At 43.5% G+C, this 69,665-nt stretch overlaps 3 protein-coding genes and 1 long non-coding RNA gene across 4 annotated transcripts; 3 read left to right on the forward strand and 1 right to left on the reverse strand.

The window, feature by feature from the left end:
- Positions 1–8,398: 8,398 nt before the first annotated feature.
- Positions 8,399–11,936, reverse strand: LOC113506301 (membrane-bound alkaline phosphatase-like). The gene is made up of 5 exons (XM_026889143.1): positions 11,570–11,936; positions 10,628–10,820; positions 9,771–9,943; positions 9,031–9,682; positions 8,399–8,939 (listed from the first exon to the last, which is right to left on the reverse strand). The coding sequence occupies exons 1-5, from the start codon at positions 11,912–11,914 to the stop codon at positions 8,605–8,607; spliced, it is 1,698 nt and encodes a 565-aa protein (XP_026744944.1). The 5' UTR covers positions 11,915–11,936; the 3' UTR covers positions 8,399–8,604.
- Positions 11,937–12,045: 109 nt separating this feature from the next.
- Positions 12,046–12,692, forward strand: LOC113506302. Its single transcript, XR_003401713.1, has 2 exons — positions 12,046–12,227; positions 12,303–12,692. It is a non-coding gene; the product is annotated as an uncharacterized LOC113506302 (long non-coding RNA).
- A 3,031-nt stretch (positions 12,693–15,723) lies between these two features.
- Positions 15,724–18,944, forward strand: LOC113506300 (membrane-bound alkaline phosphatase-like). The gene is made up of 6 exons (XM_026889142.1): positions 15,724–15,878; positions 15,957–16,249; positions 17,306–17,498; positions 17,585–17,754; positions 17,860–18,511; positions 18,600–18,944. Exons 1-6 carry the CDS (start codon positions 15,815–15,817, stop codon positions 18,788–18,790), a joined length of 1,563 nt encoding a protein of 520 aa, XP_026744943.1. The 5' UTR covers positions 15,724–15,814; the 3' UTR covers positions 18,791–18,944.
- Positions 18,945–19,035: 91 nt separating this feature from the next.
- On the forward strand, positions 19,036–33,603 carry LOC113506299. Its single transcript, XM_026889141.1, has 10 exons — positions 19,036–20,228; positions 24,631–24,773; positions 24,854–24,899; positions 28,057–28,259; positions 28,333–28,526; positions 28,605–28,786; positions 29,096–29,730; positions 30,378–31,857; positions 31,959–32,070; positions 32,150–33,603. Exons 2-10 carry the CDS (start codon positions 24,717–24,719, stop codon positions 32,280–32,282), a joined length of 3,042 nt encoding a protein of 1,013 aa, XP_026744942.1. The 5' UTR covers positions 19,036–20,228; positions 24,631–24,716; the 3' UTR covers positions 32,283–33,603.
- Positions 33,604–69,665: the final 36,062 nt, after the last annotated feature.

Below are 69,665 nucleotides of genomic sequence, written 5' to 3' on the forward strand. Positions count from 1 at the left end.
CTAACCTAACCTAACCTAACCTAACCTAACCTACCAACCTAACCTAACCTAACCTTTTTTTTTTTTTTTTTTTTTTTTTCGGGGGGAAATCCTCATGGACTTCCTCCGCCAGGGGAGAGGCGGAGGGGTGTGCCGGACTCTTACCGGCTAAAACCCCCCGGTGTGTCTCCTCGCACGTGGGCACGCGGGGCCGCGGGAGTCCAAATTCCTCCGCAGCCCCGCACTAGTGCTGGCCCGGTCAGTCCGGGCCTCGCCTCGTGCACGGGGTAGTGAGGTGTTTGCCTACCCCGTGCACCGCCTCAGAGGCGCGCGCCGACACTCGCTCGCGCCTCCGCCTCGGGTCCATGGAATAGGGGGCGGGGGGCTTCCCCGAGTCCCGCGCCCCTGAACCCATTCATGGGGGCTGGAAGAGGGCGTTGTCCGCCCTCCTCCTGCGCCCGGTGCGCTTTCTGCGGCCGGGGAAGGGAGTCGAGATCTCCCTCTCCCGCTCCGCAGCTTCCTTCTGCGACATCACGTCCTCGCAGAAGGACACCACCGCGTCCCACGACTCTGCGCTACCGACCATCTTCCGCACTACGGCCGGCAGCGACAGATCGCCTCCTACTTCATTTGTGAGGACACGGCGCTGCTCTCCCAAGCCACACACTCGGCGAGAGTGTGTTGCGCCGTGTCCTCCCCGCAATGGACGCAGTGGTGGCACCGAGCGTCCGGCTCCCTGTTTATGCGACACAGGTACTTGCCGAAGCAACCGTGCCCCGACAGCACCTGCGTCACCCTGAACGACAGGGAGCCGTGCCTTCTCCCGAGCCAGTCGTCGAGCACTGGCCGGATCGCCTCGACGGTTGCGAGGCCGGCGGCAGGGCGCAGAAGCCTTTGCCGCCATTCCGCCACCAAGACCTGACGGAGCTCTGCTCGGCGCAGTGCGATCTGTCGCTGCGCCGGTCTCGAGCCCCGTGCCCGCTCTTCCTCGCGCCATCGGTACAACGACGCGAGTACTTTCGCCTCCAGGTCCCAGGGCGGGGATCCGGCCAGTACGCAAGCCGCCTCGTAGGAGATCGTGCGGTAAACCTAACCTAACCTAACCTAACCTAACCTAACCTAACCTAACCTAACCTAACCTTTTTTTTTTTTTTTTTTTTTTTTTTTTTTTTTTTTTTTTTTTTTAGGCGGGGAATCCTCATGGACACCCGCCCTCCCGGGGGGGAGGACGGGTAGTGTCAGACTCTTACTGACTAAACCTAACCGCCGGGTGACGTCAGCCGCGTTTTATGCCGGCACGTGGAGCTGCTTAGCATTACTACACTGTGCCGGCCGCGGGGATCCGCCGGCCGTTGAGTAGGGCCGGCGGCTCGCTTTCGCGTTTGTTTGTGGAGACCGACGTGTAAAGAGCGTCGGCCTCCTCGCCTCATACTGGGGTCGCACCCGTCACACCGAAATGCGACCCCCCGTCGCGGGTCTGTTTTGACGGGCGATATGCACCCCCGTGCCTATCGCCCAGACCCTAGTTAGGGCGGCAAGTTGCGCTCATGCGCAGCTCGTCGCCGCCCCACACGACGTCGGCGTATGGCGGGCGCGCTGGGATCTTCTTCCCTCGCGCGCTCCGCCGCCTCCTTCGCTGACATAACAGTCTCTGCGAAGGAGGCCAGTGCGTTCCACGCTGCACGACTGCTGATAGCTGACGCGACAACAGCCGGCAGCGCGGAAAGGGTCGTCAATTTAGCGCCGTCAGGAGTTCGGAGCGTGCTTCGGCAAAAGCCGGACATACGGCCAGAGTGTGCAATGCGGTGTCATCATCGGCACCGCACTCATGGCACGCAGTCGACTCCTCCCTCCTGACGACGCGGCACAAATAGTGCCCGAAGGCACCGTGCCCTGTGAGCACTTGCGTGAGGCGGTAGGTCAACGCGCCGTACCGCCTCTCCGCCCACGGTTGTAGGTGTGGGCGGATCGCCTCACAGATGGCCCGCCCCGCCGTCGGTCGTGAGAGCCGCAGCTCCCAGTTCCTCAAGGTGACGAGGCGGGCTTGTCCTCTCCAGGTATCGAGCTGCCTCGGCGAGGGGTCGACGCCCCGGGACCGGAGCTCGGTGATGCGGGTGTAAAGGTCCGCAAGCACCTTAGCTTCCAAGTCCCAAGGCGGAGTCCCCGCCAAGGCAGTCGCGGCTTCATGCCCGACAGTGCGGTACGCACGGACGATCCTGATGGCGACAGCACGCTGCGCGCCAAGCAGGACCGCCCGACTGTCGGGCATCAGCGTCTTAGCCCAGATGGGTGCGCCGTACAGGGCCATCGAACGGATGACACCTGCATACAGTCGGCGGCACCCTACGTCGGGGCCCCCGACGTTCGGCAGTAACCTTCCGAGAGCAGTTGCGGCAGCCCGGAGTCTAGGCGCCAGCCTTCGGAAGTGCTCTCGGAAGTTGAGCCGCCCGTCGAGGACCAAACCGAGGTATTTCATTGTGCCTGACAGCGGGATACGAACACCCTCCACTGTCAGGCACGCGTCAAGTCCGGTGGTTGGGCTCCGGGGGCCGTGCAGCAAAAGCGCTTCGGTCTTCCCCAGAGCCACGTCGAGTCCTAGCATCCGGATGCGACCCACGACGAGTTGTACGCCGCAGGTGGCACGCCGGATGCATTCTGCGGGGGTTGAACCCCGCGCCAAAACCAATGTATCGTCCGCGTGCCGCGTACAGGGCAGGAGAGCGCCCCGAAGGGTCCAGTCGTACCCGATGTTCCACAAGAGGGGCCCCAAGACAGACCCCTGTGGAACACCGCGTCCCGTCTCCCACCTCTGCGGGCCGCTTGGCCCCGCGAACGATATTTCCCTCCCGGAGAGGTAGTTCGCCACGACGCGCTGCAAGTAGAGCGGCACCCCGTGGAATCGGAGCGCCGACTCTATGCACTGATGCGGCAGCGAATTGAAGGCGTTGGCGATATCTAGCGACACCGCTACCGCCACGCCCCCTCGCGCTACCGCATCCGCGGCGAACTCCTGGACTACTTTTATGGCATCCACCGTGGACCGCCTCGCCCTAAAGCCATATTGGCAGTCCGACAGACTCGGACCAGTCCTATCTAGATGCCGGACGATGCGGGCAGCGATGACGCGCTCAAAGAGCTTGCCCGCCTCGTCCAGCAGGACAATCGGCCTATATCCAGACGCCGAGTCTGCCGGTCGTCCCTCTTTGCGAAGAAGGACGAGCCGCCCAGTCTTCCAAACATCCGGGAATCTGCCCTCCTCCAAACAGGAGTTGAGCAGACCCCGGAATCGACTTTCGAGGGGCCCCAGTGCCAGCGCAAGAGCGCGCGCCGGCACTCCGTCGGGGCCCGGGGCGGTCTTCTTAGGGCGAAGGCGAGCGATGGACGCCTCCAGTTCCCCCTCCGTGATCACCTCCAGTGGCTCCGGTGCCTGAGGCGCGACCACCACTGGAGGGAGGATGTCTGTCCGGGTTGGAAACAAGGACGAGACGACGACGTGGAGCAGCTGGGCCTCCATGGTCTCCGTGATCGGGGGCCCGGCGGCGCGGAGCTTGTTCCGCGCCATGAGGTACGGGCGCCCCCACGGATCCCTGTTGAGGTCCTCCAGCATCTCCTGCCTTGCTCCCTCCTTGGCCTGTAAAATGGCCAGGCGGAGATTGCTCCTCGTCGTACGGTAGGCCTCATACAGCGAGGCCTCCCTCGTCTCGTCCCTGTCCGGTCTTCGGGCGTGCCTGGAGCGGTAGCGGGTGTGGGCCCGCTTTGCCCCCAAGCACGCCTCTCGGAGAGCTGCGATCTCGGGCGACCACCAGTAAACTGACCGGCGGTTCGGCCGCCGCCGGACGCGAGGCATCGCGGTGTCGCACACTAAAGTTATAGTGCGACGGAAGCGCTCTGCCTCGTCGTCGATTGAGCGGCCTGAGACCGCCGGCGTGGACCAGTCGGCCACAATGGCCGCCTCGATCAGCAGCTCTCTGTCCATCCTTTGTAGGGCCCATCGTGGGTTTCCCGAGTCCGGTGTAAAGCGCCGGATCCCGGGTCCCCCAGGAGTGGAAACGCTGAACCGTACGTATCGATGGTCCGATAGCGTCTCCACCTCCTCGACGCGCCAATCGCGAACGCGCTCCGCAATAGACGGAGCGCAGAACGACACGTCGACGATGGACCCTCCGTTCTGCCGTACGCAGGTGTGGACCCTACCCCTATTCAGCAGGGCAAGGTCCAATCCAAGGGCCCACTCCTCCAAAAGCTCCCCGCGCCGGTCGGTTGCCGGTTCCCCCCACGCCGTGCTCTTAGCGTTGAGGTCACCGAGCAAGATGACCGGGCGAGGCGACAGCGTCCGAACAAGGGCCTCGAGCTCGGCCAAAAACGACTCGAACTCAGCTAGACCCCTGTTCGGTGAGAAGTAGACCCCCACTACTGCGTACGGCCCCCACTTCACTACAACATATCCTGAGCCCCTGCGGACAATATGCAGGGGCTTCGAGTCAGCACCCAAGGCGCTTATGACGGCGACGGAGCCGTCGAGGTCCCCCGCCCAATTGGGACGAGAGGCCACATAGTATGGCTCCGCCGCCACTGCCACATCAATGCCCCACTGCGCCAGCGACTGAAGGAAGAGATCCTGTGCGCCGGCGCAGTGGTTCAGGTTCCCCTGGAGGAGGAAGTGTGGACGGACGTTATCCATTACTGGTCGTCCATCCGTTCCTCCTCACAGGGTTGAGCCTGCGATGTGGCCGCATTGGGCACTTTCCCCAATGCGGCCATTTGTTTCCTAATAAGGGCCGGGGGAGCACATCCCCGGCTGCCCATTTGGTGGGCGGCACCGCGACCGAGCCCGGCGCATATCGCGCACCTGGCAGGCTCCTTGCACACCGCTGCCTTGTGCCCGGGCATCGCGCAGCGGTAACATAAACCGCTGCGGTCCGCGGGGCACATGCACACCGGCCTTGTGTGGCCGAGTGCTAGGCAGCGGTAGCACTTCAGTGGTCGTGCCTCCAGCTGCACGACCGTCGCCGAGCTCCATCCCACCAGGAACTTCTGCGTCCTGGTGGTTACGAGCCTCGGTACCGCCTCCAGTAACCTTTTTTTTTTTTTTTTTTTTCCTCATGGACACCCGCCCTCCCGGGGGGGAGGACGGGTAGTGTCAGACTCTTACTGACTAAACCTAACCGCCGGGTGACGTCAGCCGCGTTTTATGCCGGCACGTGGAGCTGCGTTGCATTACTACACAGTGCCGGCCGCGGGGATCCGCCGGCCGTTGAGTAGGGCCGGCGGCTCGCTTTCGCGTTGTTTGTGGAGACCGACGTGTAAAGAGCGTCGGCCTCCTCGCCTCATACTGGGGTCGCACTCGTCACACCGAAATGCGACCCCCCGTCGCGGGTCTGTTTTGACGGGCGATATGCACCCCCGTGCCTATCGCCCAGACCCTAGTTAGGGCGGCAAGTTGCGCTCATGCGCAGCTCGTCGCCGCCCTACACGACGTCGGCGTATGGCGGGCGCGCTGGGATCTTCCTCCCGAGCGCGCTCCGCCGCCTCCTTCGCTGACATAACAGTCTCGGCGAAGGAGGCCAGTGCGTTCCACGCTGCGCGACTGCTGATAGCCGAAGCGACAACAGCCGGCAGCGCGGAAAGATTGTCAAGTCCGAGTGCCGTCAGGAGTTCGGAGCGTGGCTCGGCGAATGCCGGACATGCGGCCAGAGTGTGGAGTGCGGTGTCGTCAACGTCACCGCACTCATGGCACGCAGTCGACTCCTCCCTCCTGACGACGCGACACAGGTAGTGGCCAAAAGACCCATGGCCTGTAAGAATCTGCGTGAGGCGGTAGGTTAACGCACCGTACCGCCTCTCCGCCCACGGTTGTAGGTGTGGGCGGATTGCTTCGCATATAGCCCGCCCCGCCGTCGGCCTCGAGAGCCGAAGCTCCCAATTTCGATATGTGACGAGGCGGGCTTGTCTTAGCCATGTGAGTCTTTGCCCTGGCGAGGGGTCGACGCCCCGGGACCGGAGCTCGGTGATGCGGGTGTAAAGGTCCGCAAGCACCTTTGCTTCCAAGTCCCAGGGCGGAGTCCCCGCCAGGGCAGTCGCGGCTTCGTGCCCGACAGTGCGGTACGCACGGACGATCCTGATGGCGACAGCACGCTGCGCGCCAAGCAGGACCGCCCGACTGTCGGGCATCAGCGACTTGGCCCAAATGGGTGCGCCGTACAGGGCCATCGAACGGATGACACCTGCATAGAGTCGGCGACACCCTACGTCGGGGCCCCCGACGTTCGGCAGTAACCTTCCGAGAGCAGTGGCGGCAGCCCGGAGTCTAGGCGCCAGCCTTCTGAAGTGCTCCCGGAAGTTGAGCCGCCCGTCGAGGACCAAACCGAGGTATTTCATCGTGCCTGACAGCGGGATACGAACACCCTCCACTGTCAGGCACGCGTCCAGTCCGGTGGTTCGGCTCCGGGGGCCGTGCAGCAAAAGCGCTTCGGTCTTCCCCAGAGCCACGTCAAGTCCGAGCATCCGGATGCGACCCACGACGAGTTGTACGCCGCAGGTGGCACGCCGGATGCATTCTGCGGGGGTTGAACCCCGCGTCAAAACCAAGGTATCGTCCGCGTAACAAACGACCCGCGTACAGGGCAGGAGAGCGCCCCGAAGGGTCCAGTCGTACCCGATGTTCCACAAGAGGGGCCCCAGCACGGACCCCTGTGGAACACCGCGTCCCGTCTCCCACCTCTGCGGGCCGCTTGGCCCCGCGAACGATATTCCTCTCCCGGAGAGGTAGTCCGCCACGACGTTCTGAAGATAGAGCGGCACCCCGTGGTATCGGAGCGCCGACTCTATGCACTGATGCGGCAGCGAATTGAAGGCGTTGGCGATATCTAGCGAGACCGCTACCGCCACGCCTCCTCGCGCCACCGCATCCGTGGCGAACTCCTGGACTACTTTTATGGCGTCCACCGTGGACCGCCTCGCCCTAAAGCCATATTGGCATTCCGACAAACTCGGCCCTGTCCTATCCAGATGCCGGACGATGCGGGCAGCGATGACGCGCTCAAAGAGCTTGCCCGCCTCGTCCAGCAGGACAATCGGCCTGTAGCCAGACGCCGAGTCTGCCGGTCGTCCCTCTTGTGACCACGCCTTTCGTGACCTCACCTTTCTTGATCTCAGCTTTTGTGAACTCGCCTGCCTGCCTTGACCTCAACTTTTGTGATCTCACTGAGCTTAGCTTCACCTTATCTTCCTTGACCTCGTCTGGCTTGACTTCACCTTTCGTGACCTTACTTAGCTTGACCTCACTTACTTATCTTAATCTTACCTTGCTTGACCTCACCTTTTGTGACCACGCCTTTCGTGACCTCACGCTTCTTGACCTTAACTTTTGTGACCTCGCCTTTCGTTACCAAACGTGCCTCGACCTTGCCTTGAGTGACGACACTTTGCTTGACCTCGCTTTTCATGACCTCACTCATCTTAACCTTACCTTGCTTGACCTCACTTTGTTGTCTCACCTCACCTTTTGTTGTCTATGGCAGGACGAAAGTAAAATCTTATCATCAACCGATATCCTCTGTTGTTTACTACGAGAAACCAAGTTGCAATCAGAGCAAATTAAATTACTTACTTATGAAAGAAAGTTTGTTTGTTGCCTTTCACTCGAAAAATACTCAACCGATCAATACCATATATTCATTATATTAAGAAAAGAAAACATTAATGAGTTAATTCAACATACCTTAAACAATTATTTTGTCCCGCAATCTAACCTCCTTGCATAAAATAATATGGTGGATCGGGAAAAGCAACAATCAGTTATTGTAATTTAATTAATTTTAAAACTGGTCTTATTTAAACCTGATCTTATCGCCAAAAAAAAAAAAAAACCAAAAGAAAACAAAATAGATTTTTTGACAGCTACGACATTATGGGCGCTTTTAAAACCCTTGACTTCAAAATCTGCCATAGCTATTTTAGGACCCATTAAATTGCAGTTTTATACCGTCGGTGCCTGATTACTGAGCCTAACTCAGTTGTCAATGTCTTTTCTTTGCTACAAGTAGCTATTTGAATAGCTAGCTAGAACATTTTCTCTTACTCATCCATTTTGCTATTTCTGATTAATTTCATTGCGGATTCCAAGGCAGTAAATTGTCAACCTTGGGACAGACCGAAGTTCTGTTTCTTGTTGTTTTCGTTGGTTTCATTGTAGATCCTGGCTTACAGGAGTTGCAATGATGGGCATATGTGGCAGGCTGGCACAAATCCATACATAAACCGGTAAGCTAAGTTTTTTTTCATTGTCTTTGACGAAGTGGTTTATACAAACTAATAAGGAAGGAAAATAATGAATAAAGAAACTTGAAACAAGTATGATAGTAGAGGATTTAAGCAGGTATTACCTTAATTAATTAAAATAAAAGTATAAAACATTTAATTCGAATAATAATGTATAATTAAATTAATCTTAACTAGGTACCCGAAATTTAAACAACTAAACATACTCAGGTTGAAAGTAACATCAGTCTAAAGAACAAATCAATATAATTATATTGATATAGTTTCAATAATATCGAACAGATCACCCTGACCGTTTAGTAAAAATAACTATTTTGTTATTCATAGCTTACGAGTATACAAAAATTAGTGTAATAACAAAGTAAGAGTAGTGAGTAGAGCAAAAAGTGCGAGCGTAGCGCTGACAGGCGCCGCAGCTGATGGTTCAGCGGTCGTTGGGCTGGCGGTAGTAGCCTCTGGAGGGTTCGCCTCTGGCGTGGAGGTGGTGTCGGCCTCGGCACACGAGTGCAGGCCGGGACCGATGCAGGCGGCGTAGGCCATAAGGTGGGGTATCTGATTCTGCTCGTACAGCCCCGTGAAAAGCATATGGTAAGGACCGCGCGCGAACACCGCCACGTCATCACCACCGTGTGTTTCCGAGTCTAGGGGTACGTCGACATGCGATTTCCACGTCAAAGTGCCTGTAAAGGATAAACCGTATACGTTAAATGCATTCATTCATCAATAATCTTGTTGTTGAATCTACTATGAAATACAAGGAGTAATACTTACCAAATCCGTTCTCTTGGGTAACATCGGATCGCTTTCCATTGACATGTGGACGGAAACCAGGCCCATTGGTGTACGATAGCGTCATGTACGGCACATTATTTTCGTCAGTGTCTCTTGAGGGTCCAAGAATGCTATTACCTCGTCGAGAGTACCCGTTGTACGACATAACGTGGGCGTGGTCGGCTGTTACTACGATTAGAGTATCTTCCTCCGAGAGCAGCTCAACGGCGCGCTTGATAGCTTTATCCATTTCAAGAGTTTCGTCAAGAGCTAAGTGCGCAAGGTTGTCGTGATGGGCGTGGTCAATGCGACCGCCCTCGACGAATAAAAAGAAACCCTTCTCATTTCGGTTCAGCATGCGGATTGCAGTTTCCGTGAGTTGCTCAAGTGTGGGCTCAGTGTTGAGATTCGCTTGCATGTGATACTGCAAATGGTTGCTTTCAAACAATCCTAATAAATATTCTGGCAGATTATCATTCAGTTGCAGAAGCTCACTGACGTTCCAAACGTACTTAAAAGAGACACCACGGGCAGCTTTGTCCTGTTGCCACTCTTCAATTAAATTTCGACCATCAGTCCTTCTGCCGGCTTGCGATTCTTCATCGGTCACTGTGGTTGGCAAGAAGTTGCGCCTGCCACCACCCAAAATAACCTGACGAAATAAAATACAATGCAGTACAACTGTATTACACTTGAAACTAAATAGATTATAATAGCTAACTAAAAAAAATGAAACTAACCTTGAACTTGTTGCCGGGATGTTTGTGTATTAGTTGGTAAGCTATGTCGGGGCAGGCGTTGATGTCTTGGTTCGCCGCTTTTACTTCTGCGTCGTTCTCCCAGTTGCGGTTCGCCGTCTTGGCGAACACGCCGGCTGGAGACGCGTGAGTAATGCGGGTTGTTGTCACAATACCTGCGACCCAACGAAAAAATATTAAACAATCAACGATTAATTTGACAAGGGCAACCCGACTGTCTCCGACTTTCCAATGCCGTTGTAAATTTGAAGTGACAATTTCACATTTAATAATTCTATTAGTATTTTTCACATAACATTCACGAAGTAGTGTAGTTTCTATTTATTGTGGTAAAAATAAGCTTCCTAGGCGTAGTTTGATTTTCCTTAGGTGTATGATCATATCGACAGGGAGGATTTTAAAATATGATATCATCATTGGCCTAGCCTTTTCCCAACTATGTTGGGGTCGGCTACCAGTCCAACCGGTTTCAGCTAAGTACCAGTGTTTTACAAGGAGCGACTGCCTATCTGACCTCCTCAACCCAGTTACCTGGGCAACACGATACCCCTTGGTTAGACTGGCTGTCAGACTCTTTCAAGCTTCTGACTACCTGTAACGACTGTCAAAGATGTAGGAATAACAGCCGGGACCCACAATTTTACGTGCCTTCCGAAACACGGAGGAACTCGTTATGACAAAGATGGTCACCCATCTACAGACCAACCGCGTCAAGCATAGCTTAACCTGTGATCGAATCACTTATGCGGTTATAGGTTAGCCACGAGCATAATACAAGGAGAAACAATTTTTGAGTTTTAAGGAAAGTTGTCAATTTTAGAGTTTGTGTGGAAACTGACCAGCATCTCTGCCGTCGGCGAGCGCCCACTCCGCGATAGACTCCACGTGGCGGGCGGTGTCGATGGATGACTCGCAGTTGTGTCGCTGCACGCTCGCGTCCACTCCGAGTAAGCCTTGATTTGTTTTGACGCCGCACAAATACGCCGTCGCGGAGCACGCTGAGTCCGCAACTTGAGAGTTCACGCAATACGTCTGGAATGTAAGAGTATTATATCATTTATGCCTTTTTTTAAATAAATAAATAATAAATTAATTAATGCGGACAACATCACATACGTTGTTCTGAACCCAAAGTAAGTTGCTAAAGCACTTGTGTTATGGAATTCAGATACAAAGAAGGTACCACAAACACCCAGACCCGAGACAATGTAGAAATGTGAATTTTTACATTGACCCGATGGGGGATCAAACCCGGAACCTCAGAGCTAGCGACACCTTGAAACCGGTGCGTACACCACTCGACCACGAAGGTCGTGACTTGTGAGTGTAATATTGCTAATATTAGTGATTAAATGAATAATCATGTGAATCAAGCGCATTGTGGCCGTTGCGACCTACTTGTGGCATAAACTTGTGGTGATGAAAACTAGCTTCAGTAAATTTAGTAGGTACTGAGCTAATAGAAAGATATTTTATCTTTTTTATCTCTGACTAATTTGGATACGTATTTTTTTATTTTGTATCGTAAATTTAAAATGATGGGGATACAGTTGTTTAAAATTTCGTGTGGCGTCACTTACGCTTTTTACTAGTGTGACATTTTTATACTTCTTAAGTGCTTTTTATCTGGAAAATAAATTCGCATTCAATATGTTTTGCAAACATGTCTAATATTTTGTTTGATTTGGTTAATCATTTTAATCAAATTTTACTCCATAACTGAACCAAAACTAAATTGAAATCTAGTCCGTATAAAATATATTTGAAATGCGATTTCATACCTTACTTAAACCGGAAGTGGGGAAGCTTTCAAAAGTCATCTGTGCTTCTTCGCCGGTGGCGCCCTGTCGCTGTCCGAGCAGCGCACGCGCAGCGGCCAGCGTGGGCACGGACATGCCGTCGCCCAGGAACATGATGACGTTGCGGGCCTTGTTGCGGTTGGCGGGGCGCGCCAGGCGCTCCTTGAGCGCGTCCTGCGCCTGCGCCCGCCAGTGGCTGCCGAGCAGCTCGGCGGGCGTAGCGCGGCCGGCCGGCCCGGCGGGCTCAGCGGGCTCAGCGGGGTGGTAGCGGTCGGCGAGCGCGCCGCAAGCAGCCACCAACACCAGCAACGTAACTATCGACCTCATGGCTATGATCACAACTACACACTACCGCGGCTATACTAAGCTTTATATGGTTTTCTCGAATAATCTAATCTTGCATTCGTAACATAATCAGAAAACATTACATACTCATGTAAGTCAAACAATATAGATAATTTATTCACAAAATTGAATACATTAACATGATAAATTAGTAATTGTAGTTGATTAGATTACATGAATAAAATAATCAATAAAATCCTGATAACTGCCAGTCCGACTCGCGAATCGTCAGTTAGTACCTAGTACCAAGTTACAATTACAATAAGCAAATACAATCAATTGATTTATTCAAAAAGTAAAAATATTATTACTGTTAACGTCTTTTTTTACTCCAGTCCTGATGATTCACCTTGAGGTCCTTGCATTGCAGGGTGTTCACAAACCTTCAAGTCACCAGCGCAATAACAGCAGAACAAGCATTCGTGGATCTCACAAATGCTTGTCCTACGCGAGGTTTTAACTCGACAATCCATGCAGTAAAAACCATATATTTAAGCTGTGTGTGGTTTAAAATGCAAAAAGTTTAACAGGTATGTCAGTAGTTTATTGTATTCAGTGGTGACAACCCTGTGAAAACCGGTGAAGTTTGCTTTGACTTTATCTGTTTACTCAAAGGTAAGCGCGAGTGCACGCTTACTTTGTAATATCCCTACTAATATTATAAATGCGAAAGTAACTCTGTCTGTCTGTCTGTATGTCTGTCACGCTTTCACGCTAGGAGTACTGGCTACTATAAGTACTAGCTTATATTATACTAGTATAGTGGTTTCTTAGGTTTACGCGAATGTTAGACATTGAAATGAAACTACTTTTACGGATTTTATCGCGGTTTAATTTTAGATGTCTGCAGTCGCCGAACATGCTGAAGGTTCCAGCCATTATATTAGATTTGACCAACCACAGATCCTCGCTAAAGAATCCAAATTCCTACCTAGGATGTTTCGCGAGGCTATTGAGATTAGAAAACACCCTAATTTCAATAGAGAAGATGGCTGGAAGATATCACCTACTTGGGATCCAATAATAAATAAACTCAAGGCCAAACCCAAGAGCAGCGCTGCAAAACATCAAGACACAGTGAGCTCATACTGCAGTACTGCTGTCGGACCACAAATAATTAATTAAAATATGAAGGTAGAACGAGCAACATCTTCTGTCAAGACGAACGCCATCTCAGTCTGCCCGTGACCATGATACCTGCAAAGGTTTTGAAACGTCGGGAACTAAAATCTAAAATTAAACCGCGATAAAATCCGTAAAAGTAGTTTCTGTTCAATTATACTAGTATAATATACACTAGCTTTTCGCCCGCGTCGAGGTCGGTTATATTGCGTTTCGAAGAGAACTCTTCAAAAGTCCAGGATAATAACTATCCTATGTTCTTTAAGTCGCTCCTTGTAAAACACTGGTACTCAGCTGAAACCGGTTGGACTGGTAGCCGACCCCAACATAGTTGGGAAAAGGCTAGGCCGATGATGTTCTTTCTCAAGGTCAACACTATCTCTGTACCAAATTTCATTAAAATCGGTTCAGTGGTTTAGACGTGAAAGTGTTACAGACAGACAGACAGAGTTTCTTTCACATTTATAATTTTAGTAGGGATTTACGTTTCAACTTGTATTAAATCGTGCTAAGCCACAATTTAAAGTACAGTCTGTCCTAAGTGAATAAAACTAATAGATTTAAAAAACCTAAATATTCACGTTTTTATATGTCATTCAAATTTTATGAATATTTGTCCAGCCGTTCTTATAGTTGTAAATTGCAGTGTCCTCGGGTTTGAAGCTACCCTAAAAATTTCAGCTAAACGGGAAGTCCCTCAAAATTGAGTTACAAAAATCTAACCGGAACGATCAACCAACAAAAAAAGGAATAAAAGTAAGTTGTATAAAAACGTGGGAAAATGATTGATTTTGATATTGAATCTAGTTGTAGAGCGACCTGTAGGGCTAGTTATCCTGCCTACAGCGGCGCGTGGAGTAGCCGCTGTAAGCCATGACGTGCCGTGCTCGGCCAGGTGGCCGGCGGAGCGGCGGCGCGGCGGCGCGGCGGCGCAGCGCGCTCACAGCCGTGTGGAGCTCGACGGTCTCGACCAGTGTTGGCAGCGCCAGGTTGTCGTGCAGCGTGTGGTCACAACAACTTAGCATGTGGATTTTATATCATTGTTTGCAGTCATCCTGAGTTAAATGAGGCGTGGGACAAACATGTATGTGATTCACGAATGCTTGTCCTAACTCTTGTGAAACCCCGTGACACAAGGATTAAAATCCTTAGTGAGACTGGAACTATTCTTATGAAATATTAAAATAATTCTTCTCCTTTAGTGTTTCGCATGATTGCTTTCATATAAACTATTCGTTTTACATCAAAATACATGTCTTCACGTTTTTATGACAGTCAAGAAGTCTGCAGCAATTTGGTTACATCTTAACGTAGTTATTATAGTGTTTATCTATCTATACTAATATTATAAAGCTGAAAAGTTTTTTTGAACTTTTTTCTCAGGAACTACTTTTTATAATTAATTTTTTTTTGTGCTGAATAGACCATATACCAAGGAAGGCTATATAACACCACGCTGCAACTAATAGGAGCGAAGATACAATGGAAAATGTGGAAAAAACGGAGAAAATTATTCATCTTTGAAACCCTTGCGTGCGCTGCGAAAGCGGTTCAAGATCTCCTAACCACGTGGACGAAGTCGCGGGCACCAGCTAGTCATAAAATAAATGTAATCGTTTTATGTCAATCTCATTGATTTATGCTTTCGGTCTGTTTTAAATATAGCATCAGTTTAAGCAAACCTATTTATTTACTTCTTCAGATAGTTCTCATCATCTATATCAATTTTCCTTATGAAGTCATATGAGGTTTTAAGGTAGGGTTCCATATGAAAAACCCATAATATATATTTAAAATAATTTTATTGCTTATAAGTTGGAAAAGAATAATATTTACGTAAAGAAAACCTTTTATCAGAATCTGTTCAGTAGTTTGTGTAAAACGCCAACAATACTCTTACAAAATAGTAACATTATTTTGGTTTCCTTGACTTCTATTAAGAAAATGTTTCTTTATATTTAATTTTTGCTTAATATTTAAACTGAGTTTACAGTTTCATCATAGGTACTTGTAGAGTGCCTAAATTAAGGCCGAAGCAAAAGCTGCGAAAATATCTGTCTGCGATTGAAAACAGCTGATAGGAAATAATAATATTTATTATATTTTGTTTGAAGCATTAAGGCGGAAATAAATCGTTACAAGCGTTGAAAAAAAATCGATATTGTACTATCCTTAGGATTTGTTAGTTAAACCTAGCCAAATAAAGTATGCTACTAATTACTATGTCAAATAAAGTATATATTCAAATTTCAAATCTGTACTTTAATCCTAAGTGGATTAAAGTTGCGGCAGCGTGCGCAAGGAAGGCCTTCTCGCTGCAGACATTGAGTGATTGGAGTCTACGTGCCGTCTTAATAAACAGATTTGTTTTACGATCTAGCGAAGATCGTTCACTTTTATTACCATAACGTGACCAATGTTACATGAGCTACACGTGGACTTCTTATTATTAGTCTAGGATTGTTACAGTTACACTGTAACAAAGTAGAGACGTGTCGTATTGTGGTCGTATTACCTACTAAGGTAGTGGCCTACTAGCCAACCGTGTTAATATTAACAAAACGCAAATGAACGGCGTAAAACATCTTCAAAAGATAAATCCCAAGTGACACGGTCGTCGTTATCTGTGATGCGACGAGTCGACTGAGATCGGCTTCGATTGAGATGCTATCATTGGGTGTCGGCGGATAGTCGCGGAGGCCGGGTCAGTGGAGCGGCACGCACGCTTGGTGCCAGTGAGAGCCGCGCGCACTGCGAGTGATGGCGCGCCCCCGACACGTCGTGCTGCTGCTGGCGGCAGTCGCGCTCGCGGCGCCCGCGCGCGGTACGTAGCCCGCCCCGGGCCCGCCGGGGCCGCCGCGCGGGGGCGCGCCCGCCTCTCACACGGTGTTTGTTCCTCCAGGGCGAGACGCGTACCACAAGCTGCTGCGCGGGTCCCCGGCGCCGAATTCCAGCGTCCCGGAGAGCGAGCTGAGCCAGCGCTACTGGGCGGCGCAGGCGCAGGCGAGCCTCGCGGCGCGCCTGGCGCGGCCCGCCGTCACGGGCACCGCGCGCAACGTGGTCATGTTCCTGGGGGACGGCATGTCCGTGCCCACGCTGGCGGCCGCGCGCACGCTGCTTGGACAGCGCCGCAACGCCACCGGCGAGGAGACATACCTCGCCTTTGAGACGTTTCCAACTGTAGGACTTGTCAAGGTAATACTTGAAACGATCATCATTCATACTATATCAATTATAAGCAAAGTTCTGTTAATGAATTCGTAATAAAAACACCTTCATTTCGTTCGTTTCATGATATGTTGTTAAACACATACTACTAACTGTAGATACTGTTACCCTTACTATAACCGCATTACATTTGTGATTTGTTGTGTTTGTTGTTATAGCGGCAAAATCATCTCTCACAGTACAATGTGAGTCTAAGTGACAAACTGTCACGGTTCATATGATATAGCATGGTGACGTACAGACAGCATTTTAGTTTTACTAATTATTTGACAAAACCGAAATTACATTTGGTGGGTTGTCACGTTATTGTGAAGAAAACATAGTTACGTGGAATAATGATCAAGTTTAGTTAATAAATAAAAAATAACTGCAGTCACGGAAACTGATAAGTTCTTACCAATTACTTTGATACAACAATGATAATTATGGTAAATCGTCATAGCAATGACTCTATAGCAGTAATGGATTTTTTTAAAGATCTTCTTGTAAATTATTGAAATTAGGGTGTTTTCTTAAAATCTTTTTGCCATATCTATTGTAAAGTATTTTACACATATTTTACGATAACTAATTTCTTTTGTTTTTTATTTAACGACTGACGTAGGGCCTAAAACTATTTAACTGCTTTGTAACCACGCGGACCAAGTTGACCAGTAATACATATAGCGAGCGGACAGTATTTAGAATATTTTAATAACAAAAATGACATGGTCAAACTTGATTTTGACCACGCATAGCGGAATTGATTTGGTAACCATTCAAGGGGCATGCAACATCTCCATGTTATTGTAACATACGAGTATATTATGTACTTCCTTATAACTGCTCTCCCTGAGATTAACGCGTTGAAACAGGCAACCAAGCTCTTCAACACAATACAATGAATTACAATATTAAAATAATATTATTATATGTAAGTAGTTATTAAGTTTATTTTATTAGAATCGGTCGATATCGGTCGTCCTTCCCAGTTTTCGGTATGCGTGTGGTTTGGTTGTACTACAGAGAAGTGTTGTGTCGCAGACGTATTGCGTGGACGCGCAGATCGCAGACTCGGCGTGCTCGGCGACGGCGTACCTGGGCGGGGCCAAGGCCAACATCGGCACTATCGGCGTGAGCGCGAACGTGCCTCGCGAACACTGCACGGCCGCGCAACTGCCGCACAACCACGTGCATTCTATCGCCGAGTGGGCCCTCTCTGACGGCAGGGACGCTGGTACATATATATCTAATATCCCGCAAGAGGTTTGTAACAACTTTCTCGGATCAACTTTAGTTTTCAGTTTGATGACGCATTTACAGGTATAGTGACGACGACGCGCGTGACGCACGCGTCCCCGGCTGGCGCGTACGCGCACACCTCCTCCCGCGACTGGGAGAGCGACGCCGACATCGGCGATGCGTGCGCCGGCGCGCGCCAGCAGGACATCGCGCTGCAGCTGGTGCACTCACATCCTGGAAACAAGTTTAAGGTAAGCTTAAAACTAAACACACTCCTACATTGTGTCTCTCACATTGATGCTTATGATAAACATGCAGCCAGGAAGGTAAAATATACAGATTTCGTTGTCCTGTAGGTCATTTTAGGTGGTGGACGTCGAGAATTTTTGCCCAATACCACTGTTGACGAAGAGGGTACAAATGGTAGAAGACTAGATGGGAGGCACTTGATCAATGAATGGCAGGCAGACAAGAAAGCACGTAACGTTAGTTACCAGTACGTGTGGAACAGAGACCAGTTGATAGCAGCTTCTGCAGACCTTCCCGAATACCTCCTGGGATTATTTGAAGGCAGTCATATGCAATATCACTTGGAAGCGGATTCAAAAACGGAACCAACTCTTGCTGAACTTACTGAAGTGGCTATCCGCTCACTGAGTAGAAACAAGAAGGGTTTCTTCCTTTTTGTGGAGGGGGGCCGTATCGATCACGCACATCACGACAACTTAGTTCATAAGTCTCTGGACGAAGCTATCGAGCTGAGCGCGGCCGTGGAGCGCGCTGCCTCGCTTCTGGCTGAGCAGGACTCGTTGCTGGTGGTGACGTCAGACCACGCCCACGTCATGAGCCTCAGCGGCTATACGCGGCGCGGCGGCGACATCCTCGGGCCCTCCGACGACAAGGGTGACGATGGCGTGCCCTACATGACGCTCTCGTATGCCAATGGTCCAGGCTACCGGCCGCACACCGACGCCGGACTGCGACAAGACATTTCCAAGCTTGAATACCGTAAATATCTTCAATCCTAATAATAACATACAACTGTAGTATTTGCAACTCTAGCACATGTATCGGTAATTTTTGAATTTACTTTCAGGCGATATCAATTTTGCGTTCCCGGCAAGCGTGCCCCTAGAATCAGAGACCCACGGCGGAGACGACGTGGCTGTGTTCGCGCGCGGGCCCCACCACTCGATGTTCACGGGGCTGTACGAGCAGAACCAGCTGCCGCACCTCATGGGCTATGCCGCCTGTATCGGCCCCGGTCTGCATGCCTGCCACAAGTGATCCCACAATACACGGATTGAGACTATAACAACAACAATGTTAATCATAGTCAAGCGTAAAATAGTGTGTGTTATTACATTGTAATACTGTAAAATAGCTTCCTAAGTGTACTTACCTTACATAATAATAAAACGCAATTGCCATTTTAACTTTACATCTGGTTTATTTGAATACCATCAATGTTGTTTTCATATACATATAACTTTGATTGGTTTTGTATGTTTGATACTCATAATAAAAACAATTAATAAATGAAGTGTATTATTACGCATACACTTTATTAATCATTTTTAAGTAAGTAATTAATCACTGAGGATTTATCAATACTCAATGCTTAGCAAGTTAAGCGATGCGGTTGCATGGTATAGAGTTTGTTAAGAAGTCCTCGCGGCAGGCTGCTCGCGTCACGCTCCGCATGCTCCGCGCCGCCGTGTCGCGTGCTACACGCAGTTCCATAAAGACGGCATGTTTAATAAGTCGGTCATAGTTCACTGATGGAGCGAAAACACTTAAAGGAATGTTTAAACGGTTCAAAATATATTTGGTTGAGAGGGTTCCGAGTAAAGAGGTGTTTTCTGTATCAAATGGCGTGATCATCTTTTCAGCTTCAGAAGGAGAGCAATGTTTTAATTCTTAAGAAGTTTATATAAATTACTTATAATAGATACATAAAATTCTAGGCGCTTGGTGTCTCTATTGGCGGTGGGCGCGGTAGGCGATGTTGGTGAACGTTGGGCCACTCTACGCTGGCCCGCAGCACCTCAGTGTTGAGACACCGGTGAAATGAATGGTCCCAAATGAAGCTGTGATGGCCGAACGCGGAAAGTACACCAACTTTGCCAATTACACAAATTGCTCGTCGCTCATTACGGCGGGACCCCGCGGGGGCCCATACCGCACCCCTCCCCCCTGCACTCGCGTGCACCCCCGCACTTGCCCGCGACGCATCAGTATTCATTAAAAGCGCAATTAGCGGAGTGCATAGCCCCTCGTGAAGGCGCGCCGCTCCTCTCAAAGTGAAACATTACGAAAATGTCATTCGTCAAAATTTCCCCGAAGACTGTCGGGTCCGGGCGAGCTGGGTCCCCCCGCCGGCGCGCGCCCCCGGCGTCCGCGCCCCTCGCCCCCGACCGCGCCCGGCTCCCGCGGGGCGCAGCGAGGGTTGCTCCGGCAGTGGCGAGCGTCCGCCCTGGCAGCTCGCGCGCCTCGCGCTGCCTCCCGTCGCTTCCAGCGACATCTATCTCGCAACAAACTTTGCGCGCGAACTCCGCGAACTAGTTATGTGCTGTGACTGTGAGTACCGACCGCACTGGGTCGCATGCTTAACGCTTGGCGCTTGACTTTGGAAGAAGTGTTATATTGTATTCAGTGAAAGTGTATGACATGAAAGGTTGCGTGCCAGTGATTATACAAATTATTGCGAGGACCATTGTTTCTGGTAATTTATTTTCGTACAATATTTTCGAATGCATTTGAAGAACAATATGTTCAAATGAGCAACAGTGCTTTGAACTAAATTCGGACATAATTATTCTGTCCATGACGCGCACGCAAGAAATTGTTTTATTTCTTGGCGCCCACCTTGGGGCTGGCTTCATAACGGCTACATTTTGATTGGCATAAGAGCAGAATCAGCGCTACTTGAATCTTAGAATTTTATTAAGAACGCTATAATTTTTACCGTTTTAAATAACGTATAACTTAATTGGATTCTAGTGTAGGCACCAATTTATATACAAATTAACATATCTCTGACAGGGATAAACAAAGTTATTAATGTTATTATTTGCAGACTCTACTATCAACTTCAACAGTCGATTGATGACGTACTTTTTTGCAATTTAAACTCTGATATTACCTGCAGCTACACTCGTCTACCACTTAAACTTTATCTGCAAAATAAAATAATGCATAATAAATAATTTGAAGAAACATTTCGAAAATCTGTTCAGAAAACTCACCTGCACAAGTGGCATAGGAGTGTAATGTTTCAACTGTCTATATTAATTTAAACTTTTACGTACATTTGTGGTACATAAGGAGAACTTAATACCGCGAGGCATTATCTACAAGTCAACCATTGGGTATAGTAGAAAAACAGTTGGGATGGGTACAACTATAAGTATGTTTAAATGTATGTGATTTATGATCGTGAGATTCGGGAGAATAAATGCGACGGCTGATTAGTCTTAATATTAATTAGTGTCACGAAACACAAGTCACTTACAAAATTACAAATGCGGCAGTTAAGTTAAGATGATTTAAAATTGAACAGAAAGTTGGTAATAAATATGAGTTTAATATTCTACCATGTTGTATTAGTGAATAACGATTTAAAGTTATAGCACTGATAACCTGTTTAGCGGAAAGATTATGAGAAAAGAGTAACGTCTTATAATCGTAACAAAGAAATGTAAAAAGAAAAGTTTAGGTAGGAAGCAAAAATAACTAATTGAATAAAGGTAAAAAATAAGTTATAGTAGTTAAGACACAAAGTCAGGGTAGATTTAGTTCTCGTGCGTACAGTTTGGACGCGCGGTGTTGCCCGTGATCATCGTTACATCGCTGAATGAGTTCATATCGCTACCGTGATTTGTCGATATGACTGGGTTGTAAAACAAACAGCTTCATCACTCTGATATTAAAAGTATCAAACACGAGAGTTCTAAATCAGCAACTAAATGCATTTCTTGTTTGTGTGTGTATGAATGAATACTAAAAAGGCCGTTGTTGGACAATTGGTCGTGCTTTTAGGAAATCAGTACACACACGTATGTGTCTCTTATTGTCAGTGCGATAAGAGAGACCTGCTCTACAACTAGCTAGAGAATTTAATCAAATTCTCAAAGAACCAGTTGCATTGATATAACATGTGACATTACTGAGCTTTCCATGCATGCTGTTCAAAGTGCTTGAACTCTTGCTTGCGCTGAAGCTGCGCTATTTGCTGAAATTATGATTTTGTACCACAGCACTAGGAAGGTGGGCAAGAGGATATGCGGGTGAAAAAAAACACTTATTAACTGCCATCACCTTTGCGTGACGCCTGGATTCTTTACTAATTATGATTTCATGATATCATGATGAATCTGAGGTTGGTGGTTCGTGTCCATCAAGAATTATCATCATCCAATACTCGCATGCTGTAGTCACGAATGTGTACTTATTTGAACTATTTTACTACCGTAACCACTAGACGTATGTATAATTATCGACCCTTCTAAATATGTCTAACAATTTGGTCATTATTGTCAGAAATAATATATTTTTATTTATATATGAGTCATGTGGCTGTACGAGTATATCCCGACATTCAGCAAATTAATTGACATCTCCAAGATATCTTAAACAGACATGTTCTGTTTTCTCTGTATCTTTGGTCTGTATTTTTGGATTTCGTAAATGGTTACCAGTACGTCCTCGCCGGCATCGCATGTTCTATTATTTTCAAATGTAATTTTCGCTACACTCTCGAACAATAATTCTTATTAATTAAATACATGAACAGAGACACTGTATGTAAGATCATCATATGACCATATTGACGATATCCGCGTATCTTATAATATGGTTGCCAGTTAGTCTGTGGAATATCTTGCTGACGCCATACGGCACGCCGAGCCTTTCAAAGACAAGTCAGAGAGATTGATCGTGCTCTTTAGTGTCTAATAATGACAATATCTCTTATAATATAACTGTAAATATTATAAGTAATTACATCTATATATCTCTACTTTTATTGCGCTTTCTATATTAGAAATGAATTATATTACTGTTAATATAATATACATATTTGTAAATTGTGTTAATCATACAGTAACTTTCTTTCCTAACCCTGAGTATTCACTTATTGATTTAAAGTTATTGAGTTATTATCATAACACCTAACAGTGTTCAGGAAGTTTTGTAGATTAGAAGTATTAAAGCCGAAGGCGTCAGGGGTCTATATGAGACCACAGTTTAGAAAAAAGAAATAATTGACTCCCCCTCCATGTGATTGAACCCTTGTATCGCAGGGGTTAAGCTAACATTCAAGACACATACACAGACTCAGGACAAGCGTCTGTGGATCACACAAATGCTTGTCTGTCTCTAACAAAACCATAAGCTTCCTAATACGTCATGTATTCATAGCCGGGTGCGTGACTAAATGGCGGGCAAGAATTTCAACATAATATGCATAAACGATGCAAGCAAATAAGTATGAAACAAATGGAAAAATGGTCACCATCAAAATGACCGCAAACACTGCTAAACCTCAATTTTATTATCAATATTTGTTACTGTGTCAAATCCAATTTGAAGTTACTTGATACACAGCTAGGTCAGAGACGGACCCCAGACAAATAGACATGGGAGTCATAGCAATAGGTTTCCGTTTTTACACTGATGAAGTGCCGTACAAAAGGAGGCAAAATAATTATAACACTTATTACAGGTCGGATGGACCTTAACATACTTAAATATCACCGTTAAATGAGACCTCGAAAATTGAAAGCAGCTAGGTATGTTGACGAATGCGGCCCTGACATCGCCAGCGCGGGTTACAGTGGCGTTACGGTAGGCTCCGCTACCGATGAGCACATAGCTCTAGAAAGCTCTCTTCAGCTAGTTTAGATCCCGAGTCTTCATAAAGTAATCCAGTAAATATGTCCCAGTGCTTCTGACTGATATATTGTTTGTTTCATGTCATTAAAACAATTAAATAGTTCAGTTCAAAAACCTAAGTTCTAAAGTGTGATAATAATTTAAAAAATGTCATTCGTACAGGATTTGGCTAACTTACTCACTTTGGAATAAGGTTTTCTAGTCATCCAATTAAAATAAAGGGAATACTTGTAGGTACATGCATTTCGTTCAGGATTTGCGCATATATTTTTCAGTATATTTGTTTCTAACAGTATTTTGTCACTCTAAAACGTGAAAATACTTTGAATATATTATTTGGAATTGACTCTTGGTTTATGACTTTTATAGTCCATTGTTTGTTTTTGCCACGTAAGGAATGCGATACAAAATGTAGCATATTAAATCCTGAGCTGGTTATAGCACTGAACCTGTGAGCTTGTCGCATACGACGGCTGTTGTGTTAGGGCCTACAGCGAGGGCGAGCAGCGCGGCGCGGGGCATTGGTGCTAAGGAATTTTATAAAGAGCGAACAACTTATTTTCGTTGGTGCTAGATATACAATAATGAGACTTGCAGCACTTATAAAACTCGTACATTCACGTGGCGTCTCAATGTTGACACAAAATTTTGTGACCTATGAATTGTAAGGCTGGAAACTATTCGTTTATCGTTTTCACGTTTGACAATATTTGGACTTTGCATAAATGACCGTTTAAAATGTATATTAAAAAAATAACATAAACAAAAAAATGGTTCTATTGTATTTGACTAGGTAGTTAATTTTCCATACATAGGCTTAGTCTTGGTTTGTTCATGAGACCTAACTAGATCACAAGTGATTTTATAAATTCTTGCAATTATTGGGTAATCAAGCAAATATTTTTTTTTATAATTCCCGCTCTCAAAAGATATACGATCATTACACCTTACGCTTTACGTATCGCGTTATATCTCAACTTAACAATGCACTGTACTTATAGATTTTTTGCCTCCCATCTAGAAGAGAAAGCTATTTTCAGAGATTGTTTCTGTCTTATTTTGGAGTCACACCAGCCTGCTCATATTTAACATAATGACCTAAAAATTTACTTGATTTTTCAAAGTTTTTTCATTAGTTGATTTTTCTTTTTGTAATTTTTATATAGTCAGCATGTAGTGTGAGTTTATATGTGATTGTATAGTGAGTTTGAACCGGGTTGTTATTGTTGCAGATGAGCGCGTGTAGGTGAGCCAGTGTGAGTGCGCGTGTGCTAGAGAGCGATGCGAGACGCACAGCAGTGAGGACACGCGGCGCGACATGGCTGACGACAACACTATCATCGAAGGGACTGTCAAATTTCGCGACGGGAAGAAGGTGAGCTGACCCGAGCATAGAATGTACTTGTATGTGAGTGGGACGAGAGCTGAGACCTAACGCCCGTGTGTTGTCCGCAGTGGAAGTCGAGATGGTGCGTCATGCGCAAGCTGTCGCCGGTCGCAGGTGAGCTCTCCTCCATAGATTTTGAAAGTGGTCATCTTTATTTATTTTAAATAAAGCTGTGGAACGCTATTTCGTCGCTATAGAACAGTTAACAAGTAGAGAAGTCTAATGTACTAGAATTATATTGATTTCCGACAAGCCTGACTTTAACTTGACAGTTGAATACATTGAAGCTATTGTATCATTGGTCCTGTAATCTTAACTTAAAATTTTAAGTAGTAAAATTGAAAGTTGATACTTCTCCCCATTGACTGAGTTTCGCTTACAAGATGTCGTATTGCAGTCATTATACCTAGCCTAGCATTCACTCCAGTAACAACTTCACTTCTTACCTTTTAGGGTTTCATATTCAAAGGGTAAAACTAGATCTCTATTACTGAGGCCGTGCTGTCTGTGCAGCCGACTGTCTGTCTACCACCGCACAAATTTCAACGGATTTCTCTAATTCATGTCTAGGTTTGACTGACCCTACAACACACTCCCTCTACACAGTTTTGTTTGCGATATAATAATGCGATATGATACATAAACGACAATAATAATCAATTTGCGCGAAAAGTGCTATAACTCTTTTGTTTGTAATCTATGTGTCTCTTGTGCGTGTGTGTGGGTATCTAGTTCTCTGGTTACAGTTTCCACTGAGGAATTCGGTTTCTAGGAGTACTTGAACTGAATGTAATCTATGGGGCGAACCCCACAACCAAACGCGAGAATTGAGATCATGTTTGAGTGATGACACATGATCTAAGCCTTGGTGATCGATTTGCTTAATACACAAATGTAGTTTAGGTACTTTTTTGAACTGGGTTCCTGTGTCTGTAGTTTTTTTAACCGGTCAAGACTCCAGTTTTAACACAAAGTAATCCCGCAACACAACAACAAGTTAACAAGTTAATTATGAGTCACGTGACGATCGAGAAAGTCATGCGCGCGTCGTGTGCGGCGCGCGCGCGACGGCGACACACAGTTTATCACGCTGCGCGCTGCTAATGTATACTTCCGACGTGTTACTGCCCATAAAGTGTTAGAACAACACTGACTTTACTATCTTACAGTCACTGCGTCTGCTAAGCCAGACCAATCATGAATCACTTATACAGCTATAGTTATAGTAAAATGTCCATAAACTTGCAATGACTTGTAACAACCCACCTAGGCCTAATGCAGTATTGATTGTGTTTTTAGCGATTTGTATTTCAAGCATATCATTGCTTCAGACGGAGCTCTACTCAGGATATTTGTTTAATATTGAAACTCGGTTTATATCAATTTGTTATTGATTTAAAGGTAGGTACTAAGATTCTATAATATTTTTACAATAAATTAAACTAAATTAATATTTACATTTTTAAAACTATATCAATATAAAAAGAAAAATATACATTATTTACAAAGCGTCAAAAAATACATCTTCATCCCTGCCAAAGTCGCGAAACGTACCCAGAAGGCTGGCTGCATTGCCACGTTGTATGGCAATGCTAATTCTTTGGGCAAAATATAGACCAGCCTTCTGATCATGGGTAGAGTCGACCAAACGCTTTGCGAGTTCTTTATAAAGAACTCGTGCACCTGGTCCCCATATGCCCCGAACGTTGCATTTAATTTTATTTTTTAATGTTTACATCATTTTAAGTTGAATCACTCTCACGATAGTTAATTCACTAAGATTTTAAAGTAAGTATCGTTTTTATATCATGGCAGGGCAGTAACACGTCGGCAGTATCGGAAGTAATAGTAATGGTTATGTCGGAAGCAATAGTTACTTTACAAATTAATTAATTATTAGTGAATTGGCTGACGATAAATACGCTCTTAGCGTATAGTCGCGGGCGGTCGGCGCCTCCGAGTGGCTCTGGTGCGGGTGGCGCGCGAGCATCGCTGAGAGCGGCATCAAGGCAGCTGTTGTCACGTTTCCGTATTCACTTACTGCACAATATTTTTATTTTTTGTTAACTTATAAGCTGTATAGAACTTTAAAGATAACAAACCACTATAGTCTAAATAACTTCGCTGCTCGAAGCGTCTCCAGGTTACACATGTCTGAGCGTGAGGAGTAAAGCAGTACGACTGTCTTGCTGTCACCTTTACAGAGACTCCCGTGTGTACATCGTGTTTTCTACACCATAAAACAGTATGAATGTGAGAGATCACTTTGTTGTCCGCAAGCGATAACTTGAAATGTGAGCGGGGGATCTCCTCGCAGGTGTAAACTGCACGATTTTGGAGAGTTCAAACATGTAAACATAATAACATATTGAATGATTTGAATTTTACTGAATCTCTTTGACGTTGCTCGATGCGGGAAGTGACTGCAGCATATTAATTAGTTTGCGAGATTTTATTCTGCTCGACTTTGTAATTTAGTTACGAGTATTTTTAAGAACATATTATAAATATTGATTGATCGATCACAGGTTAAGCTAAACTTACGTGGACGGACGGGCAATTTCTGTCATAACGAGTTCCTTTTTTCCGGCTCTTATTTACACATCTTTGACTTACAGAAGACTAAGAAAGTCTGAAAACTAGTTTGTCTAAGGGATATCATATTAACCAAGTGACTCGGTTGAGGAGGTCAGATTGCCAGCCGCTCCTTATAAAACACTGATATTTAGCTGTATCCGGTTAGACTTGAAGCCGATGGGAAAATGGTTGGGAAAAGGCTAACATGCTGATTAATAACAATTTAGTATAAATTCTTATATTATTGAAATATCTGTGTATCCGAATTTTCGACATTCGCGCTTTAAATCCGACTTTTAATGTCGAACGAAAAATTTTGAAAAAATTATCAAGAAATTGTGAGTTTTATAAGGGTACTAGCAGACCCAGCAAACGTTGTTTTGCCGAATATTTTTTTTTCTAGTTGTTTGTATTTTTACTGCAATATTATAAAAATTTGAAACATAAAATTTCGACTAAAAAATAAAATATTTTTGTTTAGTGTGAGCAACCCTTATCACTTATTACTATGAAAAATAGATGTTGTTCTATTCTTAGACCTACCCAATATGTGTACAAAATTTCATAAAAATCGGTCGAACGACCGTTTCGGACGAGTACTGTAACATTTTATTTCAGTAGGTAAATGATTAAAACTTTTGTATTTCAATAATAACATAAGCGATATTCAGTCGTGTATTTTGTGTGCGATTAGATTGCGTGCACCTGCAGCTGTACCGGGACTCGAAGGCGCGCTGCGCGGGCGCCGCCAGCAAGGCTTCGCTATCCCTGCAGCACTACCTCGGCAGCGAGTCGGGCTTCACGCTCGACAAGCACTCGAACACGCTGGCGCTCGTCTGTCGCGACCTCGTCGCCATCCTCGCGTTCGAGACACGAGAGCGGCTCATACAGTGGCAGGTGCTTATCGCTGCTGACAGTCGTGGTGTAGTGTGGCCGCGCGAGGTCTCGTCATGAGCCGTTTGCTGTGCAGGTAAAGGTGAGCGCGCACCTTGGCGAGCCGCGCCACTACCTGGTGCTGGTGGGGGGCGCAGGGGGCGCGGGCGGGGCGGGCGGACGGCGCCTGGCGGCAGGCCCGGCGCGCCTGCACCTGCACGAGCGTCGCTTTGCGCTCACGGCGGGAGTGCCGCCGCGTCTGCTCGGCATCTGGGAATTGCCGCATCTCAGGTACCTATATCTTATTACAAAAACTGTAATAAAAATTGTGTATTTGCAGAGTAATTCTATAGAGTCCAAATTCCGCAGGCGTTACGGTGTGGTCGAAGGGCGTTTCTGCTTCGAGGGTGGCTCACACTGTGGCAAAGGTGAAGGTCTTCACGTCCTCATTTCCGATCAGGCCAAAGAAATAGCGCGTGACTTTGATCTGGCCTCACAGGGCCGATTGTCACCTAAGAGGCGACCTAATAATCTTACGAAGAAAAATGAAGGTACTTCATTTTATATTACGCATATAAACACGTTTGTTTTATGAAGATTTGTTAGACTAGGGGTAAACCGCAGGACTGCCATGTCAAAGGTTTTGAGTTCGAACTCAAAACAAGCTCCTGATTCCTCTCTGATCGTGTCAGGTTACCATACTATTTGGCTAATAGAGTATGGTAATAAATAGTGCTCCTTTTTTGCGGATTTAGAGACAATCCGCCATGGCTGAAATGGGTCTAGATATTTTGCATTATTGATTATTTGTTCCTATAGTTGCATTTATAGTTTGGGAACTTACACAGTTATTTGTTTAGGTGGAGAAAGTCCTAAGTCTCATAAGGCTTACCGGCCCGATACACGACTCTCGGAGCTTAATACTATAGATCTTTCGCTCCCTCCTATCGATAATCATAATTATGAAGACGGTTGTGAAGAGCCCGGAGCTATATCTCCATACTGGCCATCTATGGAGCGAACCCATTACCAAGATATGGGGCTTGGAGACACTGCATCGGTTAACGAGACGTCGGAGGAAACGCCTGCTTGGAAAGGCGTCGGTAACGTCACGTTGGAACGATGTATGAGCTGTATCTCAAAGTTGGGCGCTCTGTCGCGATCGTCAACGGCAGCACTGACACCTGGTGCTAAACACTTCAACCCTGCCTGGACCATGGAACCCGTGAATGAAACTCCTTCTACTGACCCCACAGAGCTCACTCAACGTTGTGATATTCTACCTAGTGTAATTGATAAGACTGAGGACGTATGCCACTGCCCCGCTCGGCCCGACAAACCACCAGACAGACCCCCGAAGCCCACTAGGTTAGAGCTGAACCTGAACAAAAAGCCGGACCCGCTGTGTCGATGCGCACTCAGCGTGCCGGAAGACCGGCCAGGAAGAGTGGGTCCCTACGAGAATTATGACGTGCCCAAGATGCCGTATCAGGAGGTAAGTTAGTTTTCCAATGTTTAAATTGTGGAAAACTTTGCCCGAATTAAATATTATTTTAATATTAGGTACTTCTTTCTTACATATAAAATCGGCATTTTGAACGAATAAAAAGTATTTTTTCGTTTACTTTTACTTTTTATTCAGTATGTCCATCTCACAGGTAGTTCATTGTTTTCTTTCCTAAAGACATTTTGGGCTGCCGAAATCTGTAATCTATGGGACCAAGGTCCGGGGAATACGGTGGCTGTCGCAGATATTACAGTTGAATCACATCTATCAAAGTCGCTGTTTCTTTTGTCTAACGTTGTCTTGTGGCGTCAAAACGGTAACAAGTAACTTTATATGAGTTAATTTTCCTCATGGTCAGGGTTTGACTACCCTATTTTGGGTTCAGCCATTGCGGCGACCGCTTCCGGTAACTGTAAAGTCTCCTCTTTTCATCACAAAGAATGATTCGATTTAAAATCCTTTCATCATTGTGTCGGTTGAGCAAAGCAACACAGCAGTCGACGCGTGTTTGCAAGATCGATTCACTACATTTATGAGGTTCTCATTGTTCAATTTTTTTATTTGTACTGTTTTATCCCTTACCCCGAAGCCTGTAGCTATCTCTAGTAAATACGTCTATTCATTTGAATCTACAGGTCGAAGGCGAATATTACGATACGCCAAAAAGGCTAAAAGAATGTTTAAATAATGATCTTTTCAAAGTTACTAAAACTGCCGAAGAGAACGCCGTTATACTAAAAAAACCTTGCGGTTGTTTACTAAAATTTGGCAAAAGACGGAAGGAACCGACGATCATCGATGCAGAAGAAAACTTTCAGCCCGCGAACTGCCCCTGTCAACGAGTCACTGATTGGGCGAATAATTGGATCAAACTACCGTATTGTAGAAAAAATACTGTGTCTAGTGATAATTTAGTTCCCAACAAAGAAAATGTAACTCCTAATAGTAGTGAACGGAGTGCTTTATACGCAACAATTGATCTGTCGCGTAAAACTAGAAGAAAACAGAGACCTTGTGAAAGGCACGACTTGTCCACAGAGATCGAATACACCCACAACGCGAGTGCTGTTGAAATAGATGACGGACCTTTAGCTAATTACGAAAATCTTAGTTTTGCTCTATCCCTAGAACACTACGAAAATGCCAAAGATTTATTAAGAAAGGTAGGAGTCACGCAATCAGAGTTAGATGCGATTAGCGCAAACTTGAAGCCGGCTTCGTTTGCCACTACTACCCATAGTAAAACCATATGCACGCAATGCGGTCACCTCCAACAGAGCCGGACAGATAGCACGACTGACGACTATTTAATGATGGAGCCAAGCGTTAGCAATAAATTAGAACAGAGCAAACTGCCTCCCTCTGGCTACACACCGATGTCACCAATTGGTGGATTTGCGTTGAACACTCTAAAACATCCAGCAAGAAGTCCCATTAATAGATTGCTAGAAGAAAAATCTGCAAGTAACCCAACGTTATGTGGTCCCGATAACTGTCGGCGTACTACTGCTGGATGCATCAGTGAGGAACCTCGAGCACAGCGTGATGTTCTGGAGCGTGATGATAGAATTGAATACCGAAAACGCTCTAGCTCTGCGGACTCTTCAAGGTTTCTTGAAGATGTCAAGGAATTCGAAGGCAGCGTAGGAAGTAATGGTTCTACGTCATCGATAGAAACTCTTCGCAATATTGTTCTGGACGAGGTACGAACGTCTACGCCGTGTAATTGCACCACAGATAATAAACATTCAGATGCAGATAGTTCAGAGGCATCTAAAGATGCTAGAGGAAGAATGCCACCAACAAAGCGATCGTCCTCGGTGCCGGGTAAAACTGGCGGCAACAGAGACTCGTCAAGCTCTAACGACTCTGGCGTCTCAAGCTGCTCCCTGCGACGTGGCGAGCTGTTCGAGCTGCCGCTGACGACGGCGGCGGCGCGGCGCCACTACCGCAGCGTGCGGCGCGCGGCGGTCGGCGTGCACACCACGCTGCCGCGCCGCTCCAAGTCCACCGACCCACTGCGGGACGCGCCCGCCCTGCAGAGAGTGCGCGTACCCGCTAAGTCGTCCTCCGCCGAGGCTGAAGTGCCCGTGCTCTCCGCTAAGCCGCTCAGAGGTGAGCTATATTTATGTCCTACTTAAGCTTAGCTAATTTAAACATTTGATAAATTAATTATCTTCTGTTAGTTTTTTCAATAACTCATTTCTCTTTACTAGGAGTCATGGACACACATAGCACGTCCAGCGGTACTTCCGACATGTCTGACTACATTGAAACGTTGTCAATATGCTCATCACACTCGTCTTCCGATACACCTGTCACCATGAGGTGAATGGAATATTTTTTTTTATGAAGGTAATGTATATAAAACTCGGACCCATGGTTAAAGACGATGTTTGTTGTGCAGGGTCATGCGGCAGACGACGAGCACGTTGCGGCCGCGCTCGGGCAAGGAGTATGGGAACCTGGACCCGCGGCTGGCGTCTGCGTACCGCGCGCCCCCCTCGCACCATCCACATCTATACTCTAACCTGCCTTAGGGTCCGTGGACCATATATGAACCCCTCCACGCGTCGTGATGTCATCATATTTCTTAGTGAATGTTGTCAGTGAGCGTGTGAGCTAGTGGTCACGTTGCATGGAGAGGTTTCAGTGGTTCGCACTAGTCTGTTATCTTCTAAAGTCTGTTGTTTAATTATTGTTAAGTGCACTTGGTTTGGTCCAGATCTCTGAGCAAAGTGACATTACTTTACGTGTGGTGTGTTAAGTGTGATCCGTCCATGGTCTGTCCTAATATGCGTCGGTTTATTTGTGCTCAGCTCCGAATTTTAAAATTTATCAATGTTAATAACTATTTTTTTCTGTTTTTTTTTTTATTACGACTTTTTAATATTCAAGTATTTGACCGCTCAACAGCTACGAAGCTGTAGACTCTATAAAACAAACATAATGTGCTCCTGCTCCGAGCTACATGATGCGACGTCTCTTTGACAGCGTCATGATAGTGTGCCAAACGATCGAAACGTGTCCACATGATAAAGCTCTGTCATTGTTATCTTCACAAAAGGAAACTGAACGAATTACATGACAGGTGAATAAAATAACTATTGTTAATAATTTTTTAATGCATATAATTGTACACAGCAGCATACTAGGCTAGGGGGTGCCCGTGAGCCGTTCATATAAAGAGGGGGGGGGGGGAAGGAAGGTCGCGCAATCGGCGCGGTATTTGTACATAGTGTAACACATGTTTAGCTCGCGTCGACTTGTTTAGAACTATGTAAATTATATATAAAATATTAATACTAAAGTAATTATATATAAATTTAATCTCTACAACGACTCTCTTGTCTCTACTTTGTTAGACGATGTAATATTTTGATATTCGGAGTTTATAAGGCAGGCGCGCGGCGGGCGGCGCGTGCCAGTCTCTCACTAAGCAATAAGCAGTGCAACCAGAGGTGATCCATGTATTGTAATGTACATTTAAATTAGAGTATTGCGTACTTGATACTATAACGGCGGAGGCGCGGTTTGTCTGTGAGGCGCGCGCGGGCCGCGGCGCCGCCGTCGGCAGTGCTCGGGGCGCGCTCGGGTCGCGCTCGGGTCACGCTCGGGTCGCGCTCGGGCCGCGCTCGGGTCACGCTCGGGCTGCGCTCGGGTCGCGCTCGCGTCGCGCTCGGGTCGCAGTCGGCACAAGGAGCGCGGCGGCGGCGGCGCGGGCCGCGCGCGCGGGCGCTGTTGGCCCGAAGACTGGAATTGTAAGCAGGTTGTTTAGATATTACGCTAGCGAATGAATTTATATTATAAAAAAATAATGTTAATAAACTTGGAATTTCTGAATAAAATGTGAATAACAAAGCAGTTGTTCTGTATTTGATAAACCCTTTAAACGCGATAAATTACGTCTTCCGTGTACGATAAGTCATAATTGTTACTGTGAACAAATACAAAATGTTTCAGCTATCAATAAAGGACACGAATGGGCATCATTAACAGTATCGGTAGTAGGTACATGTTACCTGCCCGATATACAAGCACTACGATATTTTAAAACATGTGATTAATAATATGATTAAGTGTAAGAACGAGTAGATGTAAATCACTCAATTCTCCATAGTCCTTGGACTGGCTCGGACATGTGATATAACGCATCTGTTTACAATTATTAAACAACTTCCTCAAAAAAAAAACAAATCAACCCAGTCGACTTAAAAATATGTATGACAATTTAATGCAGATATTGCGTGTTAAGCATTTACCATTATATATCCAATAAGTAGTGCTTGGAGATGATAAGCGGCGGCATGAGTGTGAGAGGCGCGCACGCGATGGCCACAGCCGGCCGCGCTCAATGCCAAGTCATCGCCTGCAGTCCGGTCGCGGCCTTGGATTACCTTACCCGTGTGACTGATAACGATTCATTCGAGCAACATTAACTCGCCAGCGGTGATCACTCGCAAGCCGCTTATCTAACACGAGCCCCCATGACGCAGCACGGCCAGGTCCTCACGTCTGTGGACGAGTGCTACAGCGTGCTGTGCTGTCGGGTGTTGCATCACCCGATAAACTACGATTGTAAAAGCGGCTCGATGCGATCGTCATATATAAAGGTAGAACACGCTATAAATGCTAGCAAACAAACAATACAATAACATAACAATATCACATATTTTTGATTAATAATGTCACACATATTTTCCATAAAAATCCTAATATATTAATTTGCTGACTCCGTTGTAAAATACATTTATATACATAATAACTTCTTTCTTAGACCATGACAGGACATGGTCTATGAAAGAAGTGGTATACATAATGCAACATAAGTGTAGGTGTGGGACTGTCGATGTCGCTCGTGTTACGTTACAAAATCAAAAGTTTTTATTTCAAATAAGAGTTCTCCAGGCATTTTTTGAAAGTTACAATAATGACTCTAGTTGCACGGAACCAAAGAGACAATCACTGAACCTCGTCAAAGTCAGACTCGAACAGATAATAGTGTACTCGTGTAATACACGATCGAGAAATCACATGACGAGTACTACAGAAAGAACATAACAATATAAGAAACGAGGTTACTGAATGCGACAGTTCAAATCGATATTCAAATAGAATCGATTGCAAGCTCTACTCATTTCGGTTTAAATGTGAAACATATTTTCGGTGGATGTTTTATTAGATGTAAGTACATTATTGTTAATTGCTTCGTTAAATTAAAAAAAAACATAATTAATAATATATTTATTAATCAATTTATAATATTATTTTTTTAGAATAATAATCTTTATTTGCGTGAAACATAGTTTACAATATTATTGGTTATATTAATAAATGATTCAGCACATTCCGCCATAACATAGGCATGCAAAATATTTTCTTAGGTTTAGGCCTAAGCACACTTAGTTTCTAATTATATATTATGTTTAAAATTCTTTAAAATTGTAAGATAAAAATAACACTCTAAAATAAAACATTACATCATTAACTCAAACAATAACTAATACATTTGTACATACTAATCAAAAACCAAAACAAATAAAATGTAAAGCAAACAATTGATTAACGTATTCATAGGCACAAGAATGCTGCACTAGCTATCAACTAGCGCTGTTCGTTAATATTTTTCGTCACTTTAAGTCCCCGATGCAATATTACAAGTAAACAATACAGGTGCATAATGATATACTTGCTAGAAACTGATAAAGTTCATGAATTCTACTAACATTATTTCATGATAATATTATCTTAAGTATGTTTCAAGTACTTCAGCGTTAGTTATCCGATAAGCGACAAGTGAGCGATAGCGGTGACATAACACCATGAGATAATAAAACTACACAAACAAAACCCAAACAGTAGCAGTCACGGGTAGGCTCAATACGTCTACTGCCGACCTAGTCGCGGCTCCCAGAGTCACTAAGCAATAAGTCAAAAGGTTCGAACGATTGTTATCACAACATAGAAAGCATGACTACCGTTACTTGCTCAACTCCTTCCTTAAAACATGACTCTCATTCCATAGCCGGTTGCCACGTAGTTTGTCTGCAATCGGTGGCACTTTCAAACTTCCCCTTTCATATTCATTTCTTACTCTATCTGCTCCCGTAACACCACACATTCCTCTTAACATTCTCATCTCTGCTGCACTGCATGCACTTTCTCTCATTCATTGAATCCCTTTTGTAGCCCAGCACTCCGATCCATACAGGACAGCAGGTCTGACCATGGTCTTATATGTAGATCTTCCCCTTAATTTTAAGGGGAATGTGTGTGGGAACGTTCTTATTACTTCTCAACGATACGCGAAAACATTTAAAACAGATTTTGTAAAATAATTTTGTTTTTTTTTGTAACGAAAGTGTGTTACATATTTGGAACTAGTGGCTTGGGTTCCAGTTTGTACGGACGGATAGCTCTGACTAAATTATATAAAGTGTGATAGGTCGAGACCTATTGCTGTGGTATTGCAATCGCCCATTTCATGCAAAACATGCGTTATTTGCTATTTCGTCCGCAATAAATTAGCAAAGTGAGTGTGAGCGCAGCGGAGGGCGCGCGGGTCGCGGACGGCGCGCCGCGTAATTTGTTTATCTCACAAAGCGAAACTCATTTAAAACTCATATATTCGTACGAGTGGGAACCGGGCTTTAATTTTTTAATATTAATCTAAATTCATGCTAGGCGTGTGTCACGTAGATGCAGCTGAGATATGCGCAGCTCGCGCGGGGCGAGTTAGCGTTGCTGCTGCCATAAACGCATGGTTTACGACCGTTTCTCATGCAACATGATTCGCGCATAATTTCTGAGCATTCATTTTCGTCAATTTAAACATAAACAGGTACTAAATGTCACATTTTAAGACATAAAATTAGCAAAAAGTGATCCTTTATAAATTTAATCAACATCAAGAGCGTTGAAAAAAAAACAATCGAGCGTAATTGGATAGGCTTTCCTCCGCCCAAACATAATTGGGTAGACGCGGGCCGCGCTCGCTGCGTGCTGAAGAATTAAGATAAAAACAGGTAATTTATTCAAGGAGCGCATTCCTCCCGAATTAATTTCTCGTCCAATCAGTATGTGTGGGGTGTCAATAAATCTAAATATTCATCAGTCGGGAAAAGGGGAGACTCATTTAGCCGCATTAATTACACACTCCCTCTCCTGCACTAGGGTAACCTTTTAATATTCGCCACGTATCGCACCGTAGTAACGTAGCACAGCAGCCGCGTAGCTCGTAACCCTACCGACAATTCTGTCCAATTGTAACGGTCCCTATTATAGTTAAGCGCAAAACAATGTCAGAGATGCGTAAAGAAAAATATGCCTTAAATCAAGAGAAAAGGAAATATTGAGTATCTACTTTTGTACTACTAGTTAGTTTACGTCGCAGTAGTTGCTACAGTAACACAAGAAGTCGCAGGCGTAGTTTAGCGGCGCGGCGGGTCTAGGTCAGCGCCATACATAATGCATGCAACGTGCGGCGGCCGAGCCGGTGGCGCTTTATTTAGTGGAGCCAGTCGAGCTCGCGGGACTACATTACTGTAATGAGTTGCGGCGATGACCCGCTTCGAGGGGAATACCTACGTGTGGGATGATTTAATAAATTGTGGTCAAGGGGCAGTCACTGGAAGCAGTTTGTAACTTTAACCTCATATTTTTACTGTGTGTTTACCAGGGTTCCTACGTTATACGTTAAAGGATGGCATCTATTTAACAGCTTCCCTATCCTTATAGGAATATATTAGGAAGTTGGAGCGCCAATTATAAGTTTACATCGCTGGCTGATTATGAGGCCACCTCATCATCATACCTCAGTACACGAAGCGTCCCAGTGGCGGCAGCAGGGGCGGCATGCGAGTCACGCGAAACGCTTCACTCCATTCAAATAACTGGCAGTTAGCGACAACTGCTTCCCAGAGACGGGCTAGAGCGACACAATACCGGCTGATTGTAAACACAGTGATGGAGGAAAATATGAACGAGCCTTGCTTGCGCTCATAGAGAGCATTTTGTGGAAGTACCGCAGTTCGAGGCTCAGCCGCACCTCAATAACTCGCAGCTGGATCCGATTTGCGTGGTTTACGGCGAGTCCTTTTGCCTATACGATGTCGTAACCTTTGTATTTGGCGTAACAGTGGTGGAGAGCGCGTAACCCTGCCACTCTCCATTTACTGAGCCGCGTTGTTGTATCAATGATCGAGGCCCACCGACCTCATTTTGTTTATGGTGCAAACGATATTAGTCAAAAGCCACATCCAAGCGGTTTGAACTTGTAATTAAACTTCTGCAAGCTCCCATTCGTTCTCGAAGTTAGTTTTCGATTAAGAAATACAAAACCTGTAAATTCCTATTTTAGGCCAGCCCGACTAGTTTGGGACCTTGCCGGAGTCCTTAAACATGAGCTGGTGCAGCGGTGTAGTATAAATAATCCGATACACGAAAGTTGTTATAGTACTTGATTGTATGTTACATATTATAAATGTTGTGTCTAAAATGTACCATAAGCTACTCGACATGCATGCTATTTGTTCGTACAGACCTACTCAGATCAGTCTGGTTCTCTCCTTAATTGGCCAGTGGAGGCGTTCAACGGCGGTGAACTCTTGCGAATGGTGGCAATGGTATGCGCAATGGTCCGGGTCGAGAGGGAGTTAAAAGCGGTCGCCATCTTCTGGAATTCATATTCATAGTCATGTTGGCAAAGAAGGCGGCCGAAATATGAAGAAGGAAGTCACTCAAACAAGTCAATGCAAGAAGGCATATTATATAAATGATGATAGCTTAAATAATAAAATAACAAATTGCCAGTCCCGGCTGCTAATAGCACAGCTATGAACAACGTTATGTTAGTCAGAAGGTAGAAAGTCTAGCAACCAGTTGAACTAAGGGAGAACTTGTATGTCTTAGGTCGGGTCACCTTAACTCTAATATACAAAAAAAAAACAAATCTGTTGCCCTTAAGCAAAAGACCAAAAAATATGCCGATAAAATCAGTGTATGATTTGCAAAAGAACAGTAGTGAGTGTATAAATAAATCAAGGGCGGGATCGCATTGGTATTCAGTGCGCGGCGCGCGCCGGGCGCAGATAAGCGGCGGCGCACATTTACATACATTTTTATTTGGCGCGCGTCACGTACGCGATAGATTCTTATGTTAAGTAGCGCCACTCCAACACACTTTGACTTTTTAATCGTCGCCTCTCGAGTAACGCGTCTTATCGTCTAAACATGAATCATATCCGCGTGAGCTAATTGAAGCCCCATTGTTCTGGATAATCTGATTACTGTATGTAAAACCCACCTCTACGGATCTAGAGCCATTTCTTATATTTTCCATAGACATGATTTTGTACCGAAAGCAAATTATTACTGGACGTGGTACTTTAAGATATAAAATGTGTTAAATTGCAAGCTCATTTATTTACCAGCAATGAAAATATAAATTAATTAACTTTTAGCTCTATTAAAAGTTCGTTACGAAGTACTCCAGTCAGTGCCGTGATATTATCATACCTCGAAAGCCGTTCGTCGTTTTGATGACGCTCCTGCTGACCATTGTTAAGAGGGCCGGATCTCATCCGAGGAACCTGTCGCATGCCCGAGGGGGGGGGGCGCGAGTCGGGGAAGGGGGACAGCTACAGCACTACTGGCGACCTAATTAATATAATTTAGTTCGGCTTTGATCCGCCGCCGCGACTACAGGAATCTACTGAAGAGGTTATAGAGCTACATCTGGCTACAGTTTTCGTTATTGTGTAAGTTTTGTTTTGAGCAGTTAATATCTATTAAAAATGTTTATTACTTTAATAATACCTTTTCTATTGTATTGTAATACAATTAAGATAGATCTAATATACACTAGGTTCCTCAGTAAAAGATTGATTGATATCTTAGGTATCCATATTATACTCGTAATTGTAAAATATATGGAGTCCCAAGTAAATAGAGTTTTATAAAGGATCAAAAAGAATAAGAAATATAAATATGAGATTCCAGATTTTGAAGATTACTATTTTTATTTTGGAAATTAAAAATTGATAAAGTAATGTTTTTTTTTAAATATTGGACAACATTCACACAACGCCATCTAGTCTCAAATTAAGCAGAGCTTGTGTTATGAGTACTAGACAACTGATAAAATACTTATATAGTTCTAAATACATACATATTACAGACAAATTATACCCAGACACAGAACAAATGATCGTGCTCATCACACAAACTCTTGTCCTGGGTGGGAATCGAACCCACAACCTCCGGTATAGCAGTCAGGGTCACTAACCACTAGACCAACAGGCCAGACAAAACAGCGAGTTTAACAAAAGAGTGTGATCCTAGCAGCGGGTAGCGCGTAGCGGGCAGCAAGTGAACCCTTGCTGGTACACTCGCCCCACAGATAATATTTAGCATTCGGTGGCTGTGTGCAGTGCAGAGGGCGCGCAGCGGGCGGCGGCTAACGACTTCCGCTTCCGGCGGCGGCGGACAACGCTACGCGGCACGCGCTACGCCCAGCGTAGCCCTCGCTACGACCGTAGCTACTCTCGTGAATGGTCATGTCGGAACGAAAGTCGGCATTATGAGTTTATCTCGTAAAATGCAAGTGCTTTTATTACGTTTTCAATTTAACAACGAACAATGACTCCCGCCTGTGACGGGAGCTCCGGAAGTGCGTGTGACGTCACCCCGAGTGCGCCTCATCTTGTATCAGGTGGTCATCCATCACGTCGACGTCGCATCCGATATTGTACCGAGTTTTACATTTCATTGACTGCTATAGCTATTGTAATTTCAAGTAGTTTGCTTAAGATTTTTAACGTTAATCTCCTATTGCCTGCTTATTAAATAATTAAATATCTATTGTATCATTCGGTTGTCCATTAATTTATTATAGAACACTGCAATATTTTCAATAACGAGTACTTGACACTGCACTGATTTATCACTTCCCAATCATCTGAATGGCTAAAAACCAGCGCTGAGACGGGGCGCGCTCGGCAGAGCATTAGATGAGCCACCACCATCTGTTTCTACTTTTAGCACTGTTGCAAGCAACTGCAATGCTTTTATGTAATTTTACTCAGTAATAACGATCTGTCTTACCGGCCGTGGCGTAACGCCGATGTGCAAGCGGTACCAAAGCTAAGAGCCGTAGGTGGGGGGGGGGGGAGGTGCTGAATATTTATGCAGCTCGCGAGTGATGCGACGACTTTCCTCCATGAATACGACAATTGAAATTACGCCGAACAACGAAACAATTTTGTTATTCAAACGATGGCACCAAGGCCGAGGCAAGTGGGGGGGGGGGCGAGACGCCGCAGATGGGGTGATGTAGCGCCCTTATCAAAACGACACACGATTGAATATAAACATTGTTGTAAAAACAGCAAACATAGGTCGCCCTCGTAGCTGTGCAATTGATCCGCCAATACTGATAATTTAACTTAGCCTGAATTCAGGATCAAACTCAAGGAGTAAAACTAATTAATGAGATTGGACCTTAAAAAAAAAGTTCTTTTCGCCGAAAACAAGTTTGGTTTAAATCCAAACACCTTGTGCAATAGACAATAGGTCCTATATGTAAAATAAGCATTTTAAACTTTCAAGATACGATAGATTGAAGATAAAAAAATATAAAGATTAAGAACCTTTCTACTTCTTGAAGTCAAACTCTGAAATGAGGATGTCTGGATATTCATCACAACGCTGCAAAGTAGCGACTTGTCGAGTGGACCTCCTTGCAGCGCATCAATTATGTACACTCGGAAAACAAACAAAGCTGATTTATTATTTAGTTTATATCAAGCGAGATTACGAGTCGCCCCCCCCCCGCCCCGCGCCGCCAGCGAGCCTCCTCCCCGTGGCGGCCTCTGTAACGAGAGTCAAACCGTTGCGTTGAATTTTAATGTAAATCGGGGTCATTTCCTGTACTTAGCAAACAGGCGTCAGTTTCAATTGTTGATTTTTGACCTGTTACAGTTGATTTATATTTATAGCTATGATTTCAGAAGCTGTTTTCATTAGTGAGGAATAAATCCAGACCACATCAGAAAAGACAGACTCAGTATTATCAAGGAGTACACATAATTTAAATAATTAGGATCATGATAGATTAAAGGTAGATATTTATTATAGGTTATTTTTATTTTCCTGAAAACAGCTCAATGACTGATCTTTTAATTTCGCTGGGCTGTTGGTCTGGTGGTTAGTGGCACTGACCGCTATATCGTAGGTCATGGGTTCGATTCCCACCCAGGGCAAATGTTTGTGTGATAAGCACGAGCATTGGTCCTGGTTCTGGGTCTAATTTATCTATGTCATGTAGGTATTTAGCAATAAAAGTATGTTTATCAGTTCTCTAATACATTGTGTTTAATTTGAGACTAGATAGCGTTGTGTTAAAGTTGTAAAAAAAGAACGTACTGGTTTTCTCATTCACAACCATGAAGGCTTCTACGTTACTATAAGGTAACGTATACACGGGTTATTCTGGTGTATGACGTCGCCATCCGAAAGATACCTTAACGACTCCCAGATCGTAGATATTATGTAAACTAATAAAACAAAATGGCCTGCTCACATCTGTCATGTCCGCACTCCGCGGCTCGGTGAAGTCATGCTGAACTAAGATTGTTGCGATTATTAAATTTCAACCTTGAACGTTATTAATTCAATTTCGCAAAAGTCAAACAGCGGGGGTCGGATTGTGCGCGGGCGACTCGAGGGAGGTGCGGGTGTGGAGGGGGGGGTAGGGTTATTAAATATTAACAACAGGTTAGTTACATTAGGCGTAGGAACAATGCGCCGCGCGCACGTAAAGGTTTGGCTAAAATGTTTAGCTAATGAAACCGTTCGCAGCGCTTTTGTGGCTGATGAGGTCGCCTCCGCTGAAACAATAATCAGTCCACTTTGTATGACAATTAATGCAACAAACGCGCTCTTAAACTGTTTTCGCGTACATAATGTATCGCATCCTTGTTCATGATTCTGTGTGAGCGCGTAAGACGCTCAGCTGCCAACCCGTGTATTATGAAGGTTCTGTTTATCGTTATGCATAAGTAATCATTCATTAAGTATTTACTGAGGCTCCGTTACATGAGCGGAAGCTGTCACTAATCGTTTATTATTCACGTCGCCTCATATACACCACTAGTGAACACGAACTCATCAGTTGATGTTGCCTACACTGTGTCGGTTATATATAGTCTGGAACCTGGCAGCGACTTGAAAAAACGAAATACTGCTTATCCCTAAGCGAGATCAAATCCAACAACCATTCGGATATGACGTCGAAGCTGTTATTTGAATTTGAGAGATCTGGTTCTTCTTTGTATCTTACATAAGTGATGCATCAAAGCCAACAAAAACAAAAATTAAATTTTTACCAAGAAAACACTGTCAATAAAATAAAAGTCCATTTCTACACCCATATTTACTTAAGTTCCAGATGATTATGCCGCGAGATCTGATCTGGTTGTCTTGTCCATACTTACTTTAATACTATTAATACAGATCAAGAATAATATTTATAAATATCCACTGTCTCACGAAGTGTACAATACTGTAGTTACGACTAAGTAAGTGGTAATTCTCTTATTTTAAAGTAAGTTTTGTGAGTTACACAAACAGCATTTGGCAGAGCGACACAGAGGAATACGATGATGTGTTTGCATCTGTTATGATAGAGTGTTCCGACTGCAGCGGTGACGTCACTCCCATAGCGTAGCTGTAGTTGTAACTTACGAAGACTGCTTTCAACTGGAGGACTAATAGCCAGCCCGCCCGGTGCAGCCCGTGCGCGGCCTCTTCTGGTTTCACTCACAACTGACTCACACTCGCACATGTTGGTAGTCGTCGCGCGCTACGGCCACGCTCGCCGCTGCGGATGACTGCTCTGATGAACCAGTTGGAAAGCGTCAGCTGTTGTTGATTTGTTTCTGTTTTCCAGCCCTCGGCCAGTGTTGGCTCACACGCTCGCCCGTTTAAGTAGAAAATATAGCTTTTCTCTGAAAACCTAAACTATGATGACATTTTTGTATAGCTACAAGTGTTGCTGTTGTATTTACTGCCATGCAATGGAGGCTCGGTATTGAGTAAATGGTGACTCTCTCGCTGGAAGTTGGAATTGCAATACTTACACTAAAGGCTCTTCTACGTAATATATCAGATTTTATACTTTTGTCTTATTCCTATTTGTTTTTGTTAATTCTTATTAAATTTAAATCCCTCATCAATCCGCAAGAAGGCTGGCTGGCTGTTTTTATATGGCTGTATATAAGATTTAGATAACACCATTATTGGACATTAATTCAAGATATATGTACATTTTTTCTATGAAATATTAAATACATTGTATACCACGGATATAGAAAAAGTTCAAGATAGTTAAGACGTTAACTTAATTTATAAAATCTTTGTACACCTCACAGGACTTCATTAAGTCTCATGGAAACTGCGATACTCTTTAAATAAGTAATCATTCGTTCAGGTTCATGTTGACGTGTACACGATGAGAGTGGTGTAGTGGCCCGCGCTCGCCACAACTATTTACAAGCATGTTTTACGTCAGAGTTTATTCCGTGGCAGGGTTACTAGGGCTCCATAAAACTTAGTAATTGCGCGCGCGGCGACTGTATTCAAAAGTTATTCGTCCCCTCCGCCCCGCTCCGCTCCGCTCCGGCCGGGCCGCTCCGGCCGCGTGGCCGCCGGCCGCAGCCGCGGTTTCAAGCCGCACAATTACATTCTTGGAGCGAGCTCTTTAAATACTGGGATTATGATAAATACCGCGCGCGTCTCCTGCCCGCGCCGCGCCGCACCGCGCTTGTTCACGGCAATAACAGTATGTCAACTCAAAATCAAGTGATATTATATTTATTTGATTTAGAATATGCTTTAACTACACTTCTCTTACATTGACCAATGACATAGCTAAAGCTTTGTTGGCACCGGAACATACTTCAGCAATTACGATTTTTTTTTAGTTTTTGTACTTCGGTATAGCTTACATCTGGTTTTCACAACAAGCGCACGAAATTCGGCAATACACATTTTGTTAGTTTAATTTGATATATTTGGATCGGGCGGTTAACATCTCTCGAGGGAGAGTCAGCGCTCAGCCGTATTGGTGGTTCTCTGACCCGCCGGAGCTGCGGCAAAAGCAGACGTTCAGAAGGATCAACATCACACACATGCTAAAATTAGTAGAGCCTCAAACAAAAAATACAGTCACAACATAATTTTATTCTTGTTTTACACAAACTAAATTTCAAATAAGGCCAGTATAGAAATGAAACTTTTTGTTATTAATGAATCACCGCAGTCGTTTTTCCTTCTGACGGGGCGAGCAGACCGGGAGCTCTGGCTCTTTTCATCCTCTACGAAGAAGAAGGTGTTACATGTCTTTCTTAATGTTATGTACTTTCTGAACGCGTCCTGCACACAGGTAGCAGCAAACCTGCTGCTAGTCTGCCTTCCAGTATTGTGATAGTGGTTTTCCTTCTAGAAGTGTCAAAACATCCACTAACTTGGCTTTCCTCACTTTTTCCGACGGCGTTGGTTCACGGTATGTTCCATGTCCGCTTTAACTTTTTAATTAGCGCTTTCTCAGACACTGTGTTCCTTATTAAAAAGAGTAGTATTCAATAATAGTGATTTAATTGAAGCAGACCTTCTGTGTGAGCTCCGGCCACCGACCGCGGCCGCTCGGATTGGCTGCGATTGTTTTGATTTCAAATAAAAGTTCAGAGCAAAATAAATTGTTATTCGGAGCCGTGAATGTTCGGAGCCGGCGCCAACGTAACTGTGAATGAGCCACGGTTAACTTATGTATGGCTGTTCCAAATTGAAATTGGTCGGTGTTGTTATCGCAGGGACGTAATCGATAACTTAATGTAAATGTTGTAGGTACCACTGTGTACCTTCGCTACACGGTGCAAGTTAGTGTTCTTTGTCCGATCAGTGACCGTCGACGCGAGTCACTTGTGTCAGTGGATGTGACACTCAAACCACTCCCCTTCACAGCCCCCCCCCGCTTCAACCCGCGCCTCGTACGCGTACCAACAGATTTATCGCATCGCAATGCAGATGGCCGACAATTGATTCCAATTGATACGTAGTGTATCGGGGTAGCCCACATTATGAAACAGAAAGACCACTCGCTTTGAAACATTGTGCACGACGATGTTTTATTGCGTGTAATAATAGAGGGCGCTTTACTTACATTTAATAAAATAGACAAGTAAATCAACACAATTTCGATTACTGCACGCATGCATTTTTAATATTACTATCAAAAGCGTCTAATAATGTTCGTGGGGCAGAGCACGAATGCGTAATTGTCTTTCTGTGTTAACTTGCGAATGGTTTTCCATAGGTGCCGGTCGTCTGTAATCACCGCGTGAAAAATGCAACGCGTCCGTTTTGTTCACGGATTCGATGCCTACTTTAATGTTTCAATAATGAAAAGCGATGTCAATATTTACATCGCAATTAAAGAACATTTACCCATATGGCGCAAAAAATTAATTTTAAACATGATTTTAAGACTAGGTATGAAAGAGCTACTGGTTGTTTCGTAATACCGTTGACCGTCCGCATAATTTTGCACATTTATTAAACCGAAACATTTATGTGACAAAGGTTTGACCTGAGCCAAGTCAAGTTTTATTACGTCACATACAAGCCACGTTTAAAATTCAGGTGTTGTGGCGAATAACTTGTTGAAAATGTTTATAATCATGAAATTTTTTGAGTGAGCAGCGACATAGCTGAATACTTAGTCTTAAGGCTGGATAGACACTCCCAACATGGACATGGACCGCCTGTCCCGCAGCTGTCGTTTGATCTCGTTCCATCAAAACTTTCGTCAAACAGTGGTGTGTCCTCGCGAGGCGTTCGGCGTCGCTCGTATTGTGCGATAATTTCTCATTTCCGCGGACCGACAACTTTGTCACGTCTAATCTCGGTCGCTTTGACGAGCCTGTCGCGATACTATCTCCCATAATGAGACCTTTTGTATTCAAAACAAAAGACAATTTAAAACAAGAACGAGATATGTTCTCATAAAAAAATAAACTCTCATCCGAAATTTACAGTAGATTAGGGACTATCCAAATTATAAATAGTAATTAATATTTTAATTTAAGAAATGGAATAACTTCAATTAAATGAATGTGTATTTTTACTTTGACCCGACCGGGGATCGAACCCGGGACCTCAGAGCTAGCGACACCTTAGAAACCGGTGCGTACGCCACTCGACCACGGAGGTCGTCAAAAATGCAGGTTAAGAAGGATTGTCACGAGGACCGCCACATTATATTTCAAGCTCAGAGCTATGCCGATGCATAGCTCTGAGCTTGAAATATCTGAGGGCACGGCAGTGCCCCTGCCAAGTCTCGAGCAAAACGGGCACGGCCGTACCATCTTTTCTCGAAGCGATTCGCGGCTGTTGGGGGGCTGTTTCGCCCCCCCTGTATCTTCGACGTGGACAAAGCTAGGAGTTTAGCTTTTCGGGGATAATGTATACCGATGTATACCTACACAATTTCCTAGCCCTTATTTATACGAATGCTCTGCTCTTACATTTGCGTGATAAGCTTAGCCTATGTTTTTTTATATAAGTATATACGATTATGTATTGTTAACGAAACCTCCTTTTCAAAGTGAAACCTCCTTCAAGATCCTTAGTGAAACCTCTTTCGAACCTGGGATTTGACAAGGATTTGGTCTGAGCATCTGGCTTATGGCTTCTGTTTGACCTGGACCTTATGGTTTATGGCTTCTGTTTGGTCTGAGCATCTGGCTTATGGCTTCTGTTTGGCCTGGACCTTATGGTTCATGGCTTCTGTTTGGTCTGAACCTCTGGCTTATGGTTTCTGTTTGGCCTGGACCTACAGTTCATGGCTTCCGATCTGGTTAAGTATATCAGCTGCAATACCATCTGTTTATCTTGGCTAGCATTCTACACAATGGAAGTTGGGAATTTCATTGCTTGGAATGTTACTAAGCTCCATTTACATTTAAATTTTAAGAATCACTGATTTTGCTGTGCAATATTTTTAAGTCTTAGCTTCTAAGTTTATTTAATTTTAAGAATCATTGATTTTGCTGTGCAATATTTTTAAGTCATAGCTTTTAAGTTTACCATTTCAATAACATCTCTGAAATCTTTCTGTTCGCTTGTTGGGTACTTGATGGTGGGAGTGCACGCTCACTATCGCGTACTTAACAAAATCACTTCAAATGCTTGCTGTTTTCCAGCTTCGACACAAGTGTCGCAAGAAAACAAATGTATGTGTTGTTGTTATTTGGCAGGTGATTATTTCTAGTCTGAGAGCGACAGCAGTCTGGTGATGCCTGAGCTAGTGAAGACTCCAAGCAAGATGCGGCCGAGGACGCCTCGCTGTCAGGAACGGCCGTGTTAACGAAACCTCCTTTTCAAAGTGAACCTCCTTCAAGATCCTTAGTGAAACCTCTTTCGAACCTGGGATTTGACAAGCAGTCCGCTATAAAAGACGGAGCGCGCTTAGCAACGCTCTCTCCGCTGTCAGCTGGCCTTGCTGGAACATCTCCGTGACCTTCGTTGTATTTATTCAGCATAGCAGCCATATTGTTATTTCGATAATTGCCATTCATACCTATTCCTTTGCAGTAATTAGAGTTTGATGTATTAACTATAAGTTATCTTTGTAATGATTTGGTTTAATTTTTTGTGACGTAACCGTGCTTTCTTTTTAAAAACCTGTCCTCACTTCTGGTTTCTAAGAGTGTGTTAATGTATGTATTATGTGATTGTCAGTTGGTTCACTTCCATGTTACAGGCTCTATTTCGTTTGGGACCAGATGGTCGTATGTGATGTAAGCATAAGTCCTTATTTGTATGTTACAAATTAAAAATTGAGGCGAACTAAGGGTCCTAAGCTGTCGTGATATAATGACTACTTGTATGAATATTGTACCTAAAGATAAATTGGTAGGTCGAAGAGCAGTCGTGGATGACGCTACCCGGAGATGCATTATGAAACCTGCTCCGAGCGCCTAAACATTTCGTACACACTGACATATGTATCTGAAGGCGAACACAACACGGTTTAATACTAAAATATAATAAAAAACATAGATGCAGGTTTCGAATCCAATCTGTTTAATATACCATGCTAAGCTGGAACATAATTAATGAAATGTTTGTGTTAAATTTAATGTCTTATTGAAAGGTATGATGCAAGCGCAGGTGTCAGGCTGACACCGGCCGCCAGCGAGGCCGGCGCTGTGTAAATGATGATCGATTTGAGCCGTCACCATTGAGATATGATAATTGCCGGATATCACTCAACAACAGCAGATGTTTTATCTTTTCTTGTTTACTTCAAAGGACGTCGGAGAGGGGGGGAAGGGGTTACGAGGGCGGGCGGGAGGTAAGGAGGTACGTAGGAGATGCAATTATGTAAAAGGTTAACTATCTGTAGACTTTATGGTAGAAAAATCAGCCAACACTATTATTTTATTTTATTTATTTATTTTTTATTCGTTAAATATACAATTACAATATGTAGTGCTCCACAAAACCGGTTTATCGGTTTGTCTGTGGACGAGTAAACTACTAGACGACGGCGTACAAAGTGGTTATTAGTGGGAAAAGCTTGACCACTCCACTTATGTATGTGGACGTAACCAGGGACGTAAATTACACTTACATAGTTATCATTTTTGTTGTCATTGTTATTTCTGTAAGTAGGTATTTTCAAAGCGGGATTCTAAAGATGTTCCTTTTTCATAATCGACAACGTTGCCTTTAACTGTTTATAGAATTACCACTATTTTGGGTTCGGCCATTATTTTAGTCTAGTCTAAGTTGAATCGACAAGGAATTAATAATTACAAGTTTAGTTTGGACTGTTAACAGAGTGGACGTTAGTTTCGTTATTAAATTGCTAGATTCAAATAGATATCGACATTAAACATGTTATAACTCTAACACGTAACTCGTCAATCGTTTCTAAGCGACTAGAACATTTGTTTAAAAAACGAAATAAAATGAAAATATATATATATATTTACAGAGACATGGTAAACACAAAAGGTGGTAAAACAAAATAAAGTCATTAGTTATATTTCAAAAGTGGCAATACTACTTACTTGGCATTTTCAACTCCTACTAATTTGACCTTTATCTTGTAATCAGATCGACGCTGTATGGACGCTACATTTTTTACCGATAATGCAAATGTTATGCAAAAGGCAATGTAAATATTATGTATTATTAACACATTTCAAAGGTTAGAAATATATAACTAGGTGCGCAACAACTGAATCAATTGCCTGAGAGTTAACGCGGAGTGTGCTACGGCGCTGAAGAATTAAAAAACTCTTGGAAAGTGTTCGCTTTTTAAAGATAAAAGCGGCCGAATTCCCGCCAACATTAATCGAGGGTCCCGACCAGAGCGGTGCGGGCACCGGGGTGAGGGGGGGGGGGGGTGAGCCGGAAGTTTGTTCTTCAGATCAAAGGCTTTTGTCTGTGGATTTACAAGTCGGTCTACAAATTATTATTTACTTCGTGAAACGCTTAATATTCTACATATATGATTTTAAATCAGGATACTCTTAACTTCTAAGTGCCTATATACCTATGCTTTACCATTTTATAAACAGTTCTTTACATAGTTATTTGCAGATCTGGCCAACAGACGGTCCGCGGCAAGTGAACCTTCTGGGCTGTCTCATTTTGTTTAGGTGTCGTCATCAATGACTCAATTAATTACGATGGCCGCCAAATTGATCGCTCACTTTGAAATATTTTGCGAGCCATCAGACGCGACACTAATTTGTCTGAAGTTGCTTCTTTAGAGACGCTCGTTATAAAACGAAATGAATATGACTATTGAACTTTTGTTTATTTTGTGCGAAATCGAATAGAAATTAAGAAAAGCAGGCGCTAAATGACTCAGTTTTCTGATCCGGTAACCTGGACTCTTAAATATCATGTACTAAAGTAATGACAAGTGTCTGTCAAGTGGGACTCAAGTTCGTCAACGATACAGGTCAGCCATTAGCCGGCGGTTAATGTATTCATTGGGTTCCGCGTTTTATTTGTTGTTTAAACTCGATGCTCGGGTTTTTGTCCCTTCAACCGATTTACATTTGATGGAGTTTCGCAGATTAGCCTTTTTGCTTACTCGAACGTCCCAACTTCCACAAACTTCAAATTGTTTAGAGTGGCTTGAATAAAGTAAATGACAGCGAAGCGGCTTCCTCTTATTTTCAGATTATATTTAAATGCGTTTGTATATATTCAGAGAGCAAAAGGTTTAGAGGTCAATAAGATTGTGCGAATGCAAACTCAATGGGCAAGACGACAGTAAGACGGAACCATTAAAATATTGTGTTTAACTGATAAAATATTGTGTATGTATTGTGGAAAAAATCTCCATTTTAAAATTTAAGACGAGAGTATTATTTTATTTAGAAAATAAAACTGCAAAATACTGCCATCTGCCATGCTTTTTAAAACACCAATCTAAGTGTGTTACGTCAGCCCTCAGTAAATACTGTCAGTGGCACTATCAAGTTCTATACATTTTGATCTCTAATGTTTACAAGTTTGCTGAGGGTTGACGTCACAGCAATGTCAACGCCGGTGACTGCGTTTTGGCGCGAATAAATTAACGTTTCATTAAACATTTTTTTTTTCAATAATTAGTTTTTAAATTACAGAAATATTATATTTTTTAGTAATAGTAGATACTTAAGAATATTTTAAAACACATTTTCAAGAATTGTCGTCTTGCCCATTGAAATTGATAGGAATTTTGACGCAGTCACAGAGATTTTGGACCGGCAAGGAACGTCCTGTGTGCTGGGTGTTAAGTAATTATATTTTTATTTTTTCTCAGTAAATAATTTACTTTAAAACTCATGAATTCATCTGTTTGTTAAGTGTGGAAAACATTAATGGAGCTTTTTATGAAACTTTATAAATGATACAAGAAAAATGTTTTGACTATATTGTTTATCGTTTAACTGTCTATAAGTTTAGTAAATATACGAATCTTATGTATATTGTACACACAAACAGGATAACACACAAAGGTGTGGTTATTCAGTCGTTACTTTTTTATAGATCATACATAATAAGAAACGTAGTGAAGCGTAGACGACTGTGAGTAGAAACTAGCACGATGTGTTGTACGGAGAGTGTACACGTTAATGAGGTTGGAATAAACTGTTCAATATTGACATGATACCGTCTGCATTAGCGGCAAGCGAGGGCAATTTGTTTTGCCGCTCGAGCGCGTGCCGGCTGGGTGACGCCGCGTCTAGCTTAGCGCCAACTAATTATGAGCATAATTAGCAGACTAAGCGAGCTCAGCAACTTGGTGACAAGACTGGCACGCGGCGCACCTGGCCGCCACTCTCTCGACAATGCTTTGATATTCACTACGGATTTATACCTAAATAAACTTCTTGAAACTATTGACAGAACGTATTTTATTTATGTGGCATTAGAGTGACTGTTATCGCGACCGTGATCATGCTGGTACTTTTGCCACTAACCCCGTTTAGGAAAGTAGGTTACCTTATCGAAACCATGCATTATTAAAAATATTCCACTAAAATGAGTTTAAAAGCTGAAGGGAGTGCCCCGGACTGGCTCTCCACACCGCGCCGTGATGGCATGAGATCGCATTGCATCACAGTGAAGTTTCCGACAACATCAAATGTAAAGCAGCTCGCGATAATGGGCAAATGTTGGTAGCGAGCGTTGAGCAGCTGAATACCGATCAGCTGCGGCGCGGCGCGGTGCGGTCAGGAGCGGCCGCCGACGTACGTAATTGCAACAATTATCTGCCATCGCTCGCCGCCGCATCGCCGACACGACGGCCTGCGGAACTTTCCGTTTTGTTGGAATTTCAGGTAATAATAATAAACCCCAGGAGAGCATTCAGGCACAAGCTGACAAAAGACCGTTACACTTTTGTGACTTTACTTACTGCTATGACTGACCGACTTGATTACTGAAAAGTATTGAGTACTGTGGAGCATTTTTAGTGTTGAATCTAATTTTATTTTCTTGTGTATAAGATCGTCTGAAAATAATTTTCCAATATCTATTTCTAAATCGCTAGTGTTTGGTAAATATAAACATATATTATTATAAACGTACGGTAACCTCAATATATTAATTCGCGTTCAATATGTTTACCGGTACGTCAGTTATTAATTTGATTAATATGTGTCGAGACAGCCGCTGTTTTGTTGTAACGTTACATGCATGACAAGTCGCTCCATATTATACAAACACATCATCTTATAATTAGCCGTTTGCACAGACGTAATAACTGCGCTATAAGTGAAGGTGACTAGATCAGCCTATATCTTCAGTCAAAGTCGCTGGATATATGTTATATTCTCTATGTATTAATGCTCACTTGTGACTCGTTCTGATTAGTCACGGCACCTAGCTCTTTGAATATAATGAACCTTTGTAGCGCTAGTGTTAAACAACGGCTCCCTTTACCTTCACGTCGTTTATGTTAGTTAATAGTCACATTGAGAGCTTTTGTTTTTTTCGGTTTGTATAAAGCAGGCCGCCCTCATTCCCAGAAGGGCGCGACTCGCGTCACGGCTTACTGAAAAACAAAGGTTCACTTCTTATTTGTACTCGATTGTGATCCCCCGAGCGTGTGCCAGCGAGCGCTGCCCCGCGGGCTCCAGATCTCTCGCTTTTGTAGCGCGATAAGCTGTGGAGCGACGCGGGCCCCGGCGGTCCGAGGCGGGGGGGGGGGTGAGCCTGACGAGAGGGACGATTACTGCCGACAGGGATACCCTTCAACTCCAAGGGATTGCTGCCGACCGTATGAGGTAAAGAATGCCTCAAAAGAAACGGCCACTTTGATAACATTAAAATAGTTGTTCTGTTTTCGACATCTCCTACTTGAACGTTCCCTTTCCAAATTAGATTTATTTCCGGAGCTAATTGTATAAAAACACCGCCTTAAATATTTATTCCGTCTTAACACTAACCTTTACTGACTAACCCAAAACATAACTAAAAGCTTCCGGCTAAATACCTGGCTTGCATCTAAAGTCAATACTGTGATGTTGTGAAAGTGCCTGAAAAGCAGAAAAACTTCAAGTGAAAACTTTTGGTTTAGACATGTTTTTATTTTGGCATTGTCTGTTTCAGCGTGAGTAAATAGTAGAAACAGAATGTAAAAGTGAATAATTGAGATGAGTGGCGAATGTTTCCATGAAGGCCGACCGCGCTCTCCAAACTAGTTCAATGTCCGTAACTGATAAATATCGGTATGTTACGTGTCGCGAGGCACTGGGTTTAATTAAAATAACACAACGAGTGCAGGTCGTGCAGCCGGCCTGGGCTACACACAACTACTGCTACAGTACAGTAGCTCCTGGGACCTTTAATCAGTTGTATTCTCAAAGGCAGATAAAGTTAGCACTAGTTAAATTAAGATATAATAAAAGTAACACAGGAACGAAAGATTTTTATCAAAAAAAAAAAAAACTTTCAAACCAGTATCCTGAATATTTAAAATCGAAGTGTGGTATAAAGTTATATACAGCTGAGGCGAGGTGGGAAACCGCGGCTGGTGGAACCCGACCCACTTGGTTATACATATGTATGTTCGGCGAATCTTAAGATAATTATGTATTGTTTCGGTTCGCTATCCCTCACGTTCCTTCTTCAATCTTTTAATCATCTGCTATCAACCGAGATTACGTTTCCCTTTCTTTTGTCATACGATATTATAGGTACTTAAGCAGGAAAATGCTACTTCTGCCAATCTGAATAAAGTACCCTTCATACATGTTGCGAGTCGTGTAAGGACGTGTTGTACTAACAAAATAACAATAGTTTTGTCCACTCCGGTGATAAACCATCGAATCCCGTCATTTAATTTTAAACTATAAAGTGTCATACTATGTAGCTTAAATATTTGTCAGTGGATAGTAGATAGGAGCCCAAGACCTAAATACTGATCGCTCATAAATATTATTCATGATTCAATTCAGTTTCAATAACGCACGGAACCCGGCGCCGCCTCTCCGGCCCGGACCGAAGACACTTGTGAGATGCTGCTCGTGAGAGCTGCTAAATAATTCCCTGTGTGTCACTGGTGACTGCCCTCCTCCCCCTCCCCTCTGACCGGTTCCGCCCCGCCGCGCTGCCGGCCGGCTGTGGAGGAGCCCTCGTATAATTGTGCTAACTACAGGAGACGGATTGTGTGAGCAAACCCTCGGGATAAGCGAGAGTATCGTTTAGGCGTGATCGGTTGATTGCGCGCTGGCCTGCGCCGGCTCGACACTCGCCGGCAAGACGGTCGTCCGGCGCTCGACCGGCGCTCGGACGTCGCCCACTACGTCTGTTTGTACGTGTAATTGTTTCGGGATGTGGACATGTCATGAGCAAATTGCGAACTGCATTAACCTCGTGTCGGCCCGGGGACTATTCTAACATTGTGTCCGTGCGTCTTCTACTAGGTCAGTGCAAATTGAGAAACGATTCCGATTTAAAGCCGTGCTATAATACTTTATGTACATTGGAGTGTGTGTGGCTCTGAAAACATGCACCTATGCATATTTGATGTTACTCTTTAGTCAAAATTATGGTGCTGCTGTAGCGTTATAGAATGAGAATCGTAACTTATTATAATTTAATCTGTTTAATTGGTACTCGTGTTCTTATTACAGAGTCTGTTTAAGGCATCATAACGCCAAAGTACCGAATATTTAAGTTATAAGCGTGCATCAGCGAAACGCTTCAAATTAGCGAGTATACTTGTGACGCGACTCTGCTACGGTTCGTTTTGGGACGTTTTCATTTTTAGATACTGTGAATATATTTTAAATCAATTTTCTATTACAATATGATGTGATCTATTTATTAAAAACTTATCAAATCAACAGACAAATCAAACTTTCAAGGCCTTAATTGAGATAAGATACTAGATCATTACATAGATCACTAATACGCCTCGAGAACACTCTGACAAGCCTTTGTTCACTGCCATGTTAAGACTCACGAATATTTAATGCCTCTAGTTATATCATAGCCTATTCTTAGTAATTGCCAAAGGATTACCAAATACAGCTGACTTATCGTACTAATATTATAAACACGAAACTTTTTTTTTCGACTTTTGACTCGCGATCCCGCCGCGTGTTGGGTCCGAAACTAGTCGGGCACCCCCGATAAATACGCGTGATTAAACCGTTACATCATTTAATATCGAAAGCTGGTGTGTACAATATTGGATAAACTTACATAACCATTTGAAGTAATGTAAGGTATACACACATTATACGATACAGATCTTTAATAAAAAGTTTATGTTTCCGCGTTACGTGTAGGATAATACAAATTGAACCGGCTGAGGGTAAGCAATCCCATGCACACCTCGCTCTGTTCGCGCTCGCGACTTGATGAATTTGCAAGGATTATGAAAATCCAGCTCTCAATCCTACCAGTATTCATATCAAAGTTTGCCAAAAGAGTTCATTAAAAAAGTTTCGTGTGTTGCTAAATCGTCGAGTGCGAGGCGACACGTAGTTACGTACATAGGTGAAGAGACACACGCAGAAGGTTGACTTTGTTTGAGATAATATGAAGTGAGTAACAGGTAGGTGTACTATATGACCTGTCCAAACAACTGTTGCCTAACGGCTAATTGTTAACTAAATCTAATAATGTAAATCTGTTTAGACGTCGTCAGTTTCTGATGGACTTAACAGATTTTTTTGTCAAATATCCCATGGTTTAGAGAAGAAGTACCCGTGTGTGACTTTACTTTCAAATTTGGCCAAATCTATAATTGATAATCGTGCCAGTATGTGTACGCTGTATGTGAGCGGAGTTTTAGTGGATCTACTACATTAATTAGATCGTGGCTTATACTTGCTTACCGAAAATTTTTAACAACGGTGTGCGGGCTGGGGTGGTTCATTAGCAGGTCGCCGCGCCACACGTCCTGACGCCCGCGAGCTGTCGCCCGGCGCCTCGCCGCTGCTGCTGCTTCCTACCTCATGAGCTAAAGCTCTTGAAAGTCCTGAATTGTAAAGCAGTCGTTTACTATGTCTATTTCACGGCACTATTTACTATTAATTCTTGGTACAAATTGAGCTCGTTATGAACATAATCTACACATAGTTCTCAGTAGTTTGCCTTAAACCAATTAGCTAACCGCGCGCAGGAAGGATCATCGAAGTTTCTAAATCCCCTTGATATAATTTAATCATTAATCTTGGTTCATCGCACTTTGTCAACATACCTGGTGAGGCTGAAGCGCGGTCTGTTTCAGAAAGATACCGCATTCTTACACCGGCGTATGTGGGGGGGAGTTTGAAAACGTATTCGTATGCCATGTGTGAACTTCTTCGCGTAGGTCATACACTGAGCGTCACCGCGCTACTCTCTTACAAGAAATGTTATGAGACTCATGCAAAAACAGTCTCGTTTCAACGTTGCTGCTTATAAAGGAAAACATTGAAGGTTTACGTGTGAACATGGCGCCGGTTGTTCCGTGGGATGCTGATAGGCGCGTGTAATAACACGGCGGCGATAAATAACGTTACGTGTTGAGGACGGGCGCGGAGACGCGACCGAGCGACGTGGGATCCATGTCTGGCAGCAGTCGGTGAGGGCCGAGCTGCTCACATGCTGGTGGATGTAATGTGGACCCGAGTTTTAATTGTTAGTTTATCATAAACTGGCTGTAGACCGCGCCTGGCTGGAAAGCTATAAAGGACTTTAGGAATTTAATCAAATCCCTAAAATAGTACGAAAATATTCCTAAAAGAGAAGTTAAAAACAAGTTCATTGCCAAGCAGCGTTGTCAGACGTCCCGATTTTGGCGGGACGTCCCGATTTTTGAGTCTACTTTTAATGTCCCGCGCGGGACAGGCTTGGTCCCGCTTTTCGGAGAGAACTTGACCGTACGCCTTTAATAGGATTAACACAGACTATTGTTTGAAACCAGTGGCATACCGTGGTTCACCGTCGCCCGGGGAGAAGTTATGTGAATACTGATACTTAAAAGATATTTACTAAAATAACTAATGTTCATGCAACTAGGTTCAAAATTGAATACTTTGGAGATGTTATTAAATTAGACGTTACGACATTATTTTAAGACATCATTTATTATATGAAAAATACCTTTGGAAAATATTGATCAGGAACACTTTCTTTTCTCTAAAATGATTATTTCGTTCCATTTTTGTAACGTTTCTCATTTCTGCTTCTCTTCTATCGAGCATAGCATGACAACTATCCTATGTTCTTTCCAAAGAATGTAGACTTTTATTCTTTTAATCCGTTTATTAGTTTGAGACGCTATTAACTTACTAACAATAAACAAAATTTGCCTTGTGTTTGAATTAGTATAGATAATAATATTTTGCGAGATTCATGGTGTGAGACGCTCCCGGCCATACATTACATGGACAATGCTACGCACCGGGCAGTGCACCGCGCTTCAAGCTCGCTAGTCTTCTTACGAGTACTTCAGAGAATTGTATACATACATATCCGGTCTGAATGTATTAGTTAGCATTTAAACTTAATATCTTCGTATCAATGCTAACATAATAAATATCACAACTATTATATTTTATACTAGCTGTTTCCCGCGACTTCGTCCCCGTGGGTAGAAGATATAAGTTATGATTTAGGTATACCTGCCCGGTTTTTTTTCATTTTCCATTGTATCTTAGCTCCTATTAGTCGCAGCGTGATGGTTTATAGCCTAAAGCCTTCCTCGATTAATGGGCTATTCAACACAAAAATAATTTTTCAATTAAGACCAGTAGTTCCTGAGATTAGCGCGTTCAAACAAACAAACAAACAAACTCTTCAGCTTTATATATTAGTATAGATTATTATCATATTATATTATATATCATAACAAATGTCATACATACACTCAAATAGTGTTTTTGTAGAATTGTTGTATGTATCTAAGTCTTAGACATCTGTATATTTTAGCAGATGATATAAGGTATTATTTTTTTTCAAGTAAAACCCGACCTGCTAGGATGTACTTCGAGCGTCATCGTGTGTGTTCGTGCGAGGTCGTGCGCGCCGCGAAGGCATTAAGTTAACGCGCGTCGCAGCTTTGATATGCTAATGTCCGCCGTCCGCGGCACAGCGCGATGTGTTTTTTTCCTCCGCGCCTGTTTACTTTAGTCCTTTATTGCTATTCAAGATGTACGTGTTACTATGTTATTGGAAATGTTTCATCACTCACTATTTTAAAATGTTTTAAAATCTACTATTGTCTATTCGTATATTTATTTTGTACGGATAAAATTATTACTTATACACTGAATCCATCCTATTTCGAGTCGTACAAGGTAAATGTGCGATCGTTTATCACAACTGACAAGTTTCACTCTAGGTATATAAGAGTACTGTTCCTCTAATCAGAATACCTGCGTAAAAAAGGTTTTCCAATTTTCCATTCGACCAACTCAATTTAGTTTCGATATCAATAAAAACGGGCTTTAGGTCTACGTTGCCGTAACGGTCGCAAGTTTCGTAGCCTCGTAGCCTGCGTAGCAGAGGATTACGTAGCGACAGTTACGTCACGATTAGTGGGCGACACAAATTAACTGGAGTCTCGGGTCGCGACGGGGCGTCTTTTATGTAGAGGGCTTCTATTTAAGTTACATTAAGAAGTTGGTTTTATTAGTTTGGGGAAAAATAACCTTATAGGCTTATAGTTTTTTGTTTCTTATAGGTTACTAAAGTGTTATTGTAAGAACTTTTGAGCAGTCCCCACAACTTATGGCACAGATTACTTAAAACTTAAAAACCTTGATTTGTTTCCCAATTCTAGGAATAATTGTTTGAATGGTCCTGTCCTGATTTTAAAAAAATAATATTCCCAGTGACACATTTATAGGAGCTGAAAACATGAAGCTAATTTTTAAGGCAGTCGTGTGAACAGTAAGACGGTTTTGGCCAACATCTAGAAATACATTAATTATTAAGAAAACGATATGTTACAGGTTCTCCATTTGCCTTAAGTTAAGTGCGTACCATGTTTACATATCTATAATATAGCTGCGTCCAATCTACGGAATGTACATTAAGTAAAGCCTTACCGTAGCAGGCTGTAGGCGGCACGCGATGCGGCGCGATTTATTGCGAGCGCAGCCTCCCGCGCCGCGCCGGTTGCGAGCGGCTTGTTATTGCTGTACTTATAAAGATCGTTAAAACAATTGAAAACATCAAGGAGACCTGATTGCGGTTTATATTATAAGAAAAAAACTGTATTCGTTAATTTTTTAATGGTTGATTATGCTCTAATAAACATATTTCAAAGGTCATTTCTTTTTTGTTTAGCGCTGATAAAAATTGAAAAAGTATCTCATAGTGAATTACTTTAACATACTCATATACGCTCTTATCATATCTCAAAGACATGTAAAAGTGATGATATATCCTACTTTCGGAATAAATAATTTCATATCTACTCAAAGTCATAGAATTTGAGACTTTAATGAAGATGTCCTGTCACTGCTTCACGTGTATTTTTGCCACATCGCTTCTCACTCCCGGACGTGTCCCGGGCGTGGTAACAACAACCCAACATATTGTATTTGTACATTATTAAGCACGTGCGCTGCAATTGATCACTGCAGCTGTCGGAATATGACAACCCAATTAGCGGAGTGGTTAAGTGTAAAACACTAATTAGTTCCATCGATGTATAAAATTATTTTATTTACGCATCCTCCCACCCCACTTATTATCAGCTGGTTTATTTATAATTCAAAGCACCATATTTCTATTTCGTATTTTGTAAAAGGCCGATAACGTTAGGTTCCTGTGTTTTTTTATAATATTGTAATGAAGACTACACCTGTCGCCCTGTACTAGTCAACATTATCAAAATAACAACAAGTGATTCCCCACTGCTGGAAACACTCCTCGCCTCTGGAAATGGTTTGAACCTGGATCACCGCACTACTTCCCTGTGGCTCTAATTCCTAACATCTAGGAGGCCGAGAAATATTACATCACACGTTAATAGAAAATTCTTGACTTTAAAATGTCTGTTCCCGAATTTGGAGCGAGAATTAGCGCTTGCAGAAATGTATCCTACCAACAGATCCCCTATATTCAGGTGGGTCCTCAGCCTGTGACTAAGAACTTAACCACGTAATAAAAAATGTTTTAAATAAGAATAACTACGTTTATTTTGAAAAGTTGTTTGTTTACAAAATAAACATTACAGAAGTTTAAATTTGCATTAGATTCGTAATGAATTTTTAAATGTACTTGTTGCGTCATAACAGCAAAGTCACCAGACACGCGAAAGACGGTGATAAATAAAACCCTCTCAATGACGCGGAGCTCGCATAACACCAATTACAAACAAATGAACGCGGCGACGTATTGTGTGCTCCTGTTGTTATACAGCACGCACACACAACCACGTGTGCACACACACACACGCAGGACGGAGTTAACCCGATCCCTTTAATTGAATCTCAGCGCGGACGAGACGCGACTCTAAACATTTTCTTTTCATTTTCCGATAGAGGGCAGAATACTAGGACTATATACTACAGGAGTATTAAACGGAGATTCCTTTAGCTATAGATAGCTTACCGAAGCTCATAGGAACAAGTGCATGGTATTCAACGTACTCGTAGACTTGACAGCTTTCTGAAAATTTATGATTGGTAAATGAGAATTTTAATCCTTTTTCATAATGTTAAGGACAGGTGGACAATCACATGAAAAGTTGTCTTTAGCACCAGTTCTAACTGCTAAAACAATTTTTTAACTGACCATCTAGCGATGCTATTTCGTCACATTATAGGCACTTTTAACAGTTTTAACCACCACACTACGAACAATGTTTGAATTTAACTGAGGAAATATACAAGAACACGTCTCGTGTCTATTTGTCCATGCAGTTGTCAGCGGTACGATCTAGTGTACCTGGGTCCTTAGATGAAAATAAAGTTGAACTCTGAACACGGGAGCTCTCGCTTACCGCTTAACACGCTGGAAATAAATCGCGTATCAAAATCACTTAACCCTGGTTACGCTGTAGCCACTGAGAACAAACATGGCTGCGAGTTCATAAATCTCTTGCGGGCAGAATTAAGACGTACTCGTAATAAAAACGCGCGACTCGTGGCTCATTAATAACGTGCACTGGCCGCGGCCGGCGAGGGCCTGGCGGGGAGCGGGGCGGGGGGGTGCTGCACTCACGGTGACAGCGCGCCGGCCAGCAGTCCGCGCGAACACTTCATCTTGTTTGACACCCGTTACAAGTACAATTGCTATTGCTTTTAAATACTAAGTCTTAGTATTTTTACAGCACCAATTAAATCCAAAATATACAGGTTTGACATTAGTGACATCAGAGTTATATATAACTAAAAAAAAAAACACAGCAATTTGTGAGGCATTCACTCTCTTTCCCTATTATTTATTAGCGCTGCCCTGTGTTGACTGCAAACGTTTACCTTGAACCACCTAGGATCACGTCAACTCATAGTGGCGCAAAGAATTTCGTAGCGGCTTGTAGCGGCTCTTTCGATGCTGGACTCAATACAAGAACTTTTAAAACTACTCGGAATTCACGTAGCCGATAGGAGGACGACAGCGTAAATAAATGAGAAACGAATCTGATAGTCTTGTTTTAGCTACGTGGCTACGTAATGAATGGTGGATTTAAAGTGATTTTTAAAATATGTATGAAATGAATAGGAATATCATCACTTCTCGATCACTTTTGAGAGAGCCCCCTACCAACACTAAACATAACCACCAGTGGCATACCAAACTTGTTAAAAATACTAAAATAGCCAGTTAGAGATCTGTTTATGAATCAAAATATAATAAGTAATTAATAGTTTAAATATCTAACTAATTTATAGCATAAGTACATGCATTTTGTTTAAACATACAATTCCCAAAAAAAAAAAGATAGACATTATAAAGAGCGCAGTAAAGTATAATTTTATCATAATCAACATTCTTTTTAGCTTCTGAAGAAACCGCAAGTTATCCCGTGTAATTAGTGCTTAGTTTCCCTCAACTTCTCGCGGATGGCAGAGCAACATTATAAGTGTAAGAATAAAAGCTGCGCGATACCTTTTGTGGCCTATGAAATTGGATAGCAAACGATCAAAAAGTCGCAAAAAATAATATCAGGAAATTTAAAAAGTCATTTTTTTTGGGATTTAGGATAGGTATGAGACAAACACGTCAACATACAGCTTGTGATACATTATTTTGTTTGTAACTTTGTTTCAACTAAACTAATAGGTCTACGCTTTCCTCAAAAGTACTGTTTCATCAAAAACGTTACATGCTACGTAACGTTATCCTGCATAGGTGGGCGGCAGTTTGTGACATTTTCACATCCAAATCAATTTGTCAGTGTGTGTCGTGAGCGTTCCGGACGCGTGTGTGCGAGGTGGGCGCGGGCGCGTCGCACGTCGGTTTATCACGTCCGCGGCGCGCGCTGAATACAAAGGCGCCGCTTTATCTCGCGCCGTGTTTGCGCCACGCAAATACACGTCGCCAAGGAACGCGCTGCACACATGCTCATATTTTTACAGTATATCTAAAATTGGTCTGTATTTTGGAGATGAGATTGTATTTTGCAATATCGTTCAGAATAGAGCCGGCAGTGCATAACGCCCCGGTGTCAGTGGGTGTCAAGGGGCGCATGGAATTGTGTTTCTCGCAAAAATGTTGATAATAGTTCTCTTAGTTACCACAATTTTTTTTTAAATTTATTTATGTTTTTCCATGAGAATTTTCCTATACTTTAAAATATGTAAAAAAGCAACTATTGGTAAACCACAAATAAATGGTTTACCAATAGTTGTTACAATGTCGTATGGGGCATTTGTTTTGAAACCTAAAACAAATGCCCTTTACGACATTCGGGGTTGACGGGTAACTCGTAGTGAGATTTTATTTTAAAGTATAGGAAAATTCAGTACATAAATTTAAAATCTAATGATTGTCGACGATTTTCTAGAAATCTCATTTTAAAATGTTTTAGTTTTTTTTATTATACGATGTCTAACTTCGGGTAGAGGGGTTCCATTTATGTCGAAGGAAGTATTTATGTAAACTAAACAAAGAAATATATTCAAATGTGATGTGATAAAAAGTGTACGTGTGCAAGGATGGATGAACGATAACAACTTGCACCGAGGCTAAAGGAGCTAATTAATATAATTCCCTTACGTTCTTCTAGTTGTCACGTTATGTGTTGCCGGGGCAGGGGGGCGCGGGGGCGGGGGCTCGCGGGACCCGAGCAGCGCGTGATCCTACTAAATGAATGTTTGTCGTGCAAACGTCATAGAGCTGGCGTTACATGAATGTCGAATACACACCAAAATATCTAAATAAGTTTGGCTCTTAGAGTGCAATAGAGATAACAGTTTAAAGTTAAATACGTTTAATTTTCTAGTCTACTAGATACCAATTTTATACACTAATGCTCATATTTTATCTACGGCTGTTTGAAATGAGTGGCGGACGCTCAAATGACGTCAAGGCCCTGGCAATAGTTAAGGGTTAGGTAGCTAGACATGTCTACACTAAATCAATCTTAAACCCACTGATATAGCGAGTTTCGGAAACAGGTACCACTAAATGACTCAATATGTGATGATGTATAAATAACGTTTCAGCTTATAAATGATCTAATTGTCTACTTAGAAAGTCGACCCATAGGAAATCCTATTTTCGGTAGTTATCATTACATGTAAAACCTTAGTAGTTGTAACCGCGGCAGGGCAGCAGGAGCCGCGGCCGCAGACGCGAGGGTGCGCGTCACCGCGGTGATTACCTCGCGCCGGCTCGCGACACGTCACCGACAGCGAGGGCGACAGCATGGCTCCGGTTCAGGGGGTTTCAACTCTATTCTCTATTTGCAGATAGCATGGAATTAGTTTTAAATACTTAAGTCATGTTGGTAAACTGCACGTCTTACTTTAACTAAGGTGACTTAACGTAAAACAAAATTACGCGATCAATATTTTTGTTGAATATTTCCAAAGAAGGATCAAACAGGCAACACCGACATGTCCACTCACGTCGTGTTTATTCAAATGGCCGCGGTCCGCGCCACAACTCACTGCTTACGACGCCTCGGCGACATCGTGAAGTGCCTCTAACTACCTCCGCCGCCATTACGGGGAAATTGAATCAATTCCTTCTGCCTTCAGGACATATTTCTTGACAAAGAACCCTCCAGCCGACATGTAGCAATTTTCTGCCTCCTTTATGGAGTCTCCAAAATTCGGAGTCATTTTGTGTAACCCATACATCGGACAGACATTACTACACGATCCTGTTAGAGCGGCGGACAGGTCGCTTCGTTCCATTTTTGTTTGTGTGTGTATAGGAAAATTGAGTACATGAAACCGTTTAAACGTAAACCGTCATGTAACGTTGTACGATTTACCAAAAAAAGATGAGAAGATCGTACGTTGTCTTATATCGACCGCTGAAACTACTTCGATGACAAACACAAATCAAAGCGAAGTCCTGGCGCATGGTGACACGGGTCTAATGTACCTCTGCTCCAGCGATCTTGTCTTCGGAACTCAATTGCAGTACATTAAGCTACCTGATCCAGTCCTCGGGGCATCATCGCGGTGACGTCCTCAAATTGATATAAATGTCCAAGTCGGCCCACTTCGCGCCACAGACGATAAATCAATAGCAGTCACACCGTGAAGAGGCGACTTTTTCCAATTGTTCCGTGTCCATTGCCCGCGGGACAGCGGCTCGCGCCCCGTGAAATGAACATCATGCCGCGCCTCGATTGATGCATTACTATATTGTCTGACAGCTTGCATGTGCTTGCGAATATATCCTATTATATTTTGCATGTAATCTGTGTAGTAATATTCTAAACTAAATATCAGACATCCTGATACAGATTGAATGATACCCAAGACCGACCGCGACGACGGCATTGTTATGACGAACCGAACTTACCGTGACGGGACAGAGCGGACTAAGGCAGCTTCGGAGGCTTTGTACAATATCAAATGGTATTATTAAACTGTTGTACAATTTTGTAAAGGTCAGGGGTCTTAAGTCCTGGGAGGACAGTCCCGTTTTACGAGCACAAGTATTACTTGATATTATACTCGTATCTTGATTTACATTATAAACTAGTTGCTGCTTGTAAAGATGCCCACACAAAATATACAAAAAGAAGTAAAATTCATACCAAGAAACTACTTTATGAAGATTGTGATTATTTGAGTGAGATTGTTCATTATTTACTGAACATAATTAAAAACAAATCTGTGTTTGTAACATTACTGTATTGAATTACTTTAACACCTGCAGTGTGAACAAATCAGCTGTTCCTGTGGATCTGGCATTTACTCGGAGTACTTCAGCTGTGGCGTCCTTTCCATATCAGCCCTATCAGCGTAGTATTTTATTTTATATCCTTTGACAACGGGTTCCGCACCCAACACATAATACATTTTCTGCTTGTTAACTTTAACTTATGTGGCAGTGTATGTAAAAAAAGGTACATATTTGCCAATACAAAGAGTTTATCACATGAGGTCACTGCAGTAAAGCGTGACTCCACGCAGGTCTCGCGTCTCCACTACTAAACTTGTAAATTTTCTCAAAGCCGTTTTTTAGTGGTTGTGGATGTGAGATCATCGTGGGTGTAAAAAAATATGTTTTTATCCATAGTCGCTACATTTTAGCTGAACGAACATTATTCTTGAGGCTTATAATTCCCGTAGCACGGAACCCTGCACGTTGTGTCAGTAGTAACGAGGGGATCTAATCCATTACGAATGAATTGAAGTAGGGTTGCCACCTCCTGGCTGGCTAACTAGGTCTAGATGGCGTCGCCCTGGTCTTATTTATCGAGTCGGTGCCTGAGTTATTGTAGATCTGCCTCTTTAACTATATTACTTAATAGCTTTCGGCTGCTTTTGTCAACCCTCCTCTTTGCTGGAGTTGAAATCGAAATATTTTAATGTCTGTAAAATAGTTTAATATATACTATGTGATTTAATTTTGAGTTGTGAAAAATAATAACATAGTGCTCTTTTTTAATTTAATTGTATTCAAAAGATCATTATGTACCTATGATCGTACGAGTTTCTTGGAAGTTACATCCGACAACAAGAGCTCGTTTGACTCAGCGCGTGGTGAGGAGATTTTGATGATGATAATAGTGTTATAAAAATCAACTTGAGGACTCGTAATAAAAAAAATATATTTAATTAGCTGACAATGTGGCTTCCAGCTAGTTACTCCGTCAGTGACATCACGGCCTCCACAGCAGGCAGCGCCGCCGCGCGCCGCATGCGTGCGAGTCCTCGATATCAGCTGGGTGTCGAGCTCATTGTGATTTTTCAATTCCGCGAGGCGGCGGCGTCGGCGGCGGAAAAAAGCGCTTCTATCGTATCGGTGGAATTGTGCGCGCAACGAGAATATTTCAAAGGAAATCATTATATTTCGCTGTTATCTCAGATATTCGCCATTCGAACTGGAAACTCAATGTCAAAGAGCAGAGAATGTCAATGCAGATTTGTTCACATTACTATCATTAGCAGTATTTATACATACCATTCGTTTTCATTGCTTCATATTTAGAACTAGCTGTAATTCTGTTAGTAAAATTTATCAAAAATCATAAGAATCGACATCGGTGCTTACCGTTTTTTATTTTGATTGCTACAAACATTTCATATGTCTAAAGGCGGCAATAACGAGACGTGTTAAGGATGACAACTGAATACAGTGAAGTCATAATCTTAGATTAGAAATAGATAGTCAACATAAAAGCTTTTCAATCCTCCATTTAAAAGCATTTGCCATTCGAGAGTGATATGTTGTACCTTCCTTGGGCAATATAAGAAAATAATAAGAACAAGCGCCGGCAGTAGCGGCGGCGACGTGTTCATAACATATCGCGAGGCGCTGCTGTTCGCACGGGACGCCTTCTACTGTGTTCAAAATAAATTGAAAATTTCAAACGAAGGGGCTGATATTACAAATACTTTCACAGAATACGGTTCAATGTGTGATCTGATCACAAACGCACCAACAACGCTTGAGAAACTGCATGCGAGCTTACTAACATAAAAATATATTTGTGTTGGTTGAAAATATAACAATTTTCCCAAGTTCAATTTTCGCAAGAAATAATTTTATCGAGAGAGAATAATGAGTTGACAGCACCACCCCAGTTCGTCGCGGTATCGTTTCGGTCTCGGTGGTCGGTGCGTAGCAATACGTTGTGCGGTTCGATGCCGCGCTGTTTTATTGCACAAGTTGGGCGCTGTCTGTTCCGCGCCGGTGACTGCGCGCGGCCGCAGCGCACGCGACCCGCGGACTGCACTGCTCACGTTATCATGTTAGAGGGCTATGCAAATTGCTGCATTGTATAATAAAACGGCAGGATATTTAAAAAATATTATTACAGAAATCAAGAAATACATTAAATTTTACTGAAATGTACCTTACTCTTCGTTAATCTTGATACAATATGTTTATTTAGATCAAGAAAATATAATTATTTTTTAAAAAAGCGTGGTAAAAATCTAACAAATCAATGTAGTGTGTGGCAAGCGCAAGCGTTGACAGTAGATGCCTGTGCCCCCTTGCATAGAGGATGTGCCTGCTGGCAGAAAGGAACATCTAAACAAGTCTGCTTGTCTAACGCGTAGTATTGCAATGTGGTGCGGGCAGAACTCGCACGCGCCGCTTCACTCGCCACCCTTTTATTTGACCTGCCGCTGTAGTGTTAACATGAAAACCCTGAGCTCAGATTTTTACTGGCCGTTTTTTTATCATTTCGCACTGCCCTAACAAAGGACCTGTAACACAAACATATACCTTTCTCTTTGAGACACATACGTCACAAGTAGAGACTAGCAGGGAGAGTGAAAACCTCAGTCACTAAAGTTTATTCTAGTTCCAGTATTATCACCATAATCTGTTATAATATTTGTATTTAGCCCTCCTTATTAATCGTCCTGGTCATTAAAGCAAAATGTAATTACAATTCTGTCAGACCAAACCTTGCTTGCTTAATAGTAAATTAAAAGTATACTTAATAAAAGACATGATTAAGACTCGCGTAAATATTAAAAGAGCAGGATTCAATAAATATATCACTGCAATCTGTGAAGTAATCAATAATGACGTATCAATAGTCTCATGTTGTCACGTACTTTGATAATAATGTACTGGATTGAACCAGTTTCGATCATTGATATTGTGGTGTTACAATGACCGGTATTGCATTAACCTGCGTTATTACGTGACGGACGTGTCAGTAGCTGTAACATTGCGTACAGTTTCCTATCTGAGGTAAATCCGTTCTCAGTGATGTGAGATCAGTCCGCGGCGTTTGCTTATCGTGGGCGGCCCAGTCTCAGGCAAGCTTCCAAACGTTGTTTTTGCCAGAGCAGCCGGTGAGTTATGTTCGCCGCGCGACTCCGCCCGACTTCCGACACACTCACACATAATGACGCGCCGACTACTGTTTTCACAATATCCACCACTCTACTGTAGAGGATGTTGAACAGAAGGTCTACTTCACAACGTACATTCAGAAAAGTTTCCTGAACTTGGATACCTAAGAGTTTTAGGAGAAAGAGCCTATAACACCTTGATTCTTATTACGGTCAAGTTTCACGGCGGAAATTGATGCAATAGCGTTGAAAACCTTTTCTTGTTAATTCGTTAGTTGTGTAAGTTGAACTTCTGCACAGTATTGTGTTCAGTTCGCTATGAATATGCACAAGTTCACAGAAACATTATATTTGGTCGTGCCGAGACATTCGGCGTCCACTTGTGAACGTTTATTTCCGTCGATCCGAGATGAAAGAATAATATCGAATGTAGCGGTTGCATGTTATGTG

The sequence above is a fragment of the Trichoplusia ni genome (assembly GCF_003590095.1).
Source record: "Trichoplusia ni isolate ovarian cell line Hi5 chromosome 9 unlocalized genomic scaffold, tn1 tig00001717_group8, whole genome shotgun sequence".
Classification (NCBI taxonomy): domain Eukaryota; kingdom Metazoa; phylum Arthropoda; class Insecta; order Lepidoptera; family Noctuidae; genus Trichoplusia; species Trichoplusia ni.

Excerpts from the sequence above, each read along its gene's own strand:
- LOC113506301 (XM_026889143.1), bottom strand. The coding sequence starts at position 11,914 with ATGAGGTCGATAGTTACGTTGCTGGTGTTGGTGGCTGCTTGCGGCGCG. Across the intron at positions 9,944-10,627 it reads CGCCGACGGCAGAGATGCTG|GTATTGTGACAACAACCCGC; the intron begins GTCAGTTTCCAC and ends GTTGGGTCGCAG. Across the intron at positions 8,940-9,030 it reads TACCCAAGAGAACGGATTTG|GCACTTTGACGTGGAAATCG; the intron begins GTAAGTATTACT and ends TATCCTTTACAG.
- LOC113506300 (XM_026889142.1), top strand. The coding sequence starts at position 15,815 with ATGGCGCGCCCCCGACACGTCGTGCTGCTGCTGGCGGCAGTCGCGCTC. Across the intron at positions 17,755-17,859 it reads ATCCTGGAAACAAGTTTAAG|GTCATTTTAGGTGGTGGACG; the intron begins GTAAGCTTAAAA and ends GTTGTCCTGTAG. Across the intron at positions 18,512-18,599 it reads CATTTCCAAGCTTGAATACC|GCGATATCAATTTTGCGTTC; the intron begins GTAAATATCTTC and ends ATTTACTTTCAG.
- LOC113506299 (XM_026889141.1), top strand. The coding sequence starts at position 24,717 with ATGGCTGACGACAACACTATCATCGAAGGGACTGTCAAATTTCGCGAC. Across the intron at positions 24,900-28,056 it reads CAAGCTGTCGCCGGTCGCAG|ATTGCGTGCACCTGCAGCTG; the intron begins GTGAGCTCTCCT and ends GTGTGCGATTAG. Across the intron at positions 28,787-29,095 it reads TCTTACGAAGAAAAATGAAG|GTGGAGAAAGTCCTAAGTCT; the intron begins GTACTTCATTTT and ends TTATTTGTTTAG.